Here is a 72,089-nt window from a genome sequence, read left to right on the forward strand (position 1 = left end):
TTCGTTCTTTCAAGAATTTATCTAAAATCATTTACTTATAGTATGTGAGTAATTTTAAATGTTTAAAAACAACGTATTTGTTTACAACTGTATCATATTGTTTGTTTCTTTGTTGTAGCATTCATGGATTTGATAATTTTATCATTTTGATTTGAATATATCCCTTTTTTTTATGTAGTGTTAATTTTGATTAAGCTAATTCATTGTAGGCCGACAAAAATTGAGCTGAAATATTACACGTTAAAAATTTACTAACACTGCATAACCTATTAAGAGTTTGTGATGAATTCACTGCTAAAAGAACAAATATAGGATTAACGGTTGAGTTATACTTATTATATATGAGAATTTATAGAAAATCAACTTGTCTGGTGCAATAAAATATTTATTTCATGACTTAAACAGTGACTTTGAAGGTTTGGCAATACCTTCATCGTTAATCAAGGTTTTTTTCCTAAATAATTTAAATTCAAAGTTTATTTCAAATTTTCTTCGTAAAGTAAATTTGTATTTCAAATTCTTATGCATTTATATTAAACTAATTTTACACATGAACTTGACACCAATTCCTAATTTTGTTATGTGTACAATTAAAAATATCCAGTCTACCTTAAGAATTCATCATTGGTTTAAAATTAAGAGTTCTTTATTTATTAAATGTATATTTTTTAATATATATTTGTGTTTTTTCCCCCTTTTTTGAGCTGAATCAATACTTTTGTTTTAATTAATTTGGACACGTAACCCATACTTTTTCACTTTCCAACATACGGTATCTTTAGGTCACAAAAGTGTAGAATCCAAAGAAAGAGGTAAGGTTTCAATGTGGATTGTCTGGCTGCTCTTGGAAAGTCTCGTAGCATAATTGTATATAGATTTTGCAGAGGAAATATATGGACGGGGATGCCCCTTTGTACTGGAAACCAACACACCCCAATTTAACATGCGTATAAAAAATTGCTCTAAGCAGTAAACAATACTCAAAATCGCTTTCTCATTCATTCAAGCAGCATCTTGTTCCCAAGGCTATTTATCATTTGTTCTTCTGGGGCCACTCAATAAAAATATTATTTTTTAGTCTTTGTCAAACAGTTTATTCAAGAAAGCGATTGGCTTAGTTATTGGTATTCGTCGGGGAGAAAAGTCATTAGAAACAGATGATATTAGGTTAACAAAATATAATACAATCGAAAAATTAAATTTATATTTGCAACCCATAATATGCCGTTTCTCCTATGTAAGTTTGTTAGACCTAATCTCAAACTCCTGATAACACAGACGTTTTGGACAGTTTTGAAATATCATGTTGTATGGTAGTATTGGAAAATGGAAACTATTTTTTGTCAGCACAAAAAAGTGTCGTGATAGGATTGGACTGGTCCTGTGTACACTTAGCAATGATTATTATAATATAAATGAACTATGTTCTTAGATAAAATTTCCCCAAAACATCAGGAATTCTAAATTTATTATCATCGATCATATTAATGAATGTTTACTTTAATTACCACTGTTGACCGGAAGGATTAGTTTTACAATTAAAATTTTGAGAATGTACCTAATGAAAGACCAAAATAAAAGGGAAAAAAAAAAGGAACTAAATTTTTTTTGAAAAATAAAGGCATAGAATATTTTAACATGAACAAAGATACATTATAATGCTTACCTAAACTATAGATATTAGATTGTCATACTATGTACACATCAAAATTATTTAATAAAAAATTTATGGCTGGAATATTGCAAATTATTTGTTAATTGCCCTTAATCAATAAAATGCAATTAAAAAAAATGTTTGCCACCTAAGACGCTTGCCATTGGACCACCAAGCTACTTATTTACATGACTTACTGCAAAATATATATCAATATTGGTTTTTTTTTTTGACACAAGACCGTTATAACATTATTTTAATGAATAAAACTTATGTCATTTGGTGAAGCCTCGTTTTCAATTACAACTTAGACTTGGGAGGTGGACTTTGGATGATAGATACATATAATACAACTTTAGTATAGATAATGTTGTACTCCTACGTAATACCAAGCTCTTAAATATTTGCGAGCTTAATTGAACCTGCTCATTTCTTGAAACCCAATAATATTATATAAGCATATGTGTAATCACAACGTTAAATTCAATTTCACTAGCCCAATAAAAAGTTTATTTTTACTAATCATGTAAGATCAATGCAATTCAGTTAAATGATAACTTCTATATGAAAAACTCTTCATATAACAACGATGAAAGACATTCAATAAATTAAATTGTAGTTGTTAAAAAATATATGGATAAGTAATAAAAATGAAAGAGTAGTTAGCGAATTATAACGTTATTTGCCCGGATAATGTATACAATGACGATTTTTTTTTTAAATCACTCACCCTTGAACTTTTACCAATTGCAATTTGATTGGTTATATGTTTGTCCTCAATTTTTTGGTGCAAAAAATTTTGTGACAAATAACAGATCGCTTGTGATGTAAGTCTTTAAAGCAGACAAATTAAGTTCATTATTTTCCATTCAATATTTAAAAATAAAATAAAATACAGTGTTGCTGTTTATTTTACGTTGGGGGTTTTCAATGAATTTTTCTTGCTGTATATATGCTTGCGTAAGAAAATGTCAAATTTGTGTTGCTTTGTTGCTGGGTAAACTTTGTGTTTATATGATAGTCAAGAATAGATATTCACTTGATTAGTCAGTTTTAACCTAACCCAAGTCAAATAAGAGCAAACCAACATTTTATTTTATTTTAATTCTGTTTAGTTTCGTAGATTAGTTGTCTTACCAACAATTTTAAAGCCGTATTCAGCTTTACATATTGATATGTTTAGATAAATAAATTAACTTTTGCAAATGTTAGCTAAAGATATATTTCAATTTTTGAGTTATTGAGACATATGAACACATTCTTAAATACTAAGTAATAAAAAACTGGATTCACCTGTTTTAACGTTGCTAATTGATTTTCATTCCGACTTCCGAAAACAAAAACTTGCTAATTGATATTGTGGATGATAAATGACAAGTATCCACAAAAGTCCTAATATCACTAAAAATTCACGAGATTAGCCACAACCCCAGTATTTTTGTCGATAAATAAAATTATAAATGAGGGTGGGTCTACGAAATGTAGGATTGTCTATTTTTTCAGAGTCTTTTTATTTTTGTGGCCACGTACTCTCCACAAAAAAAATCAAGCGTAATAAAATCTAGTTTTTTTTTTTAAATATGTGTAAAATTTGAACTATAAAATTTACTTTAAAAAATAAACATATACCACCTGAATGCATTTTCATTACTCTATGATACTCTTACGAAAAGTTAATCTCTAAAGATATTATTGTTCGAAATCAACGGTATAATTCTTTTAACAATTTTTATATACACATTTTGAAATCAAATTCAATGTTCATGAAATTTGAGCTTTTTTATGAATTTTTTATTTTAAAATTACAAAATATGAGTTTTTAATCAAATGATAAGAACAATTTTTTTAAAATTATTAAGGGCGACTTTTAGTATATTTAAAATATTTTATATTATTTTAAAATTATTATTGACAACTTTGATACTTTATAATTTTTTATTTTTTATCTCTGAATTTTTGTATTTACACAAAAAAAATTCTTAATGATAATTTTTTAAATCTCATATTTTTGTAATTCTTTTAAATATCATATTTTTGTATATATTATTTTTAAATACCATATATAAAAAATTAATTCAAAATTTAAACTCCTTATAAATTTTTTTAAACATTTAGGATATCTTTGGATGACTAAATTAAAATTATAGTTTGAAATTTTAATTTTATCAAAATGGAGTTAACTTAATTACAATTATAAATTTTATGTTTAGATTATGTGAAGAATTGAGAAATAGCATTAAAATTTTAAATTGACACCTAATTTTAGTGTTTAAATATAAGATTAAAATTATTTAATCGTCAATTTCACATTAAGAATTTATTTAATATGCAAAAAATTAGATGGTCTACGTTATGTTTGGAAAATGTTGATCCGAACCAACTAAATAGGGTTGGAGTGAGTTGATTTTTCAGAAACTTTTGTGTCTAACTTGAATAAGAAGCAATATAAAATACAATTTGAGTAGAAATTTGTTGCATGTGTTACAAGAGAAAAAAGTACAGAAACAATATATTTACGTCAAGGTCAAACTTTATTTTAATAATAATAAATAAAAACCCACACACTACACAAACATTTCATATTATCCGAGTACAGCTAGTTTTACGTCATTTTGTGCGTGCTCTCGTTTTGATTTAGCTATTTTATGTAAAGATAAGGTGACGTGACTGAAAATGAAATATACTTAGCATCATTGTAGTTTAACCAAAATTCAAAAGTGCATACGGCTCACACACATTAAGAAGTAGCATCCTCTAATGTGTGTAAAACTAGAAAAAAATGTCTTGAATCTACTGGAATGTTAAACTCTGGGTCGTGCTTGACCGTGTGACACCCGTTTAACCTTACAAAAATGGCATGATAGAAGGAGAGTAAAGGGGTGGATTTTGCTACAACACGTTGATGTCATGTCAAGGAGTGGTAACACTAACGCATTTAGAAAGCCGCCAACTCATACGTCTTGGGAGAGAGCTAGGTACCAAATTTGTGAGCTGTATATAGTAGAATGCCAGTGAGTGACGGTGGTCCAAACTCTTCCTAATCACGCTTCTCTCATAATTAATTCCATTTTCCATTTCCTTTTAATTTAAACCCATTCATTATTTATGAAAAGCGAAAGAATAATAAATAATGCCTTTCCCTTCCCATTATCGGATACAGCTCAGCCCCACCATACTCCTCCTTCTCTCCCAAGCATCCACGAGGCTATTTACGTCATTCCGCCAGGTTAAATAAAGACTAATTATTATTTTTGTACGCACATTAAAATGTAACAGCGGAGTATATTGATTATTATTTATTTATTATTTATTGAGTCCGAAGAAAAACACACAGGTGTGAAAAGGTGATGGTTTTTGGAGCTTCTGCAACTTCTTGCTTTTTAAGAGGCACCTAATTCCGAATATCTTAGCCTAACCACCACCACCACCACCACCACCTCCGCCACCCCCACTACCACCTTCACTTTCGTTCTCTCATTCTCCGATAACTGTGAAAATCCTTATCGGAATCCCGCATTCGGTGGTTTCGCCACCAGCTACTCGCATTTTTTCCCGGTAAGTCGATTTTACCCTCCTTGGTTTTTCTTCTTCTCTTCACACTCAATCGGTGAATGCTGTGGCTAGCTTCGTCGTTTTTTATCAATTTATTTTTTCAAAATTTCCCTCCACTGATCATTCCTACTGTCTTCTGTGTGAAGAATACGACTTCTGTTTGCTTAGTTTTGTTTCGATTACTCGTCATTGTGGCACTTTTTTTGGTCGGTGACTCGAGGTTGTGTTCAGAACGCTTCCAATCCAATTGGTGCGACTATGCATCTTCCTAGTTTCTAAACTAGAAAGTGTTCAATCATGTAGCGAAATGTTGATGCAATTTTTTCCCCTCTCAGATTAATTTACAAAAACATTATATATTTTCCATTTTTGAAAATTTTGAAACGTCTTTGATTAATTTGGATCTAATTAATATTCATTATTAAGGCTCTTTTATTTATTTGTTTTAAATTATCCTTGATTTTATTTTATTTTTTTCAAGAGAGATTTATTTTTTCATATTATTTTGTTTGTACGGTTATATGATATGGTGGAATGTGAATAAGGGAAGTGCAATTGTTAGATCTCGGAGATCGTGGTTAGCATCATTGGTTTATATTTGCTACTGTTCCTCACTGTTTGAGTGAATGCATTGACACAAATATAGTAATAGGAGTCAATCAGGGTCCCGAAATAGTTGCCAAATTATGAGCAATCGACAAATTGTCACTGCTCTGTTACACTGTTTGCCTTTGGTGTGAGTCTTGTGTGCTTTTTCTATCACCACCGACAGTTGCCGACGAGTGCATAGAGTAGTGTTGAAAACGGAAACCACTTCTGTGACTGTAACACGATGATGGTCTTTTGTGAAACGGTGGGAGAGTTGAGTATTCACATTGAATTACCAATTTGTTGTGTAATAATAGTATGTATGGGAAATTTAGCAGTGTCAAATGGTGAAAAAAAAATGTAACCTTTTTTTTTATAGTTTTAACTATTTTTTATTATGTTTTTACAGGGTCTTTGTACTGTGCAATGGAACGACGCTGGCCGTGGAAGAAAAAATCATCTGACAAGGCTGTGCTTGAGAAAGCAGCTGCTGAATTGGACTCTGCTAGTGCTTCAGCTCAGGGAAATCAGGTGTGCATTTATTGTCGTTTCACTAAAGCGAATAAAAAGCTTGTTTTTGGTCGGGGAATTTTTCATGTAAATAAAAAATTTTCTCACCTTCTTGACTTCTATTTATTTGGCTTCTAAGTACTGCTGCTTAGTTTTGTTGACAATTAAGTATTAACAAGAGTAGATGTCCAAATGGGTCCCCGAAAGGAAAAAAAAAAGATGTACACTTTGATCTATTTAGTTCTTCAAAATTATTAATGACCCAAATTAGTCTTTGAAAATGTTAATTTAAACTAATGGAAGGGTTAAAGTGTCCCGCGGTTATAATCTTGAGAGACTAAATGATAATTTTAAACTAACAATTATTTGTCTTTAATCTTTTGCATGCTTTACACGAGGGATAAGATCATATATATTTTTTTTTTGTTCACAAGAAGCCGAGCTACGTCCAAATCTCTGTGGAGTCATATTCACATCTGACTGGTCTGGAGGATCAAGTGAAAGCATATGAAGAAAAAGTTCAGACACTGGAGGATGAGATAAAGGAATTAAATGAAAAACTGTCAGCCGCAAATTCCGAGATAAATACCAAGGAAAGCTTGGTAAAACAACATGCTAAAGTAGCTGAAGAGGCTGTCTCAGGTATACTGCTTTAATGGTTCCTATTTCCTTAAAGATGTTCAAAGCTCAAAAGTCTTCCTTATTGTAAAGTGCTTATTGTTCTTGGAATTTAAGTTCTATTGAAACTCTGCAGGCTGGGAAAAGGCGGAAGCAGAAGCTCTGGCGTTGAAGAACCATCTAGAATCTGTCACTCTTTCAAAACTCACTGCTGAGGACCAAGCATCACAGTTAGATGGTGCTCTTAAAGAGTGCATGCGACAGATAAGAAACCTGAAGGAAGAACATGAACAGAAAATACAGGAAGTTGCTCTCACAAAGACCAAGCAATTGGACAAGATTAAGGGTGAGTATGAGGCTAAGATAGTGAACTTTGAACAGGAACTTCTCAGGTCTGCTGCTGAGAATGCAGCTCTGTCAAGGTCTTTGCAAGAGCGCTCTAACATGCTAATCAAATTAAGTGAAGAAAAAGCTCATGCTGAGGCTGAAATTGAGCTTCTTAAGGGCAACATAGAATCATGTGAAAGAGAAATCAATTCACTAAAATATGAGCTTCATGTTATTTCCAAAGAGCTTGAGATTCGTAATGAGGAAAAGAACATGAGTATGAGATCTGCAGAAGCTGCTAACAAGCAGCATATGGAGGGTGTTAAAAAAATTGCTAAATTGGAGGCAGAGTGCCAAAGATTACGTGGCCTAGTACGGAAAAAGCTACCTGGTCCTGCTGCACTTGCACAAATGAAGCTAGAAGTTGAAAATCTTGGCCGAGATTATGGAGAAACTCGATTAAGGAAGTCTCCTGTGAAACCTGCTGGTTCTCATCTGTCTTCATTGCCTGAGTTCACCCTAGAAAATTTGCAGAAATTCCAGAAAGATAATGAATTTCTTACGGAGCGTTTGTTGGCAATGGAAGAAGAAACAAAGATGTTGAAAGAAGCTTTGGCAAAACGTAACAGTGAATTGCAGGCTTCGAGGAGCATGTGTGCTAAAACACTGAGCAAACTTCAAATTTTGGAAGCACAGGTTCAGACAAGTAATCAGCAGAAGGGATCGCCGAAGTCCATCATCAATATAAACCACGAAAGCATTTACAGTCAAAATGCAAGCTATGCACCAAGCTTGATCTCCATGTCTGAAGATGGAAATGATGATGCCAGAAGTTGTGCCGAGTCTTGGTCTACAGCAATAGTTTCTGAGCTATTCCAATACCCTAAAGAAAAGAACGCTGAGGAATTGAGCAAATCTGATGCCACTAAGAAGTTGGAACTAATGGATGACTTTTTGGAGGTGGAGAAGTTGGCTCGATTGTCAAATGATTCCAATGAAGTTTCAGTTACCTCAAACAATACAACAAATGAAATTGTGACCAATGATGTATCAGAACTGAATCCTGGCAAAGATGATCCCTCTAACTCTGAAAAGAATAGTGATACAAATCCATTGCCAAGTCAGGTGTCTTCTGCTGCAGAATTTTCAGCACCTGATTCGCAGTCTGATATTAGTGGCTTATCATTAGCAGAGCTCCGATCAAGGATATTATCAGTTTTTGAGTCCATGGCAAAGGATGCTAATATAGGAAAGATCCTGGAGGATATTAAACATGTTCTGGAGGATGTGTGTGACACTTCCATCCAGGACTCTGCGTCATCCATTCCCCATGATGTCAAGCCTTTGGATACTATAAGTGATAACAAGGGTAATGCTGAAGATGCTGGCTTAAATGCAGAAAAAGAACTTTTTTCATCCCAGCAACCTACAGAATATGTGCAGATGACTTCAGATTTAGAAGCTGCAATTTCTCAGATTCATGACTTTGTATTGTTCCTAGGCAAAGAAGCAATGGCAGCTCATGATATATCTTCTGATGGAGATGGAATAAACCAAAAGATGAAGGAGTTCTCTGTCACCTTTAATAAGGTTATAGGCAATAAAGCAAGTTTGCTACAGTTTGTTCTTGACCTGTCTTATGTTCTTGCTAAAGCAAATGAATTCAGATTTAATATCCTTGGTTATAAGAGTATGGAAGCTGAAACTAACTGTTCTGATTGCATAGATAAGATTGCTTTGCCCGAAAATAAGTTAGTTCAAGACAATTCATCAGGAGTGAGATATCAAAATGGCCATTCCCATATTCTTAATCACTGTTCTGATCCCGAGGTTCCTGATGATGGAACTTTGGCCTCAGACTATGAATCAAATGCCACATCACAAAAGTTCTCAATGGAGGACTTTGAAGAATTGAAATTAGAGAAAGAGAAGGCAGTAGCAGATCTGTCAAAATGTGCTGAAAATCTTGAAATCACAAAGTCTCAGTTACTAGAGATTGAGCAACATCTAGCTGAAGTTAAATCACAATTAGCTTCTGCTGAAAGATCAAACAGCTTGGCTGAGACGCAACTAAAATGTATGGCGGAATCATACAGGTCACTTGAAACACGTGCTAAGGAGTTTGAAACTGAGCTTAATCATCTGCGAATAAAGACAGAAACTCTAGAAAATGAGCTTACAGATGAAAAGAGGGCTCATGAAGCAGCTTTGGCCAAGTACAAGGAGCTAGAAGAACAACTACAAAGGTTAGACACCCATCCAATATCTTGGTTATTTTTAAGTACTGAAGTTAGGCATATTCTGCATAGTGCAGTTTTACTTGCTCGCTATTGATATTTGTATTTATGTGGTCTAAGCAAGAATATATAGGATTAATAATCGCATTGCATGTATTTAATTTTCTTGCCAACATTAACAATTGTTTTTTAAATTTTTTTTTGTGAAACTTGTGCTGGTTCTCTTTCTAACTCCTAATTTCTTTTGTTAAACTGTCTGTTAGGAATGAGAGCTCGGCTGCTAATGACGATAAGACTAAGCAGGTAAAGCTGTAAATTCATTCATTTGTACGTATCTAGTTGGGAAATTTTGCATTGCCAGATACATGAAAAAACTATTAAGCTGGGAAGCTTTAGGATCTAGTTGTAGTTAAAATATCTGTTTGTACGTATCTCAATCTGGGGAGTCTTTGTGAATGGCTTGAAATCTTTGTTTGATTTTTTTTTAACTTTATCACAGGAAAGAGACTTGGCAGCTGCTGCTGAAAAGCTAGCTGAGTGTCAGGAAACCATCTTTCTTCTTGGCAAGCAGTTAAAAGCTCTTCATCCTCAAACAGAGGCAATGGCATCTCCGTATTCAAAGGTTGAAGGCTTCACAGAGCGTGAACCTTCTACCAATAGCCCAACTTTGCAAGATCAGGCAGAGATGGACAGTGCTACTTCTACTTTTATGCAAAGACTGGGTGGAGAATCCCCCTTGCATTTTACTAACAGCTTATACAGTCCATCAGATAATGAGTCAAACTTTCCAGCCATATCTTCTGTACAGCATTCAAACCACAGGCCCACGAAATCAACCTCTTCCTCAGCTTCCTCTACTTCGACCCCAGAGAAACATGCCCGAGGTTTTAGTAGATTCTTTTCAGCAAAAGGAAAAACCGGTCATTGAGCTTGTAGCTTGCAGGACCCATGAGAAATGAGATTTCATGGTTTAGGGGACCACGTGGTAGAGGCATTTGAAAACCATCAAGGTTCAGTCCCCTGCATGATTTAACAGAATTGAGTTTTGGGAACGTTTGTGTAGTTAAAAAGATAGGATGCCATGAATATCGAGTGATTCTTGTATCTAATGGTTGTACATCGTAACCATATGTTTTCTTCTTTTCCTTTTCTTTGTTTTATTCCCTCTGTTCTGTAATTTAATTAGCAAACATTGACATAGCATATGAACTATTACAGGATATGTTGAATATGTTGTATTTCACAAATTTATGCATACCTTGATTCTTTACCAACGACTATGGATAAGAGGTTTTTCAGGTGATAACCAGTGTGAAATGACAATGGTTTTTCAGGTGATAACCAGCGTGATAAATGACCAACAGACTTTTTATATTCATGTCAGCTGCAAGGTGAATTATATTTGGAACAACCCATTACTAGTTAACCTAAATGGATTGATCTGAATTGGGTTTTATTATGTGGCTTTTTTATTTTAATATTACTTTTAATAAATTTTTTATTAATATATAATTTTTTCAAAACAATTTCTCTATCTAAAGTATTTTTGGACACGGTATCACCCGTTTTGTTACTAAAAGTGGCGAAACTTTTTTTAGAGTTTTGCCATTATTATTAACGAAACTCTTCCAGTAACAAGTGTTATGCACAAAATATTTTCTAGTAATAGTGAGAAACTTAATAAAAATAATTTGTTTTGCTAATGTTACTAGCAAAACTAGAGTTTTATTAGAAATAGTGGCGGGACTTCTTAGAAGTGTTGACATGTAGCATTACATAATAGATAAATGCATGTAGATACATTCTTTTATCCTAAAGTTTTTTTTTTTTTATATAAATAACATTGATTGAACGCAATTTATTTTTGGTTGAAGACACATACATATAATATTTTGAAGTTTTTAAGCATTTTGTATTATATTAGGTAGTTGTATTGGTTTAGCTAATTGAAATTGATTAATTTATATTGGTGAGATAAATATAAATCAATTATTAATATTAATTAAAGTAATATTATATTAATAAATTTAATTTAATTACAATTAAATTTTGATATTAAAATTGAGTTAATTTTTTTAATAAAATTGAATTATATTAGTTAGTTAAATTAATTTTAATTAATTTATCTATATATTAAATTTGTATTAGTTTGAGTTAGTTGTTTAAATAAATTGTAAATTAATTTAATATTATTTAATTATGATTTAATGTATTGAATAAATTATAATTATATAATTAAGTTAAATGAATTACAATTAATACTTTATTAATACATTTGTATATAATTAGTTAAATTAATTTCAATTGAGCAATTAATTTAATGAAATTGTATTTAGTGAGTTTGTTGTTTTAGTTAAATTAATTGCAATTAAGTTTTATTGACTAAATACCTTTTATTTGTTTAAACGCAGAATGAGTGAAATTATTATTATTGTTTAATGGTAGAAGTTTTAAATAAAATGTAGGCGTGACTTTAAAAATAAATAAAAATAATAATACTTTAGATAGAATGAAGAATAAGTAACATAAAAAAGAAATATTTATAAAAAATTTAATTTTCAGTATAATTGCATTATTTTTAGATTTAATTTTATGGTTTTTGGTTGATACAAGTGGTAAATAATACCCTATTTTGGATATATGTGATAATAAATGCATTGATTGTATAATAATGTGCATCAACAACAACTTAATAAAACTATTATTAAGTTATATGTCAATATCACCTATAGTAAGAATTATTTAATTTCCTCAATCAAGTTAAAATTAGATTTAATACTGTATCTTATAAATGATGTTGACATAGTCAATTGTACAATTACACCATATAATGTCATGAATTACTAATTTACTTGTATAACAATTTCTGTGATGAAAATATTAATTTACAAAGTTATTTGTGAATATCAAATTTTATCTTACTCTTATTTTATTTCTCATTTTATATTTATTTTTATCTATCTATTTATTTATGTCATAAAATTAAAATTGAAAAAAATTTAATCACCAAAATAAAAATTTTTGAAAAGAAAAATAAATAAAATAAAAAAATCATTAGTAACTTCGCCACAGTTGACTCATTGAGTAGTTTAACACTCCAAATTTTTATCACTTTATAAATAAATACTAGATTACATTAATCTTAATAAATTAGCAATAAGTTGTACATAGAAACTTGATAATTAAAATTTCTTTAGCAAAATTAATCGAAATGGGATCGATTAGTAGAGAATCGGATAATATAAGAAGTAAATAAATATTCAAAAATTTCTATTAATAATTTTGGACTACCTAAAATAGTTTTATAAGAATTACATGAGGTCTAGGAAGAGTTAAATCTAGAAAATAAATATAATTACAAAATTTGACCAAAATACCCCTAGAAGCACTTGAAATGGAAGCCTATTTTGATCAAGTAAATGAATGAGATAATATCTAATATTTTTATGGTAGATAGCTCGTATATAGAGGTGTTGTACGTGTAAAGAGGAAGCTCAAAAAAAGAAGAAGAAATTTTTTCAAAATTCCCCTAATACAGCCTAAAAATCACATGTTAAAGAAAGGCAAATGGGCTCAAAACTATGGCTACAAGCCATGTGACCCATTAGAGCCTATGTGCACCTAATTATACTTAAGAGAGAAGCTTAAATATGACTTTATCTCATCTGGACAAGCATATTCCATGAGAACCAATCAAATCAAGCCAAGTCAATAAGGTAATGATTATGAGATTAGCTAGTGATTAAATTTTTTTGCTAATGATGGAATTAGTTTTCCAATAGCTCGAATGAAACTGTGACTATGGATATTAGATTGAGACTAGATTAGCTTCAAAAAGTAATTGGAATAGTTAAAAAGAAACTAGGAGAGTTATGATTCAGTTGGAAGTACAAAAGTCATGATGGAAGGCATTTTAGACTTTGGCAAAAGTGCAACATGTGTAAACTTGTGAGAGAAGCCTAAAATGGACTAAAATTAAAAGCCAAACACTTGTGTGTGTGTGTGTGAGAGAGAGAGAGGAGCCATTGTCAGACCCATTTCCAGATAGTTCTCTTTCCTCGGTGTTAACGCTTTTAATTCCTTTTAATATGTGTTGTAATTATTTAACCTATATGATTCTATATATTTGAGTATGACTATGTGCATTGAGATGAGTATGAAATTACATGGATTAAAATGTGTGAGCTATGAAATTTTTGGATAAAAAATTATGCGTCTACAGTGTCAAAGGAGAAGTAACCTTCGCAAATCATTCTATAAATTTTTGGTAATAACCTGTCAAGCCCACAAAACTGCAAATTTCTATGACTGTCTTCGACCTTTTTCATTGTAATACCGACTCTACCTTTGAAGGGTCAATTGCAATCCCTTCGGCTAAGATCACATGACCAAGAAACTTCACCTCCTTAAGCCAGAATTCACACTTGGTTAGTTGGTATACAACTATTTTTCTCTTAAAATCCCTAAAACGATCCTCAAATGTTCTACATGATTTTCTGGCATACTAGAATAAATGAGGATGTCGTCAATGAAGACCACCACAAACCGATCTAGAAAAGGCCTAAAGATCTGGTTCATGTAGTTTATGAATATAGCTGGGGCATTGGTAACTCCAAAAGGCATCACTACTGATAACTCCATATTTTATCACATTTTTAGCATAGTTTTTGTTAATAAATAAGTGGTAAAGCACCCAATAAACTTGAAAATACCATAAAAATTGTATTAATATTCTTAATTGTGTAGTTAGTTTAGAATTTTGGATTTTATTTTAATCTTGGAGAAAATTGGCATAAAAATAATTAATTTTTGTGCAGAAGCTAGAGCTGAGACTTTGAAATTGATATTCAAGTAAAGAAAGTTGATGAATTGGGCTTAAAAGATCAAGAATCAAGTGTTATGTATTAGGCTTAACCACTTTGTGTGTATAGAGTTAATACTTTGAAGAAGAAAATTTATAAAGATCAAGTGCGTAGCAACTCTAAGTGCTGAAAGTTAACACTCCAGCAATAGAATTCATGAAGGGCTTGCGCGTTAACACTTTTACTGCTGAGAGTGATAACGCCCAAGGCTAATTTGCCCAGGAACCATGCGTGTTAACACTCGCGCCACTGAGAGTAGCCATGCACAGCTGCACGTTAACACTCTGACCACTAAAAGTGAACACGCGCAAGGCAAAAGTTTTGAAAACACATGTGCGTGGACATTCTGGTTACTGAAAGTGTCCACACAAAATAACAAAATTTTGAAAATCACTTTTAAAGCGTCAACTTTGGACGATTTGAGTTCCCACCTCAGCTATAGAAGCTTCTAGAAGACTTTTCATGTTATAATTCTCAGAGATTAAATTGAAGAAGTGAAAAAGGTGGAAAAAAAAAGGATATATATAGAAGTTAAGAGTTTAGATTAGGGACTTTTGTTCATTTTTTGTTAGTTTTCACTTTGTAACTATTTTAACTTCCAAGGGAAGTCAGAGAGAGAGATTGGGAGCAGCTTTCAAGCTTCATTGCTAGAGGAATCAGGGTGAAGATTGGGTCTTGGAAGATGTTTTTCTCTTACTTCCCCTTCTTTCATTGTAATGTTCTTCTAAACCTTTTTGATTAGGGATCTATGGATGATTTGGATCTTGAGATTTTAATTGAATTGAGTATATGATTCTGTTCTTAATGCAGTTGTGAACTAATCCTTCATTCAATTGAACTTAGAGGAATCTTCATCAATGAAAATTGGGTTTATTTCTCATATCTGAATCATATGCCTAGGTTTTTGAGATCTTAGGAATAAGTATCATGATCTAGTAATCTTATAATTTTCAGAACTTAATGTAATATTTGATTAAATTTCACCTAAGGAATTAGGGAAGTTTAATTAGGTATTAGGATCAGTGAGACAAAGAATTGTGCTTTAGTTAAAGAAGTGAAATTGATTATCAATCAGTTAAAATTCTTAAGAGTCCAGAATGTAACACCTTAATTTTTAATTTCCAAATAATAAATTTTGAAAAAATGGAAATATTAAAATTTTCATTTAAATATAATTTCCCATCACAGAATTTCATCAAACATTTCAAAACAATAAGGGATTACAAGTTTATATCAATGACTGTTACAGAACTAATTCAGTTACATCATGATTTCAAATAAAATCTAAGCACCTGAAAAATAAATGTAAGGGTGAGTACTCTACACTATCCAACACGTATACATAACACAGAGACTCACCTTGCACATCCACATGCATTCTAACATAATCTACTCAAGTGCAGGCAATCACAGACAACACTTTCAAGAATCCCATTTTAATTCATAGCCGATGCACTCATGACACCAAAATATTTTACATACACGTGCGCTCACTGCACGCAGCCACGCTCACTGTGGCACTGTGATCACAGATTCACACCATGGATGGTTGCTAGTTACCCCTGCATTACGGATATCACGTGTGCGGTCACGAGTTGCTTGACAAAAGTGTTGGTCAGAGGTCTAGTCAGGAGGAGAGTGTGTGGCCTGTGGTGCACCCACGCTCACTGTTGGTGTCACCACCACTCTCTCTTTCCCAAGGTATTTCTACCGTCCCCATCTTCCACATCTCCAGTGTATCGCTGAACCCCATAACATATTCACAATCGCATTTACATGCCTCATTCACACATATTTCAATTGCACACAATATTCATGTTTGTACACGGCTCACAGGTCCATATTCATTCACAGCACACGGCACACAGGCGCACTGATAAAAAGAGATTTGTCGCGAATCCTCATTAAAATATAAATAGAAATTAATGCAATACTAGGGTGCTAACCTAGGTCGACTCCAACGACAATGGTTGAGAATATGCATTAAACATGTTAAGAACATTAATTATAAAAGCATTTAAAAAGGGATTTTTGTTTGACTCAAAAATTAATATGAAGAACAAGAAACAAAATTATAATGTGCATTTAATAGAAAGTAGTAATCCATAGTTCATTCATATAGACTTTATCCTCATTCCTTTCAAGATTTTTATCCTCTTCCTCTCCTCCCAGAATTAGGTTAATTTAACAAGCAAAAATCAACCTTATGTTTTCAAATGAATTAAGCAACCCAATGAACTCCAATCTATCATTCCTTGATTACGCAATCTTAGAATTAAACATGAATTAAGCAATTCAAATTTAGAATTTCATTAAAACGAATTAGGGTTTGATGACTCATATTTTGTACTCACATTTATAGCCTTATTGCATTTTTCAAAATATATTTCCTTCTTTATTTATTTCATTTAGCATGTTTTTGCATTTCTTGCATTAAATTGGAGTTTTCATAAATACTTGTTATTTTTACCTTCTATTTTATAGTTTTGCTATTCTGACCTTTGTCTACTATTTCGGCCATAACTTTTTTTGTATATATCCTTTTTGGCTGATTCTTTTTACAATGGATTACTTATTTCCTGGGCTTCAATTTAGGCATATGGATCATGCTGTTCGAAGCTCGGACCTATTTTTCTATTAATTTTTGAAGTTCAGACTTAAAATTTACCTTTTATATTTATGGTTTCTACTTAGGGCTTTATTTTATTTTTCACAGAGGCCTTGGCCCATTTATTTTCGTTTTCATTTAAGACTAGTATATATAGGGGTCAAAAGGTTATTTTGGGACCCTTTTTCTTTTCCTTTTAATAATTTTATTTTTCTGTAAAGACACTTTCCCGTTTTTGAGAGTAAATTTGTTTCATTCTATTTTCTTGCGTCTCTTCGGATCTTACTGTGTTCTTAGTTATTTGGTGTCGCGAATCCCGTTTTTGCATTGCTAGATCGATTGAGCGCTCCAAATTTGTCTTTTCACCTTCTCACAATTCTCTATTAAGATTTGTGCATGTATAATTTGATTGAATTTAGTTTTTGTTGTTGAATGTAATATCGATCGATTGTTTTCTATTGCATTTGAGTTTTGGATAAATTTGGTATAGTAATCCTAGTTTGCGTATGTGGTTCGTGGGTTTAATTCGTATTAGTTTTAATTGTTCTTGTTTCATTTTTCATTTTTAATTTTTGTTTTTAATTTTCTTTTTTAATTTTTGTTTTTCAATTTTTGTTTTCAATTTTCGTTTTTCAATTTTTGATTTCAATTTATTTTTAGACTTGTTTTCAAATTTTAAATTCAAATTCATTTTCAAATTTATTTTTAGATTCGTTTTTCATTGTCTTGATCCGCTTTCATTTGAATTACTTTCGTTTTTAATTCATCGTTAAATCACAAATCCCCAAATTAATCACCGTTGCATGTTTAAAATTGGAAATAGAATGAATTTGTGTCATTGTGAGATAACCTAGGTTTACTCCCTATATTGCATGCTTGTTTGAGGAATCTAGTTTTGTTTGAAACCATTATGACGTGGTTGTCAAAATGGCGCCGTTGCCGGGGATACAAGTCATTTTGTTTTAATTTTATTGCATGCGTTAACAGCTCTATTTAATTTTTGACGTTGTTCGTTTGTGTCTTTGCGTTTGCTTCGTTTTTGTTTGTGTTGCGTTGTTAGTGTAGGTTACTATTCACCCAATTTTAGAAAAATCAAATAAAATAGTTAGAGATTGAATTTTGAGTTGAATTTTTGTGTCCATATTTCTTTTAGTGTCTTTTGGATAGTAGAGTTGTTGGATTTGCAAAAAGAGTAGTAGAAAAAAATATACAAGTGAGTGGCAAAGAAAAAATTGTGAAATCTGAAAACGAGCATAACTTTGGCTAGGAAACTCAGAATTGACATTATTGTATATCCATTTGGGGTAGAAAAAAATTTCTTATTCATTACAACCCGTTGTGCTAGTTGTCGTTGCCCAAATTTTCAAAAATTGCTTGCTTTCTGAAATTTTTTTATTTTCTGCTGTTTATTTATCTATTTTTTCTGCTTTTAGGCATCCAGTTTACATAGTTGTGCATTTCAAAAAATTCTGAAAATTTTTGTGGTCTTTTCTTATACCAAAAAGAGATTTATCAAGGCCTCAATTCATCCATATCTCATATTTTTACAGTACTTGCTTTGTAAACTAACACTGTTCACTTGTAAGTGTTTATTAAGTACAAGATGTTTTTGGTGATTCTAACCGTGCATGACCAGGTACACTGTATCCATTAGATCCTGAGATTAAGACGACACGGTCAAGGCTTCAAAGATTACAACAATCACAAAGAGAGTGCAGTACAAGACTGATGGCTGTAAACAACCACCAAGAGAGAACCTTGAAGGAGCTGGCTGCCCCTGATGTTGGCCACCAGCCACTTTGCATCCAAGTGCCTCAGTTACAAGAAGGCGCACCCACCTATGAATTGAAGTCTAGTTTGATACATTTGCTGGCCAAATTTCACGGACTAGCAGGAGAGGATCCGCACAAACACTTGATGGAGTTCCATGTAGTCTGCTCTACCAAGTGGCCAATAGACGTGCCTGAAGACTATGTGAAGATGAAAGCATTTCCATTCTCACTGTGTAATGTGGCCAAGGACTGGTTTTACTTACAGCCAACACCAATCACTACTTGGAATGACATGAAAAGGAGATTCTCAGAGAAGTTCTTCCCTGCCTCCAGAACTATAGCAATCAGAAAAGAAATAAGTGGGATTAGGCAACTGCAAGGAGAGACTTTGTATGAGTATTGGGAGAGGTTTAAAAGACTTTGTGCAACTTGTCCGAATCACCAAATTAATGAGCAAGTATTGATCCAATATTTTTATAAAGGTTTACTTCCTATGGAGAGGAGCATGATTGATGCGGCTAGTGGAGGAGCTTTGATGGACAAGACCCCTGCAGCTGCAAGGTATTTGATTTCCAATATGGCAGAGAACTCACAACAGTTCAGTTCTAGAAGTGTGACCAAATCTGTGCATGAAACAACAACTACCACTGTGGTTGCGGTCGATAATCAGGGATTGGAAAATAAGCTTACGGAGTTAACTTCATTGGTGAGGCAACTAGCAATGGGGCAGGCAGCGCCACAGACATGTGGTATATATTCAGGTGATCATTACACGAATGCTTGTCCTCACCTGCAAGAGACATCCAGTGCACCATCCCATGTGGTGGTAGGTATACATCCTCCGTACCAGCAGCAGCAGTATAATCCATTTGCACCTACATATAATACAGGGTGGAGGAATCATCCTAACCTGCGATATGGTCTAGGCCCAACACAACATCAACAGAGGTATAATTACCAACAGCCACAGCCTGTGCAGCATCCAGTCCACCAGCCAGTACAGCCACAACTGAAATATACTCCTCCTTCTCCTCTCAGATAGCAAGCTCCACAACAGCCACCTGTGCAGCAACCTAATTCTGGCCCTTCTTTGGAAGAATTGATGAACCAAATGGCTACACAGAGTCTGCAGTTCCAGCAGAATGTTTCAGCCACTATACAGGATATGCAGACCCAGATTGGGCAATTACCTACCTCAATGAACAATCTGTAGTAGCAAGGGTCTGGAGTGTTACCTTCTCAACCTATGGTGAATCCAAAAGGTAATATCAGTGCTATCACTTTGAGAAGTGGCAAAGAGCTGGATAACAGCCCGGTGCAGGCAAAACTAGCTCAATCTAGTGCAGATGTCACAAAGAAGTTTGTGCAGTAGCAGCAGATCCCTCTTCCATTTCCATTTAGAGCTTCTACATCAAAGAGAGTGGAGTCTGATCAAGAGCTGCTGAATACTTTAAAAAAGGTGGAGATAAATATACCAGTGTTGGATGCCATTAAACAGATTCCTAAGTATGCAAAATTTTTCAAGGAGCTATGTACATATAAGAGGAATTTCAAGAAGAGAGCAGTCCAAATAGTCTCAACCCTGTCTTAGTTCAGTCTTCCACAGAAATGTGATGATTGAGGCACATTCTCCGTACCCTGCACTATTGAAGAAGCAATCTTTATTAGTGCCTTGCTAGACTTGGGAGCTTCTATTAATGTCATGCCATCAGCAATGTATAAAATGCTACATTTGGGAGACTTGAAGCCAACCAATGTGATCATTCAATTGGCAAACCGTAGCATAACTTAGCCTTTGGGGAGTGCTTAAAGATGTGTTGGTAAAAGTCAATAAGTTAATTTTTCCAGCTGACTTCTATATTCTTGATATGCAGGATGAGAATTCTACATTGATTCTGGGGAGGTCATTTTTAATGACTGCGAGGACCAAGATTGATGTTCATACAGGCGCATTGTCTATGGAGTTTAAAGATGACACAGTTCACTTCAATATTTTTGATGCCATGAGACATCCAGCTGAGAGCCATTCTATGATTTCTGACCATTCTGTTTTTCTAGTTGATATTGATGTTATAGGTTTTGATGTTGCTGTAGATGTAGATATAGATGTAGATTTGGATTCAGACTTCGATTTTTCTCAGTTTTTAGATTTAGACTTTGATGCTTTATCAGGTTGCACCTGTGATAGTGACATATGTTCCATTTGTGCTGAGATTGATACTACCGTATCTTCTGTAGTTTTACCTTCCATTACAGGTGTAGGTCCAGATTCTGTTATATCCATGGCTACTGCAGCCCTATAGCCTCCATTATCATTTGTTCAACAGCCGCCCTCATTAGAGTTGAGTCCTCTGCCAAATCATCTTAAATATGCCTATCTGGTTGCAGAGCAGAGGTTCTAGTCATTATTTCCAGCAGCCTTCTGGAAGACCAGGAGGAGAAGCTGCTGCATGTCCTAAAGGTGCATAGGAAAGCCATTGGTTGGACCTTGACTTACATTCCTAGAATCAGTCTAGCTATATGTATGCATATGATTCACTTGGAGGATGAGTCTAGACCAGTGAGACAGCCCCAAAGAAGACTCTTGATGTAATAAAGAAGGAGGTGACAAAGCTACTGATGGCTGGGATCATCTACCCAATTTCTGATAGTACATGGGTTTCACTTGTCCAAGTGCTGCCTAAGAAGTCTGAGATTACTGTTGTGCAGAACTAGGAGAATGGGATGGTTCCCACCATAGTTGCCAACAAATGGGGAGTATGTATTGATTATAGGCGACTCAACCAGGCTACTAGAAAGGACCACTTCCCTCTCCCATTCATCAATCAGGTCAAAAAGAGGTTAGCAGGTAAATCCCATTATTGCTTCCTAGATAGTTTTTCTGGTTACATGCAGATCCATATTGCTCCTGAGGACCAACACAAGACCACTTTCACTTGTCTTTTCGACACTTTTGCTTATAAAAGGATGCCATTCGGCCTATGTAATGCACCTGCTACTTTTCAGAGGTATATGTTGAGTGTATTCTTTGATTTAATTGAAAATTGCATGGAGGTGTTTATGGATGATTTTACTGTTACGGTTCCTCATTTGATTCATGTTTGCATAGCTTGTCCAGAGTTTTGGAAAGATGTGTTGAAACTAACCTTGTGCTTAATTATGAGAAATGCCACTTTATGGTAAGAGAAGGTGTAGTTTTATGGCATCTTATTTCTGAGAAGGGAATACAGGTTGATAAAGCAAAAATTGATGTTATTTCCTCTTTGTCTTACGCCGCGTTTGTGCGGGAGGTGCGTTCTTTCATTGGACATGCAGGTTTTTACAGGAGATTTATTAGAGACTTCAGCAATATTGCTCTACCATTGTCCAGTCTTTTGCAGAAAGACATACCGTTTTTACTCACTAATTCATGTAAGGAGACGTTTGAGGAGTTAAGGAGGAGACTCATTACAGGACCTATCATGCAGCCACCAGATTGGAAGTTTCCCTTTGAGTTAATATGTGACGCCTCTGACTTTGCACTTGGAGCTGTATTATCTCAAAGAGTTGATAAATTTCCACATGTTATTGCTTATGCCTCTAGAACTCTTGATGCAGCTTAGATAAATTATACCACCACTGAGAAGGAGCTGTTGGCTATTATATTTGCATTAGATAAATTTTGTTCTTATCTGCTTGGTTTCAAAATAACTATCTTTACAGATCATGCTATACTGAAATTCCTATTGAATAAGCCGAATGCTAAACCTAGATTGATCAGATGAATGCTTCTTCTGCAAGAGTTTGATATTGATATAAAAGACAGGAGTAGTGTGTTGAATCAGGTTGCTGATCACCTGAGTGGTATTGAAGGGGCCATTGATCCTTTACCTATTCGTGATAGTTTTCTTGATGATTATTTATTTGCTCTGTATTCTATAGAATTTGTACCCTGGTTTGTTGATATTGTAAATTATTTGGTTACTTCTGTTGTACCTCCTGATGCATCTAGATCCCAGGTTGATAAGCTTAAGAGTAATGGTACCAGGTTATCCGTCGGTGTATTCCTGACTATGAGTTTCAGGATATTATGTATTTTTGTCATGATACATATGTAGAAGGCCATTTTGGACCGCATAGGACAGCCAAGAGAGTATTAAACAATGGATTTTATTGGCCCACCATATTCAGGGATGCAGCTAGGTTTTCTGAGAGCTGTGAGGTATGTAAGAAGGCAGGAGGGACTATCACTAGGAGGCATGAGATGCCTCAGCAGCCCATTATTTTATGTGAGGTTTTTGATGTTTGGGGAATTGATTTTATGGGTCATTTTCTTACTTTTGCTGGATATTCTTACATCTTACTTGCTGTTGATTATGCATCCAGATGGGTGGAAGCAAAGGCAACCAGAACTAACGATTCTAAAGTTGTTTCAGATTTTCTCCGTACTCATATATTTTGCAGGTTCGGTGTGCCTAAGGCCGTCATCAGTGATCAGGGAAGTCACTTCTGTAACAGGACCATAGCAGCATTGTTCCAGAAGTATGGGGTTACACACAGAGTTGCTACACCATATCATCTCCAAACTAATGGGCAAGCTGAGGTATTCAATAGGAAAGTCAAGCACCTGTTGCAGAAGTTGGTGCACCCTAACAGGAAGGACTAGAGTAAGTTTCTGGATTATGCTCTTTGGGCTCAGATGACAGCTTACCGGAAACCATTAGGCATGTCTCCATTTCGAGTGGTGTTTGGTAAAGCATGTCACCTTCTGGTGGAAATTGAGCATAGATCATATTAGGCTGTAAAGAGTTGTAACTTGACACTTGAGCAAGTTGGAATTGAAAGGAAGCTCCAACTTCAGGAGCTTGATGAGATACGCTTGCAAGCCTATGAGAATTCTAGATTATATAAAGAGAAAGTTAGGAGATTTCACGACACACATATTTTGAGGAGTTTTCATTTAGCATGTTTTTGCATTTCTTGCATTAAATTGGAGTTTTCATAAATACTTGTTATTTTCACCTTATATTTCATAGTTTTGCTATTCTAACCTTTGTTCACTATTTCGGCCATAACTTTTTCTATAAATCTCCTTTTTGGCTGATTTTTTTGCAATGGATTCCTCATTTCTTAGGCTTCAATTTGGACATATGGATCATGCTGTTTGGAGCTCAAACCTATTTTTTTAAATTAATTTTTAAAGTTCAGACTTAAAATTTACCTTTTATATTTAGGGTGTCTACTTAGGGCTTCATTCTATTTTTTGCAGAGGCCTTGGCCCATTTATTTTTGTTTTTATTTAAGACCAGTATATATAGGGGTCAAAAGGTTGTTTTGGGACCCTTTTTCTTTTCCTTTTAATAATTTCATTTTTCTGTAAAGACACTTTCCCGTTTTTGAGAGTAAATTTGTTTCGTTCCATTTGCTTGCGTCTCTTCCGATCCTACTATGTTTTTAATTATTTGGTGTCGCGAATCATCTCGTCTCAAGCGTGGATTGCTAGATTGATTGAGCGCTCCAATTTGTCTTTTTACCTTCTCATAATTCTTGATTAAGATTTGTGCATGCATAATTTGATTGAATTTGATTTTTGTTATTGAATATAATATCGATCGATTGTTTTCTATTGCATTTGAGTTTTGGATAAATTCAGTATAGTAATCCTAGTTTGCATCTGTGGTTCGTGGGTTTAATTCGTATTAGTTTTAATTGTTCTTGTTTCAATTTTCATTTTTAATTTTTGTTTTTAATTTTCTTTTTAATTTTTTGTTTTTCAATTTTTGTTTTCAATTATTTTTTTTAGATTTGTTTTCAAATTTTAAATTCAAATTCGTTTTCATTGTCTTGATCCGCCTTCATTTGAATTACTTTCATTTTTAATTCATCGTTAAATCACAAACCCCCAAATTAATCATCGTTGCATGTTTAGAATTGGAAATACAATGAATTTGTGTCCTTGTGAGATGACCTAGGTTTACTCCCTATATTTCATGCTTGTTTGAGGAATCTGGTTTTATTTGAAACCATTATGATGTGGTTATTACGCAATGCTCCCCTTATTCAACCATTAATTCAATTCAAGAGTTTGGGAAGAAGAAATTCATGGAAGAAAAAGAACAATATTAGCATTCAAAACCTAAGATTTCAAGAGTCTAAATGAACTTTCTAGGGATTACAAAAGAGTTTAGCCCTCCATTAGGATGGGTCTTACAATTATCAAATAAAAATAAAGAGAACGAAAAGACATTAATGCAGAAATTAAAGAAGAATTAACAAGAAAATGGAAATCAAACCCTAGATTCGGTCTTTGGCTATCACCCAAGGATGATCTAGGCTCTCCAAGCGTTCCTAAATTGGTAAGCAATCTTAAAGTGTGTAAAAAGCTCCCTAACCTAATTCCTAAAAATAAAGTCTAATTCCTAATTCCTAAAAATAAAATTTGTAAGCAATCTTAAAGTCTAATGCCACTTCATAGTGATCACTCTTGTAAACAAGAGTGAAACGCGCAACATTCCTCAGGTTTCTCCCTTTCTGTAGTGATCATTCTTGTGTATAATAGTAGTTACTTTGGGTGCGCGTAGTTACTCTCACTTATGAGAGTAAACACGCGCAGAGTGTTCTAGTTTAGTCTTCATTGGAGTGATCACTTTCACTTCTGAAAGTGGTTACGTGCAAGGTCCTTCATCCTAGGGCTTTCTGGAGTGATCACTATCACTGACGAGAGTGATTACGCGCAGGCACTGTGGTTCTTTTTAGCTCTGGAGGGATCACTGCTGCTTCTGAAAGTGATTACTCTGTCTTATCCTTTGGAATCAACTCCTTGGAGTGATCACTATGGTACCTAAGAGTGATTACTCTCAGTTCATATTTTTTCCAAGAGCCAAAAATTCATGAAATTTGTCTAGAATTTCCTGCACAATTATTCAACTGATCAAAATTGCAAAATATATTCACAAAAATTAGTAGAAATAAAAAAAAAAATAAGAAAACTATAATATTTGACCTAAATGAGATTTTTATACTATTTACAATTTCTAAGTCCATTTTTCTATTAAAATTTTATAAAAAGCTAGACAAAATGTCTATAAATTGTGGGTTCATCAGCCACATTCAAATCACATTAATAAATCACTAATCAATGGCATTTCACAATACACAATCACTCACTATGGGTTCAACTATCTCATCACACCACACACTGTATTCAAACACACAATAATTTTGATCAACACACATTTCCTAACCTCTATCTTAGTCACATTGCAATATCTAGCAAAAATAAACGGTAAATCAAACACAATGAGATAGGGTTCCCCTTACCTCAGATTGAAGACCCACACATGAACTCAACTCTAGGAAGTGCTTCCCACACAAATTTCGTCCTAAGTACACAGAAGAATCCCATGAGAATAAAGGGAAACTAAGAGAACAGAGAATGAGGATGAGAAACCGAAATCATAACCATTAAAACTCAACTCCAAGCATTCCCAACATAAATTCAACCTTCAATCTAGCTCACGAACAGCTTTGGAGGTAATTTAATCGATGAAATAGGGCTTTGGGTCAGGAGAATTGAAGAGGTTTTGAAGAGAGGAATGAAAAAAAATGAATTTTCCAAACCTTAACCCTTTCAAATACCCCTCTGGTCGCAACACTATCGCTACAGTGAGAATATCTCGTGCAGCAAGGGGACACCCTCTCTCGCTACAGCGAAAATCTTAGAGAAAACTGTATCCTGGTTTCTGCAGAATCTTGCTACAGCGAGACTGCTCCCAGACTTGCACTCCAAATTGTTGTTCTCTTGCTACAGTGAGAGATCTCTCGCTACAGCGAGAAGGCGACAGTTTCACGCCTTCCTCTCAGGGCCTTCTTACTACAGCGAGAACACCCTGCACTAGACACTTAGCAAAATTTTCAGTCCAATCCCAATCATTTACAACAATTCTAGTTCCACTACAACCAATACACATGTTTATACAAGTCTACGTCATCACATATACATACATACATACATACATACATACATACATACATATATATATATATATATATATGAACATCCACTTACACACTTATATTAATAATCAAATAATATTAAGAAATTTAAGGCATTACACAAAACATGATTATATTGCAATTGAAAATTTGGTAAAGTGATTCCTAACTATTTTCCATATAGCATTTTTAATACAAAATTCGTACTCTATTTTTACAGCAAGTTTGTTACCTTTTATTATTCTTATCTCTTACTTTTACATATTACAAATCTTCTAAATGAATTGTGTGGCTTAACTAATTGTTAAATTGTGAAGTGGTAATTGAAAACAAAATCCTTGTGGACGATACTTAGGACTCATATTGATTTTCAAATTTTATTACTTCCTACAACTACCTAGTACCCTTGCTAGTTAGTATTCCTCTAAATTTTTGTAACAAGTTTTTTGCACCGTTGCCGAGGATCTTTATTTTTCAATATCATTAGTAGCAAAGAGACAACTAGATTGAGCTGTTTGTTTTCTATTTTCTTTTTAAATTCTGATTTATCAATTGAATTTCGTATTACATTTTCTGCTAGTTTTTCTATATACCTTTTGTTGTCCAGTTCTGTATAAAGTTTGTACTATTGTAGTTTTTGTAGTTACATGTTTAGATATTAGTTTTTGTTCTTAATTTCTGTAGGATATCCTGCTAGTAATTTTTTTGCCCTATACTGTTCTGTATTCTGATAAATTTTCAAGTGTTTTTGCTGTGTTTAGTTTTTCTTATGTTTTATGCATGGAAAAAATAAAAACAAGATTGCTCTAGAGTTTGATCCGGACATAAACAAAACATTAAGAAGGCTGAGAAACAATTTAAGAGCATGAAATTCAGCAAGCAAAGAGCAAAAATTGGAATCTGCACCTTCTACTCCTAAATCAGAAGAACTTCAACACCTTAAGAGAAGATAATGGCTGAACAAAACATGATGAGAACTTTAGGGGATTATGTAGTACCTAACATGCATGGATATAACTCATCTATAGTAAAACCAGCTTTACTACATTTAGTTCAGGAAGATCAATTTTCTTGTTCAATTTCGGATGACCCTAACTTACATATCTCTAACTTTTTGCAGCTTTGTGACACAATAAGGATGAATGGAGTCAGCGATGATGCAATTAGATTGAGATTATTTCCATTTTCCTTAAGAGATAAAGCAAAGTGTTGGCTGTAATCTCAACCACAAGGAAGCATCACAACTTGGGCAGACCTTGTCAATAAATTCCTTACCAAGTATTTTCCACCATCTAAAGCTGCCAAACTAAGAGGAGAGATTACATCATTTGTGCAGCAAGAAGGGGAATCTTTATATGAAGCTTCAGAAAGATATAAAGAGCTATTGAGGAAGTGTCCACACCATTGCGTACTGGAATGGATGCAGTTGGAAACTTTCTATAATGGAATGAATCCAGCCACCAGAACTATGATTGATGCAGCTGCAGGAGGATCATTGAATACAAAATCATTGGAGGAAGCTCAACGGATTATAGAGATGATGGCTTCATCTATGTACCAAAATTTTAATTCTAGGCACTCTACAAGGAGTGGAGGATATGAAGCTAAAATTCTTGAGACTTTTCTTGTATAAAACCAACTGCAAAACCAAGTGTTCTTGGAGCAAATTGCTGCAGTAACTCAACAAATAAGCAATTTACAGGCTGCTCCAATTTAGAACACACAAGTTAGTTATGATTTTTGAGGAGGAAATCATGCTAATGGTGCATGTGATGCACCTATAAATGAACATCAAGGGAAAATTAATTATATGAAAATTTTTTAGAGACAACAACCTTCATTACCACCTGGTTTTCAGTATCCTAATAGCAAAAATCAACAGTACTCTAATTAGAATACTCAATATTCTATTGCCAAGAATTCTAATTCTGCTTTACTTTTTTCTGCTGCAGGTCCAGCAACACAACAATCCTATTTTCAAGGGAATCCAGTCACTCAACCTCAAAGAAATAAAAAAAAAATTCTCCAAGCCTATGACTGAAAGGTTTAATGAAATAGAGGAAACCATGCTACAATTTATGAAAGTAACCCAAACAAGCTTTAAGAATTAAGAATCTTCCATGAAAAAGGTTGAAACTCAAATTGGATAGGTGGCTGAACAATTGTCTAGCAGAGAAGAGGGGAGATTTCCTAGCAATACAATTGTTAATCCAAAAAAACAATGTCAAGCAGTAATGACTAGGAATGAAGTTGTTGTGGGGAGTCCCAAATCTACCGAAAAGAGAGGAAATAATTCTGCTGCAGAGAAGTTAAAATTCAACTTGGATGAAGGAAAATTTACCTTGCTGAAAAGAGAAAATTCAGAAAAAGAAAGTTCTCCAAGGGCTGTGAGAAAGACAAAGAGGCAAATACTTGAGGAAGCAAATTAGCTTATTGATGAGGAGAAATACAAGAGACTTCCTTATCCTCAAAGAATGCCTAATCCAAAACAAGAAAAATAATTTGAGAGGTTTCTATATCTCTTCAAAAAACTTCAAATAAATATTCCTTTTAATGAAGCACTTGAGCAAATGCCTTCCTATGCTAAATTCATGAAGGAGTTGTTATCTAAGAAGAGAAAGCTTGAGAATGATAAAACAGTCCCTTTGACTGAAGAATGCAGTGCTATTTTGCAAAGGAAGCTCCCTAAAAAGTTAAAGGATCCAGGTTCTTTTAGCATTCCATGTTCTATTAGAAATTGTACTGTGGGGAAAGCTTTATGTGATCTTGGGGCCAACATTAATCTTATGCCTCTTGCTATCATGAAAAGACTTAGAATAGAGGAAGTCAACCCTACTAGCATAACTTTATAACTTGCAGACAGATCTTACACATATCCTTATGGTATTGTAGAGGATTTGCTAGTTAAGGTTGACAAATTTATTTTTTCCTGTAGATTTTGTAATTTTGGACATGGAAGTGGATGCTGATATTCCTTTAATTTTGGGCAGATCATTCTTAGCCACAGAGAGAGCTTTAATTGATGTTCAAAAGGGAGAGCTTATGTTGAGAGTGCAGGATGAGAAAGTTATTTTCAATGTATTTGAGGCACTCAAACATCCTAATGATGATGTTACTTGTATGAGGGTTGATATTCTAAACTCTATTACTTTCCCTCATTTTATTGATAATGCTGATGAGATTTCATTGTTAAGGGAAACAATAGTTCCAAGGAATCATTTTGCTGCTGTTAAAAAAGAAGAACACTTGAAAGAATATGTGCAGCAGTTGGACACCTTGCCAATTGTTCCTTTTTCGGAAAATCCAGCAAAGGAAGAACTGAAAAATGAAATAAAGGAAAAGAGGACTGAGAAACTGGAGCTAAAACAGTTGCCTTCTCACTTGAGAAACTCTTTCTTGGACTAAGAACATAAAAATCCAGTGATTATTAGAAATGATCTCAAGGGAGAAGAAGAAGAACAATTACTGAGAATTCTAAGAGCCTATAAGTCAGCTGTTGGTTGGCATATTTTAGATTTAAAGGGGATCAATCCATCTTTTTCCAAGCATAGAATTTTGTTTGAGAAGTATTTTAAACTTGATCTTCATGGATTTTCTTCTTCAAAGTGTTAACTCTATACACCCAAAGTTGCTATGCCCAACACATATCACTTTATTCTTGATCTTTTAAACTCAAATCTTTCACTTTCTTCAATCCTTCTTCTCAAGACTCTTAGCTTAGAATTTCATGCAAAACTAACAAAATTACATCAGAATTCTATTAAATTTACACAATTATAATTATTAAAGACAAATATTAATATTTATATATTTTTGTGCAATTTTCACCTTCCAAATTACATTTTCTATCAAAAATAACCTAGAAAACTACTTAAAAACCTAGTAAAATCTGCATTCATCAGAGCGCATGGGTTTGAGAGGTATTTAAAGAATCCTAGCCCTAAAAACATTCATTTTCTCACCAAACAACCTTTTCTCCTTATTCTCTTTGTTCTCTCGCATTCTTTTCCAAGAGAAAACTCTTCTGAACTCTGAATCTCTTCTAGATCCGAGCTCAAACGTCTATTCCATCTAGATCCATGTAAGTTTCTTGGAGCTTGGTCACGGTTATCCCGAACTGCGTTCCGGAAAAAGTGGCCTACTTGAAATGAAAGAAAGGGCGAGCACTCTTGTGTTTCAACCCCACTATCACTATACTATTCATAGTTGTGGGGCACTGTGTACTTACAGCCTCTACGATAAGCAAGTGAATGGGGCCGGTGCGTGGCGAACGGAACGGTTCATCAAGCCATTTCTCGCCTCAACCCCCTAAATAGGAAGAGGGGTACTTTACAAATAGGGGGTAATTGCTTCGCACCTGACTGTGATAGCCCTCTCGATACCTTTTTGGATCTTTGTAACTAGTGGCCGCCGTCGCTAGAGCGTTTTGTTTTCTCTTATTTGAACTTTTATGCTTTGTGATACTCAAGGAAATCTTAACCCGTAAGATGATATCTTCCCTTGGGACGTTGTACCTCTCCCTTGGATCTTTAAGAAAACCCGACCTGAGAGACTCATTTCCAAGTAAGAGGAGTTGATCCTAAACTCTAACTCATCTTTAGTATTTTGGTTTAAAAATAATAAGTTATTCTATTAGAACAATATTACTAATGTTTTTCTTAAAGTCTCAAGCATAAGAAATAGCAATTTTTGACATGAAAAACTCATGATTATTTTCAAAACTAGTTAAATGTAATTTGTAGCAAAATCTCTAAAAGGAATCATTTTTGAGAAATATTACAATTTTACAAGCAAATAGTGTCTAGAGATAGTTAAGTTTGCTCTTTGATATTTTTGGAATGATAGACATACAGTGAATATTGAATGATGCCAAACTCTAGGATAGACAGCTTTATTGATACTGAGAACTGTGTATTTTGAATTGTACGACTGATCTGTGAGTTCAAAGGTATCCGACCTTCAGCACATTGTATTGATTTATGTGGTGTCAAATTGTGTGATGATCTTTGTACTAGATGATATCGCAAATATATAGATGTGGCATGATAGTTAAAGTATGTTGAAATTGGTAGAGTTATATTATTGATGAGAAATGTTTGAACGTTCTTGGATAAAAAGAGAGGATTTTGTACGGGAGTGAATCATGTGCCATGATCAGAAAATTATGAGATACGTGATTATAATACGTGAGTCAAAATTGATTAAGTTGTATGATTATAATACAAGTAATTGTTCGTAGGCAAGTGTACCCATCAAAAAGTAATAAAGGTTTCAAAAAGAGTTCCCAAGTTATTGTCCCACAGAGATTATTTTCAAGTACCAAGAATAACTTGATTCAATTGTTTAAACGTAACGGGATTGTAACTGACCAAAAACAGAGCTTAATATTAACAATAATTTAAAAGAATTGTAATACAATGTATAAGAGAGATCAGATGACATGAGCCTAAGACTTATGGGTTCACCTACTACATTTCTTTATGTTCTACTTAATTTAATCTTGATATTAGTATCCAAATATTTGCCAACCACTCATAATTAGTTCTATTAACACTCAATGATTATGCAATGTCAATATTCTTTTCCTTGAGCAAACCACCCCAATGATTATGCAAGATAATTGGTCGAGAAAGTATAAAGATCCTATGAGTTTATTAATTTTATAACGGCTAAAATAAAGGAATTAAGTGTGATTAACCTAGCGCCTTGTCTTGTTTTATCCTATAGTTTCGTTAATTACATGTGGTACGATCGCCTACAATGCAACTAACTATGGAATGCTAAGGGTGATCAAATTTTAATATACACAATATAATCCAATAGATTGAAAACCAAACATTAAATGAAAACCAATACTAACATTAAAAGTAAAAATCACACAAAGTTTGCAATAGGATCCCCCATAACCCTAGCTATGAGTTTAATTACTTATAAGAAAATAAACTATGAAGAATGTGATAAATAAACCCATAACCACAAAGGAAAATCAAACAAAAGAAACCCATAAAGTTAAAAGATGAAGAGAGTTCTCGTTCTCTGAAGGACGCTCAATCACTTGTTTGGACTCCAAGGGAAAGCTCGTTGTCCTTGTCAATGGTCTCCAATGACTCTCAAAGATGAGTTTGATTAGAACTTAGAAGGGGAAGAAGGTGTGTAAAGAAATGGAAGTATCTCAAGTGTGGAGCATAAGGCCTCTTTATAGAGGCTGTGCCCTGAGTTTCTAGTCGGTTGAGCTCTATCTTTTCAAATTAATTTTATCTATAATTAGAATCACTCCAAATCTTCATATCTAAGTTTAAATTTTAAATTCAAAATTCAAACTCAACTACACATAGAGTACCAAGGACTAAAAATATCTAATTTTTATCCAAAATATCTCCATAATGCACTAATAACAACTTCCAGCTAAACTGCAACAATTAATAACATAACTAGTGTAAATATATATAAAATAGAGTTTAAGTGTATAAATATAAGTCATAAAATATATCAAAATATGAACTTATCAATATCCCCTCATACTTGAGATTTGCTTGCCCTCAAGCAAAAGTCCTGGCTAAAGAATAAAGAAACAATTTGAAACATATCATCAAAACAAGAAACCCTAAATCATAGAGATACAAAGAACACAACAGTAATATCACTGAGTTCAAGTAATCAAAAGACATTTAAAATTTTATATTTTTTGTCTTCTTGCTTGATCATCAAAATGTGATACTCTACTCTTCTCTCTCTCTTTTAGTGTATAAGGACAAAAATAAAGAACATTCAATCCCTCTAAGAAGAAATATACTACTATAGCCTTGACGATAAACCAACTCTTCACTAAGTCAATTGAATGTAATTAAAAATTATTAGGTCTTTTACTGGTTATAATATGGCTAAAATGTTATAATAATTAAAGTGAGATAAAATGAAGGAAAATGATACAAGGGGTTAAGTTAATTAAAACAATCACAAATATCCCCTAAGTTTATAAATAAAGCTGTTGGAGTAATGATTTTTATATTTTCATTTTCTTTACTCCTCTTTTCTTTCATTCAAATGTAACCTTTTCTTTTTCTTTTTCTTTTGCAACTTACACACACTTTTTTTTTTCACATAAGAGATATAGAGAAGAATTTTTCTAATAATTCAACAACTTAATTGCTCCATTTACAAACCCAAGGTCAACAAAATATTTCATAATTTTAATATAAGAGACCAAGAAAAATCAATAAAGCTCAAAGTGGGCAACTAGTTGTATATCTTTCTCAAACATGCTGATGGCCAAGAAAAATAATCCTAATATGCCTCAATCAAATTTAAAACATGCAATTAAAAGGAGTAGCCTCAAATCGGTTACAAGTCAACTTCTAAAGCATAAATCTCAAGGGGACAATCATACAACAATGAAGAAATGGGGTATCATCAATTAATTTAGGAAATATAAATCCCTATGAAGGCTTAAAACTCACATATGTAGGTTAAAGTTTAATGTAGAGCAAAAAGATAGAGATCTCAATTAATTATATTTTTTTATATTTTCTAATGACTCCAAAACTCAATGAAAATTACTCAATAATGTTCTTATTATTTTCAAAAAATTAGGTTTCTTGGGACAAAATTTTCAAAATTTACTCAGAATAAGGGTATAGGAAATTACTTGGGAGCAAGTAATGAGACAAGTATGAATGGAACCTCCCTCATACTTAAAGCAAAACATTGTCGTTAATGTTTAGAGAAAAAAATAGAGATGAATAGGACAAGAGAAATAAAGAGAAAAAGACTCCTTAAATGTGAGACAAATTGAGCAAAAAAGTCAACTCGTTCTGAAAAATAAGAACACAAAATATATTTAAGTAAAAAATAAAAACGTAAATTGCCTTCTATAAGCACTTGTTTTACGTCATGAGCCTGACGTCCTGTTAAATCATGGTGGGAAAAAGACATGAGTCTCAAAGGTGACTCCCATGATATGTAGTTGTTTTCCCAACAATTTCTCCTCTACAACTTCTGTCACACCAAAAAGATTAATCATAGGAGGAGAATCAAAATAAAGAGAAGAAAGTTTAAGTTCTAAGTCAAGAGGCTTATTAGTAGTGAGTCTCTCGCTTGAGGGAGATAATCTCGCTCAAGCAAGCTTAGGCGGCAACAAACTCCTTCTTCTAGTTGAGTCTCTTGCTCAAGCGAGAGATGTTAGCTCAAGCGAGAAACTGTAATCACCTAACAGCTATCAGCATTCTGCCCTTTTGTTCTTATCATTTTACCTACTAAACTAGATTTTTAAGATCAAATATCATCAAACTCAAGTTCAACTCTTAAAACATATATATTGCTTGTAATTAGTTACAATTAAGAAGATTGGGGCTGAATTACAGACAATTAAGTGCAAAAAATGCCTATATTTAAGACAATTCTTACTTAATTACAGCACCTATCACTCGTGGTTGCGGTAGATGGCAACTCCACTTGGGACATTTTTAGAGAGTCAATCTTTTGATAATTAATTATGCATGTTTTTGTAGTTTTGTTTCTATTTACTTAACCTCTCTTTTTTTTCTTAAATATTTGAATTAATTGAATTATGTTTCTTTTATTTGTGTATGAATTTTGTAAATTCAATTATGTTTCTTTTATTTTGTATATGAATTTTATAACCTTGTTGTATATACTTTTCTTAATATTGTTGTTAACCCTAAGATAAATGTGATATCTTAGCATTTCATCAAACACATGCATAATATAACTATGTAAAATATAAAGTTCAAGTCTTTGAAGAAAGAGTTAACATGAATAACTTAAGTTATTAATATTTTTTTCTTAATGATTATTACATTAGTAATATAAAGGAGATTTATGTGCAACATCACCTAAAATAAATATATCTAAGACATCATCATCATATACTATCCATGGAATGTCAAGAAAATATAAGTGTTAGTACTACATGTCACTACATACTGGGGAGTACAATATCATACAATACAAAAAGGGTGCCTACTCCCAGGTTTAGCATGTTCATTAGGCGTAAGGGGTCTAAATCTTAATATGTTCTAAGTTTTAATTATATGCAGTTCTCTTTTTATTAGTTTGGTTGGATCATGTATTAAAAGAGAAAATAGCCCAATATCTAAGAGTAGTTACTGGATGTTATTGTCTCAATAATGATTCCTCTGAATAGTTTTTAAATCTACTCAATTTTTATACTTGTACCTGTAACAGCCTGGCAACTTATTCAAGATTGATGTCTATCACCACAAACCAACACAAGACTTTTCAGTGTGCTTTGTCCTTACTCACACACTTCTCGGAAACTTCCCAAAAGGTCACCCATCCCATAATTTTCCTAAGTTTTAAGCACGCTTAACTTTGGAATTCTTAAGTGATAGGCCACCGAAACGTAAATGCATTTTGTTAGTATAGGTAGTCCTAATCAATTCCTTTAAGCTATCCTCAACTATATACACAATCTTTGGATTCCTTTCATTCTGGTGTAAGTTTGATTCATTCATGTGTCCCTTACCGCCGAAACCCTACCAGGAGCCACTCCTTGTCTGTGCCACATTGCACCGGCAATCACTCCCTACCCTTGCCTAGCACTTGGATGTCACATGCTCACCAACTTCTGCGTGGTTCATCCTTGAACCACACCGTACTGGGAGAGAGGCCTTCTCTGATACCAACATTGTAACACCTTAATTTTATTTTCAGATAAATGAATTTCACAAAATTGGGAATAATAAAATTTTTTATTTAAACGGTTCCCAATACATAGTTCAATAAAGTGTTTCAAAATAAGGATGGATTATAAGTTATATCAAATCATTGCTACATGACTAGTTCAAATACATCAGAGTTTTCAAAATAATTTCTAAGTCATATAGCAGTTTCATCCATCCCTTTACTGAGCCCAGTGCTGATCGTCTTGGTCATCTAAAAAATAAATGTAAAGGTAAGTACTCTGCGCTATCACACACAAGCATAAAGACTCACTGATAAGTCTATAATTAGGCCCTCTTCTACAGCCCATATATTCATATTTGACCTTTATTTTATTTGAGTTTTACACTAATTTATATACTAATTGTGTAGTTTGGTATAAAGAGGCCGCAAGTGAATTTTGGGTGCATTCTGGTTCCAAATTGATGGAAGACTAGAGCATCGCAGCAGTCAGCATGCCCAGACCCATTCAATAAGCACGAGGGGTGCTTCGAGTCCATGCATGGCCGTGCTTAAGGCCTTGCACGGCCGTGCTCATCTACGGGAAGCCCAATTATAAAGATTTTTAGGGTTTTCAAATCCTATAAAAGGGAAGATCTCAGGCATCGTAAAGAGACCATTTTTACATCTTTGCTTTGGCTCTAGAATACCTCTAATCTCGTTTTTCTTGCACGGGATCCTTGACATATGTTTGGCGAGACTTAGAGCTTCAAGTGATCGTACTTGAAGACTGGGAATATACAAGGAGTGTTTTAGTTCTTTTCTTTAGCATGAGTAACTAAGTCCATAGCTAGGGCTATGGGAACTATTGTTCATGAATTATGAAATTTTGCTGTTTGAATCTAAATTTGATTTCTGTTTTGTGATTAGATTTTATCCTATTGCGCTTCTCTTTTAATTTTAATTAATTATATCGTCAGGCGCCCGTACCTCGGTTAATTAATAGATCTATAGGGTAAAACGAGACAAAGGATTAGGTAGACCAAACTAATCTCTCTCTTCTAATTGTTATTAAATTAACAAGTTCGTAGGCTCCTAAAGCTTTCTTAAATTAATGTCTTGCATGACCATTGGGGATGTTGATTTAGAGAAAAGAATATTAATATTGCATGACCATTGGGTATTAATAGTATTCGTATGAATGATTGGCAATCACAAGGAAATCGAATTTAGAGTTAAATAGAAGAATAACATAAAGGATTGAATGAGAAAACTCATATGCCCTAGGTTCCTCTCCGATAAGTTTAACCAAGACGTGCATTGTATTCATTGCTCGTAGTTTTATAATTGATTTTATAAATTCTTGTTTTTTAATTAATCTCGTATCTTTGAAGCTTAAACAATTGAATTAGGAAATTCTTAGTAATTGGAAATCAATCCTTGTGGGACGATATTCGAAAACTTAATTTAAGAACCCTTTATTACTTCTCAATGGGTACACTTGCCCTCCGAACAAGTTTTTGGCGCCGTTGCCAAGGATTGCTTTTTCAATATTAAGAAAATCTCAAATTTAATTGATTTGAGCAATTTGTGTTTCTCTTTATTTTAATTTTGTTTTGTTTATTGTTAATTTTTTTATTTTATAATTGTTGTATTTATTTTATTTTAATTTTGTTTATTTCATAATTTCTTTTAATGTATGTTCCCTCGTTCTAAGTGTTCTACAGCTTATTTATTTGATCCGGAGATTGAGAGAACAACGCGTAGACAAAGAAAAGAAGTGAGAGAGCAAATAATGGCAGAGGGAAGAAGATCAATTTAAGATTACATGACACCTACTGCTAGAGGCACTCCTAGAAGCATTGCAGCACTTATTGTGGAGGCCAACAATTTTGAACTGAAACCAGCACTCATAACCATGGTCCAGAACTCGATACAGTTTAGAGGCATGCCTAACGAAGACCCCAATCTTCATCTGACAAAGTTCCTCTGATTGACGGATACCATCAAGTATAATGGAGTCTCCAACGATGCTATTTGACTCTGCCTTTTCCCCTTCTCAGTATCTGAAAGGGTGAATGCATGGTTTTCCTCACTCCTAGCCAACTCCATCAGAACTTGGGAGGATCTCACTCAACAATTCTTGGGAAAGTACTTTCCCCCATCAAGGTCCTCTAAGCTTATGACGGAGATATGTTGCTTCCAACAATATGAAGCAGAATCCTTATTCGAGGCATAGGAGCAATTTGCAGAGCTTTTGAGGAGATGTCATCATCATGATTTTTCAACGTGGAGACAGGTACAAATTTTTTACAGTGGCCTATCAATCACTACCAGGGCTACAATTGATGCTACAGTAGAAGGGTCCCTCATAAGAAAAGATCCAGATGATGCATACAAGCTGATAGATGAGATGACATCTTCTAGCTTTCAATGGCACACTGCTGACTCTTATGACATTAAGAGGAAAGAGACCGCCCCAGTCCAGGAAGTAGAGAGCAGCAGTCCACTAATGAATCAATGGCAGCCCTTGCAAAATAACTAGAATCTTTAATGAAGACTCAAGACCAACCTGTAAGAGCTCCTGCAAGTCCAGAATCTAAGCATGAGGAGGCAAATTTCATGGGTAATCACAGTTTGGGGCGGAGAAGTAATCCTCCTAACTCTTGGGAGAATGGCTTTGGAAGTCAAAATTCAAGTGTTTATCGCCCTCCTCATATGCAAAGTCAGGGAGCAAGACCAAAAGGAAAAGAAGCTCCTAGATCTCAGTCTAACTTTTAAGAACAGATGATACAATATGTGCATTACTCTGATAAGAGGATGACAGAGCTTGAATCCAAGTTGGACCAACATATTGAGAGAACTGATAAGAGGTTCGCAGAGGTCAAATTCGAAATACAAGCCAACTTTTCTAAGATGAGTGCACAATTAGATCAAATTACAAACCTTTTGAGTCAAAGAGTGATGGGAACTGTAACGCCCCAATTTTTGAAATTAGCTAATAGCTCTTGAATTAAAATTATTTGTTGATTCTGACTTGCTAGTATCGGAATAATTAGATAGATGCTGATTTTATTTTTGTAGAATATTGATTTATTTCTGAGTTCGGCATTTTAGGGTAATTGCATGCAATATATTTGGTTTCAATATCGTCCAAAAATTTCTCTGATTATGTTCAGTTGTACTGTCTAAAATACTCCTGAGAGTTTTATCTGAAAAGTCAATTTTTGTCTTATTTAAATAATTGTCAAATCATAATTATCCGCCTCAGAAAATATGAGATTTAGTAATCATTGCATTAGATTTTCTAATCATTCCTTAGCCGTCAAAATTTTTGCACGGAATCTCACGAAATCTAGTAATCATTACTTCTAAAGATTTCCAAACCTAGCATCGACCACTAGATTTTCATGCAACAAAACCTTGTCTCCCAATTTACAAACACCGTGATTACCCGAATCTTCCGAAATCTAGTATCGGCCACTAGAATTTCATGCAAGAGATTTTGTCTCCCGATTTGCAGACATAATCATTTGGAACATTGTTTTCTTGTCTTCCAAAATGCCGACACCATGATTACTTTAATCAATTGCCTTTTCTTGAATTTAGCACCACATCAAATGTCTCGTCCACATGTCAACCTAGTCATGTCGTATTTTTTCGGCCAATCAAATTGCATGCATTGCTGCCCAAAATCTTAACCTTGGAATTTTGTGCCGATTTTAGGAAATTCTCCCACCAAAACCGTGTGCATGCAGCCCTAAATTATTCCATGCATTTTGCTTGCCAAAATATACAAACCTTACTTGCAAGTTTCCCTAAAATTCACTATTCCTACACTAAAAGCCATGACACCCTCCTTATCCAATTTTTTTCACCAATTTCACTCAAAATTTACCCAAATTGGACCATGTACAGTTTTTAGACTTGGAAGCCTTGCCAAGTAAGCCAGCCGTGAGATGCATGATGACAATTGGCCACTCAAAGCTTAGAACCTCCATATAAATTGAACAATTTAATCATTTTGCTCATTTTGCTACCCAAAAACCGAAAACTCTCTCTTTTTCTCCACTTGTTTTCTCATTTTTCATTCTCTATTCTCAAAGTCTCAAACTCTCTCAAGTTCTCTCAAGAAAAATCGAGAGGCTCTAGCCCCTCAAACCTCACAAATTCTTCATCCAAATCACCCAAATACTTCTTTCCATCACCAACTTCTTCCACCATCATCCCTCCAATTTTTGTGTTGAAAGAACTCACCTAGGAGGAAGAACTTGAAAGTCTTGGTTGCTGTTTTCCATCACCAACTTCTTCAATTTCTCGCCCAAAAAAACTCAAAGGCAATGGGGAGTTCTCACTTTTCACTTTTATTTTGCTTTCTCTTGGTTAAATTGTGAAGATTCCTAAGAAAGTTTTCATTTTTATCTTCCATGGTCTCGGATAAATTGATTAAACTCCTTGCATGTTATGTTTGCATCTTGCTCTTCACTTTTATCACTTCTATATTCTCGGTTTTGTTCTTGGATGTGTTGATTTCTCTCAAAACTTGAAAGTTTACCACGTGCATGTTAATTTCTCCTTTGTACATGTCTCGGTTTTGCTTTGCGTGAAGAAATCTTTTAGAAAGTTTGAGTTTTTGACACTTGCATGTGGAATTCTTCCTTTGTATGAAATTTTGAGCTTGAAATATGTTGGAAATCCCTTGTAGATGTCTTGGTTTTGCCTTTGCATGATTGGAATTCTTAATTTTATGATGATCCACCCTTGAGGCCATAATTCGTGATCTTACATGTTGCCTTTTTCCACTTGCATGTTGAATTTTAACTTTGTAACTTACTTTCTTCACTTCTAAAATCTTGGTTTTGCCTTGCATGAAGGAATCCTTGGAAAACGTTTAGATTTTGACACTTGAATGTTGATTCCCTACCCTTGCATGTGTCGGATTCATTGTTCTAAAAGCTTGGCTATTTTGAAACAAGTTATTTTCAAGGTCTTTGGAAAAATCAAATGGTTGAGTGTTAGAAACCACCTTGTCTTGCCTTGGTTTGACCTTTTTGAACATAATCTATTGCTGAAAATTAAAGTCCTGCACTTGGATGATGAAGCCTTATGTTTGCATGTTGATTTTTTCCTATTTTGCTTATTATTGACTTGACAAAAAAATGAGATTTTGAAGGCTGGACAGTTTTGAGTATTATGGGGAAAAAGGTTGAAATTATGTGTTTTGAAACCTTGGAATATTTGGAAAAGATTGGTACGAGTAATGAGAGAAAATTTTATAAAGGAAAAGGTGTAAATTAGCTTGGATGGTCTCGGTTTTGGCATTTAAAGTGTTGCAAAAACTTAGAAAATATTTTGTATGCTTTGTCTAGTGTAAGGAAGCAAAAAATGAAATTGAAAGTATCTTGCCATGATTTGATTTGATTGAACCATGCTGAAATTACTTATTTGAAAGGTTGATGATTGCTTGTAAATTTTGTATGATTGACCTTGGATGAAAATTAGTACAAGACTTGAATTTACTTGATTTTGGATGTGGAAATTCATGAAATTTACTTAAGTGAATTGCTGGAAAAATGAGAATGATGTGAGATATGTACTATTCATCCTTGATATTTGTGTTTGGAAAACCTTGAGGTATGTTTGAAGTGATGCTTGGCTGAAAATTTAGATTGCTTACTATTCATTGTGAATAATGCTATGGAATTACTATTTGAGAGCATCACATGCATCATTTGCATACCTTATGAAAGAATTGATGAATTATAACAATGTGTAGCGAAAATAATTATATAATATTGCAATGTTTATAATCTAGAGCCTTTGATGGAAATGGACCATGAATATGATTGGGATTATTAGAAGTGCTATGATCTAATTGTTTTGTGAGTGGTTGAGCATTGAGAACAAAAAATTAGCAAGTGATAATGCAAGAAAAATGTGAAAAACTGAGAGGATAGAACTTTGAATATTTGTGAATTAAGTTGGTGGTATAGAAAGAACCTAAGTTTGATTTAGCTTCCCTAATAAAGAGTGAAAAAAATCGAGAGGTAATAATACCCTTGGATTATTGTGAATTAACTTGTTTAATTGATGGTTTAGAGAGGAATTAAGTTTGATGATTTGTTCTTTCATGGAGAGAAAAACTGAGAGGAAGAAATCAAGAGACCAAGAGTTTGAGTGGAATGATTTATGGTTTATGAGGTGTTAGAGATTGATGGAAATAAACGTAAAGGTTAGGATGAACTTCAAAGGAGAGTTTACAAGGATTGAGGAATGGGATTGTGCTAAATTGAAAGAGAGATTGGACTTGAAATGTAAAAGAAAAAGTGAATTGAGAAAGAGGAAATGAATTATGAAGGCTTGAATGAATTGCCTAAGCTATGGTCCAATATATTATATGTTGCACTAAAATTATCCATGAGTGTGAAATTATAAAACCATGAGACTATGAAATTACACTGAGAAATCTATATTATTCTCTGAGTTGCTGAAATATATTATCTTGAAATTATTATGAACTCATTGAGAATTATTGTGAAACTCATGGTAACTATCTATCCATGCTAAGGCATGTGACTTATGGAGATTATCTATCCATGTTGCTAAGTCTATGATGACTTCTAGCTGATGCTATATGCTATGATTCTAAGTCCATGGTGACTTCCATTATTACTATGCAATAGCCCCAAGTGGCTAAATGAAATGAGTTGAGAAAACTTTCACAAGAAAACTGAAAATGCAACGTCATGCATCATATATTATCTTGTGAAACGACTTGATGGCATAACAGAGGCACAGCTATGGGTATTGGAAGTTCGGTCCAAAGTAGACCTTCTGGGGGTAGCGAAAGGGGGAACATCCGACCTAAGTGGCACATGGCAACTGAGCTCCCTGTAGCCGGGTCGTGACCCGCTTGTAAGACCTTAGCCAAACCTGATGTGAACTCCATAACACTCGGGTCGTCGAGGTCCATTCTTGAACGTGTCGGATGGCACTACACATCAATGATGTGTTATTATTCTATTTCTATCTATGATTATCACTATGTAGAGTAGGGAATGGAGTCCTTTGATCGCCATACGACTTGAATCTATCTATCTATCTCTATGCTAAAAGCTGGGCAAGTCGCCAGTCATAGAGGAATGAGATCCTCATGCATCATTTACATGCTATTAACACATGAGTGAACATATGGGTGAGATTGAAACCTGCATTCATGCATCATAAGCATTACTATTAGGGATGATTGAATACTTGTGAGATTGGCTATGGTTATGATTATATTTCTCACCTTCTTATTTGATTTGACATTTAATGATGTTGAATGTTGATAGTTGGATTGAATTATGACTGTGATGCCGCCTTCCTTGGGGTATGGCTTATGATTGATGTTTGTGTTTGGAGAACTTACCCCTCTATTCATGTTGTCTTGTATTGTTCTTCTTTTATTTATATAGATGGACACGAGCAAGGTGAAGGTTTGGATCCTTCCTTCTGAGGAGGATATGTGGGTGTTTGACTCCGCAGCTCAGCAAAGTATCTTCTGCGGATTCGCACGAGTGATTCATGGATTGGAAATTGGAGGTTCGTGGATCACCTAGTATACTGTCGACACACCTATTGAGATTGTCTTTTCTATCCCTCCTCGTGACACTAAGTTACCTTACCCTGCTTTGTTCGCTTCCCCGACGCCTATGTCGATTGATCCCCGTACTCCTACTGCTAGACCAACTCCTGCACCTGTGCCTTTTCCCTTTATGACTCCTACTTCTTCACCCGTGCCAATGGGGAGAGATGTCCATGATGAATCCACATTTTACTAAATTTTTATACATCATTTATTACTTTTTATAGAAAAGAATAGACTTAGATAGTGTAAATAAGATGAATATTTCAATTAGGCTAAATAATATAGGTTTCTTAGTTTTTGGTTAATTTACATTGATTTAGATAGTTTATTTTACATGTTTTGATCATTTGAATATTGTGGCAGGAATTCCCAAGCTTATTTTGAAGAATTATTGGATTTTGAGAAATTTGAGGTGAAAGTAACTACTTTTAAGATTGCTAGTGACAACTACAGCAAGCCACTTCCAGCAAAAGGACCAAAGTGATCACTTTCAAAGCTTAAAGTGACAACTACAGCAGCCTAGAATCCACTAAACTTGCGTGTGGTTACTATGAAAGTTCATAGTAATCACTCCAGACCATGTAGAATTGAAGGTACTGCGCGTAGTTACTATCAAAGTTCATAGTGATCACTCCAGAGAGTCCAAAATGTCCTAGTGTTGCGCATGGTTACTATGAAAGTTCATAGTAATCACTCCAGAGAGGCAAAATCCAACTGATGCTGCGCGTGTTTACTATGAAAGAATGAAAGTAACTACTTTGGAGGGCGTCAGCTTTAGTATAAATAGATTTTTGCCAAATTAGGGTAGAGAGTTCTTACACTTTTTGAACCTTTTCTGTTCTTTACTAAATTTAGGACGTTTTCTAGAGCTTAGGGCAACCTTGGGTGATAGCCAAGGGTCCAACCTAGGGTTTGGTTTCTCATTTCTCTTGCTTTTACATTAATGTTAATGAATTTTCTGCATTTCCCAATTGCATTTTTGACCCCCATTTCCATGGAGGGCTAAATTTTGTGTAATCCTTAGTAAGTTCACACGGATTCTTGAGTTCCTTGATTTTAATGATAATATAATTTCTTTCTTCTCATGAATTACTTCTTCCTTGTCTCTTGAATTGAATTAATGGTGAATGAGGGGGATATTGCTTAATTAACCCTAATTCATTTTAAGGAGATTCTAAACTAGGGATTGCCTAATCTTAGGTTTAATTCTAAAGTTGCGTAACTTTGGGATGAGAGATTAGAGCCTAGCAAATTGCATAATTTTGTTAGGACAATATGGTTGATTTTCGCTTGTTAAATTAACCTAATTCATGGGAGAGAGGATGAATGTTAAATCTTGAGTGGAATGAGGATAGAATCTTTGTGGATGAACTAAGGATTGTTGTTTTCTATTGTTTGAATTAATTAAACTTATTTGCTCGTTGCTCTTTATTTTGATTTGAAACCACAAAATGCCCCATTTTAATTGTTTGTTCAATTAATGCCTTCAACATGTTTGATGAAGATTAATAGTCAATGTTCACGGGAGACAATCTAGGGTAACCCTAGTACTACATTAATTTGTTTAAATTTTGATGAGGATTTGCGACAAATCTTTTAAACACCTTAAGGAAAAACCCATCATCAGTCCACATGGTGGAATCCTCCATTAGGTACACTACTATGCCTTCCTACATGCATCCTGCACACCCATCTACTTTAGTCCCACCTACTGTTACCCGTTCACCTCCTCGCACTGCGGGATGGATAGAGGAGAATGGTGGAGATTCTGTTACTGCTACTTCCTCTAGCTCTGATTCCCCGACATCATCTGATGAGTCTGATCCCATTGAGGATTACACGCCACTCGATTAATGTTGCTTATTTATTTATGCATTAGGGGAACTGCTCTTAGGAAGTTGGTCTATTTATGTTATATTATGTTTTGTTGTATTTGAACTATGCTAACCATACTATTTAATTAAGTACTTGACTATTCCGCTGAATTAAAGTTTAATATATTTGAGGTATTTTTAGATGTTAACATATGTTGATCTATGATAAATCCATATTTTACTAGTATTTTACAATAGTTTTTAGTGCAATTAATAAAGAAAACATGCTAGAAATAGTAGAAAACCCTTAAAAAAATAATAAAATGTTGCATGTCACTTTTAAATATAGTTATTTTAAAATTCATTGATTTTTTAAGTAAAAAGTGACAATTCAAGTATGTTTTTGTAGCGAATTCTGAGCTAAGTTCATGAGGATTGGATGATCAAAGGACAGATAAAAGAAAAGTAGCAAAAATTGGAGGAAAGAAGTTGATAATTGAAGAACAGCCTCTGAGTGATCACTTTCGCTGGTGAAAGCGATCACTCCAGAACCATAAAATGAAGAAGAGTTTCTGCGTAATCACTTTTGCTGGCAAAAGTGATCGTTCCAGAGAGGTTACATTGAGAAGAGCTTCTGCATAATCACTTTTTCTGGAAAAAGTGAGCGTTCCAAAGAGTCCTCCAAGAAGAGTTGCTGCGCGTGTTCACTATTATCCACAAAAGTGAGCACGCGCAAGAAGGTAGTCTCTGTGTGTTCATTATTTCCAGCAGAAGTGAACACATGCATGACATTAGTAAGGGAAGCTTCTGCGTGGCTACTATTTTCAACAAAAGTGAACACGCGCAAGAAGGTAGTCTCTGCGTGTTCATTAATTCTAGTAGAAGTGAACACGCGCATAACATTAGTAAGGGAAACTTCTACGTGGCTACTATTTTCAACAAAAGTGAACACTTTGAAGTACGCATGGCTACTATCACCAGCAAAAGTGATCACGCCAGCAGAGCGGGAATTCTATAGAAGACAGTTAGCTCAGGAAGGGAGAAAAAGAAATTTTCATTTTTTCATTTTCTGTTTTGTTTTTGTTGTTGAGAGAGTCAGAGAGGGAGATTGAGGACAAACACCAAGCTTCATTTATTGAGGGATCAGATTGGAGATTGGCTTGAAGATGTTTCTTCTTTGTTCATTCTCTTCTTCTCTTCTCTTCTCTTCTTGTAATGTTTGCTTAAACTCTTTGTGGTTAGGAACTGTGAATCTGAAATAGAAATGTTGAATTGATTTTGGATCTGAACTTTGAGTTTTGGATTGGATTGAGTGATTGATTCTACTGTTAAAGTAGTGATTGAATGGAAATTTAATCAACTAATCATAGAGGAACTCTTATCAATGGGAATTGAATTGGTTTCATAGATCTGAATTAATTGCCAAGGTTATTGGTTTCTTAGGGATAAGATATCTTAATCTTGCAATCTTTTGGTTTCTTAAACTTAATGCAGCATTTGATTGGATTAGATCTAAGGGATTAGAGTGATTTGATTAGATGCTAGATTCATTGAGGCAAGGGATTGTCCTTTGATTAATATAACGTGAAACTGATTGTCATTCCATCTAAATGCTTGAAAGTTCAAAACTTTATTGATTCAATGTTGAAATTTTGGTGAAACAATTTCCTAGCTACTCTTTCTACATCTGTTTACTATATACTTTTATGCTAACTGTTCTGTTTTACTTTCTAATTTCGTTTTTGATACATTCATACCAAATTCATTTGAAATTTGTAAAGCTCAACTAATTGTGATCTTGTGAAGTGGTAATTGAGAACTTTATTCCCTGAGGACGATACTTGGAACTCAATTTGATTCTAAGATTTTTTATAACTTGCTACAACAACACTAGTACACTTGCTAGTCAGTTTACTTACAGTGCAACAGCAGTTGTAAAAGTAACAAGTTTTTGGCGCCGTTACCGGGGAATAATTTGTTTCAATATCATTAGTAACAGGAAAATAACTAGATTGAGCATTTGTTTCTTTAAATTTTCTGCAAATATTACATTACATGTGCAGTTTTCTATTTTCATTATACTATATCTGTGTTTAGTTGTATATGCGTGGCAAAAACAAAAATAAATCTACTCTTATCTTTGATCCTGACATTGATAGAACTCTTAGAAGATTAAGAAAAGAGACTAGAGCAGGGATATCTTTAGGAAGTGACAGTGATCTAGAGGTTATACATTCTCCAGAATTTCAAGTCACTCCTTTTGCAAATAGGAAACATTCACCTTTTAGACAACCAACTCCAAAAGTTGAAATGGCATAACAACATAGAATGAGAACACTAGGAGATTATGCAATTCCAGATATGCAAGGCTATAATTCTTCAATTGTTAGACCAACCATTCAAGCCAATCATTTTGATATAAAACCAGCCTTACTTCACCTAGTGCAGCAGGATCAATTTTCTGGTGGAATTTCTGATGATCCTAATCTGCATATTTCTAATTTTCTATAGTTGTGTGATACTATAAGGATGAATGGAGTAAGTGAAGATGCTATAAGACTGAGGCTATTTCCATTTTCTTTAAGAGACAAAGCCAAATGTTGGTTATAAGCACAGCCTCAGGGAAGTATCACCACATGGACTGAACTTGTGAATAAATTTCTAACAAAATATTTTCCTCCCTCAAAAGCTGCTAAGCTGAGAGGAGAAATAACATCTTTTGTGCAGCAGGAAGGAGAATCACTTTATGAAGCATGGGAAAGATATAAAGAGTTGCTGAGAAGATGTCCACATTATTGTATTCCAGAATGGATGCAGCTGGAAACTTTTTATAATGGAATGAATGTAGTAACTAGAACTATGATTGATGCAGCTGTAGGAGGATCTTTGAGCATGAAATCCTTGGAAGAAGCCCAAAGAATCATTGAGATGATGGCTTCATCCATGTATCAGAATTCCAACTTGAGGAATACAAGAAGAGGCAATGAATATGAAGCAAAAATGATGGAAACTTTTCTTGCACAGAATCAGCTGCATAACCAATTATTTTGTGATCAAATAGCAGCTTTGACTCAGCAGATTAATAATTTGCAGACTGGAAATGTGGTAACAAGTCAGTTGACATGCGATTTTTGGGGAGGGAATCATGCTAATGGTGCATGTGATGTACCTACACCGGAACCACAAGAGCAAGTCAATTATATAGGGAATTATCAAAGATAGCAACAATCTTATCCTCAACAATCATTTCCTCCTGGATTTCAGTATTCTAATAATAGGAATCAACAATTTTACAAATGGAATCCTCAGAATTCTGCAATGAAAAGCACTAATACATCTCTTCCATTTTCAAATGCAGGAAATCACTAATAACAGCAGTATTTTCAAGGAAATTCTTCTACTCAACCTCAAAGGAGTCAACATTCAGCTAGACCAATGAGTGAAAAAATGAACGAGATTGAGGAAACAATGTTACAATTCATGAAAGTCACTCAATCCAGCATCAAGAATCAAGAAGCTTCTATGAAGAAGTTAGAAACTCAAATTAGACAGCTGGCTGAACAATTAACAAACAGAGATGAAGGAAGATTTCCAAGCAACACAGTGGTGAATCCAAAGGAACAATGTCAAGCTATAGTTACAAGAAGTGGAGCTGTTGTAGCCAGTCCAAAACTAGCTGAAAAGAAATTGAATAATGTTGCAGCAGAAAAGCAAGTAGAAAATGCAGCAGAGGAAAGAGATTTAAAAGAAGAATTGCAGCAAGAGAACTTCAAGCTACTAAAGAGAGAACATTCAGAAAAGAATGAAGAAGTTCATAAAAGTTCTGAAAGAAAGACAAAGAAGCAATTATTTGAGGACACTTACAAGCCAATTGATCCAGAAAAATATAAGAGACTACCTTATCCTCAAAGAGTGTAAAATCCTAAGCAAGAGGAGCAGTTTGAGAGGTTTCTAAACGTGTTCAAAAAGCTACAAATTAACATCCCATTTGCTGAAGCTTTGGAGCAAATGCCATCTTATGCCAAATTCATAAAGGAACTACTCTCCAAGAAAAGGAAGTTAGAACATGATAAGACTGTACCCTTGACAGAGGAGTGCAGTGCTATTCTTAGAAGAAAACTTCCTCAAAAATTACAAGACCCAAGATCCTTTAGCATACCTTGTGAAATAGGAAATTGTACTGTGGGAAAAGCATTGTGTGACTTGGGGGCAAGAATTAATTTGATGCCATTAGCCATTGTGAAGAAATTAGGGATAAAAGAAGTGAAACCAACCAACATTACATTGCAATTAGCTGATAGATCATATACTTATCCATATGGAGTAGTAGAGGATTTGTTGGTTAAGGTTGACAAATTTATTTTTCCTGCAGATTTTGTCATATTGGACATGGTGGTAGATGCAAACATACCATTAATCTTGGGCAGACCTTTCCTTGCAACTGGAAGAGCTCTTATTGATGTGCAAAAAGGAGAGTTAATACTTAGAGTTCAAGAGGAAAAGGTAATATTTAATGTATTTGAAGCTTTGAAATATCCAATTGATGATAACATATGTATGAGAATAGATACATTGGATTCTATGATCACTCCTTATTCTTTAAATGGATTTGATGAAATTTCTGTGTTGAGAGAAACCATAGCTGCAAGAAATACTAAACATCTACATTTTGAAGATGAAAACGTATTTGAAATGGAGCAGCAATTGGAAACTCTACCTATTTTAATACCTGCAGAAAAATTGATCAAAGAGGAGTTGAAAAATGAAGGAGAAGAAGAGAAAAGTCAGAAGCTGGAATTAAAGCAACTTCCATCTCACTTGAGATATGCATTCTTGGATCATAAACATGAAAATCCAGTTATCATAAGCAATAAACTCAAGGAAGAAGAGGAGGAGAAGTTGCTGAGAATTTTGAGAACCCATAAATCAGCAATAGGGTGGAACATCTCAGATTTAAAAGGTATAAATCCAGCCTTTTGTAAGCACAAAATTTTATTTGAAGAAAATTTTAAACCAGTTGTGCAGCCTCAAAGAAGATTAAACACTGCCATGAAGGAAGTGGTAAGGAAGGAAGTCATTAAACTATTAGATGCAGGGATTATATATCCTATTTCAGACAGCAATTGGGTAAGTCTTGTGCAAGTGGTACCTAAAAAGGGTGGAATGACTGTAGTACCAAATGAAAAGAATGAGTTGATACCCACAAGGACTGTCACAGGATGGAGGATGTGTATAGATTATAGAAAGCTGAATGATGAAACCAGAAAAGATCATTTTCCTCTACCTTTTGCAGACCAAATGCTAGAAAGGTTAGTTGGACATGCATTTTACTGCTTTTTAGATGGATATTCTGGCTATAACCAAATTGCTGTAGATCCAATTGATCAAGAAAAAACTGCTTTTACTTGTCCCTTTGGAATATTTGCATATAGAAGAATGCCTTTTGGGCTGTGTAATGCTCCAGCTACATTTCAAAGGTGCATGTTAGCTATTTTTTCTGACTTGGTTGAGAAAATAATTGAGGTATTCATGGACGATTTTTCTATTTTTGGGAATTTATTTGATGATTGTTTATCTAATTTGTCCATTGTTTTGCAGAGATGTCAAGACACCAACTTGGTGTTAAATTGGGAGAAATGTCACTTTATGGTGCAAGAAGGAATAGTGCTTGGCTATAAGATTTCAATTAGAGGGATGAAGGTTGATCAAGCTAAAATAGAAGTGATTAGTAAATTACCTCCACCTATGAATGTGAAAGGAATTAGAAGTTTCTTAGGCCATGCTGGGTTTTATAGGAGGTTCATTAAAGATTTTTCTAAAATTGCCAAACCTCTTAGTGACTTGCTTATAAAGGATGCAACATTTGTATTTGATGAATCTTGTATGCATGCTTTTACTGTTTTAAAAGAAAAACTGATTTCTACTCCAATTCTTGTTAAACCAGACTGGACTGTACCATTTGAGCTAATGTGTGATGCAAGTGACAATGCAGTGGGTGCTGTATTAGGTCAAAGAAAAGATAAAAGACTACATGTGATTTACTATGCTAGTAGAGTCCTAAACTCTACACAGATTAATTACACAACCACTGAAAAAGAGTTACTTGCTATAGTATTTGCTTTTGATAAGTTCAGGTCTTATTTAGTAGAGTCCAAGGTTGTGGTATATACTGACCATGTTGCTCTGAAATATTTGCTTTCTAAGCAGGATGCTAAACCAAGACTGCTGAGATGGATTCTACTACTTCAAAAATTTGAGTTAGAAATTCGAGATAAGAAAGGAAAAGAGAATGGTGTTGCAGACCATCTATCCAGAATTCCGTTGGACATATTACCATCAAATTACTTGGATATTAATGAAGAATTTCTTGATGAAAAGCTGCTAAATGTGGATGAATTACCTTGGTTTACTGATATAGCGAATTTTAAGGCGACTCAGCACATTCCAAAGAGAATGAATTGGCAGCAAAGAAAGAAATCCCTTCATGACAACAAGTTCTATATTTGGGAAGATCCTCATCTATTCAAAATTGGAGTAGATGGCATTTTGAGAAGATGTATTCCACAGAAAGAACAAACTGATATCCTATGGCATTGCCACAATTCAGATTATGGAGGCCATCATGGTGGATCAAGAACAATTGCCAAAGTATTACAAGCTGGATTTTTCTGGCCTACATTGTCCAGAGATGCAAAAATTTATGTAGAAAACTGTGATAAATGCCAAAGAGTTGGTAACATTTCCAGAAGATATGAGATGCCTTTGAACAATATCTTGGAGGTGGAACTGTTTGATGTATGGGGAATAGACTTTGTGGGACCCTTTCCAACTTCTTTTTCTCATGAATACATACTTGTGGCAGTGGATTATGTGTCTAAATGGGTGGAAGCTATACCAACCAGAACAAATGAAGCCAAAGTGGTGATTTCCTTCATAAAGAAAAACATTTTTTCAAGATTTGGAGTGCCAAGAATTCTGATTAGTGATGGAGGATCACACTTCTGCAATAAATACATTGATAATGTTCTGATAAGTATAGAGTAAAACACAGAGTAGCAACTCCTTATCATCCTCAAACAAGTGGACAAGTGGAAATTTCAAACAGAGAAATCAAGAAGATCTTAGAGAAAGTAGTCAGTAACTCAAGAAAAGATCGGTCAAGGAAGCTTGATGATACATTATAGGCATACAGAACTGCATTCAAAACACCAATTGGTATGTCACCATATCAATTAGTGTTTGGAAAATCATGTCATCTTCCTGTGGAACTTGAACATAGAGCATATTGAGCTACTAAATGGCTGAATTTTGATTCAACCAAGGCTGGAGAAAAGAGAGTGCTACAACTACATGAACTGGAGGAATTCAGACAATTTGCATATGAAAATGCAAAACTGTATAAAGAAAGAACTAAAAGAATACATGACAGATTCATCCTGCAGAGAGAATTCAAACCAGGGCAACTAGTTCTACTATTCAACTCTAGATTGAAGTTGTTCCCTGGAAAACTCAAGTCTAGATGGTCAGGACCTTTTATGATAAAGGAAGTATCTCCCTTTGGTGCTGTGTTACTTGAAGATCAGAGAGAAGGGAGAAAGTTTAAAGTCAATGGCCAAAGACTGAAGATTTACAATGGAGGAGAATTCAATAGGAACACCTTTTCATTAACTTGGTTTCTCAGTAGTGAGGAACATTTAACGTCAAGCTAGTGACGTTAAAAGAGCGCTTTATGAGAGGCAACTCACATTTTTGAACCATTTTTACTCTATTTGCATTTTACTTAAACTTTTGTTAATTCTTTATTTCAATTTCTACAATTTTCTGATTTTAGATTATGTTTTATATGTGTTTTAGGAATAATGTGTTAATTCAATGAAGGTTCATGTTGTGGATGCATAAATGAGATGATTGAAATTGAATGCATGAGGCAATTAAGTTTTAAGGAGCTTTGAATAACAAAAGGAGTTACTATTTTGCAGAAAAGTGATCACGCAGAGCTTCAATTACAGGGTTCTATTCTGAACAATCACTTTTGCTGATGAAAGTGATCACGCAGAGCAGCAAGGAATGACACCCTTATCTGGAACAATCACTTTTCCTAGTGAAAGTAACCACGCCCAGGTTTAAATAGAGGTAATGTGATGTGCATAGTTACTTTTTCCAATAATAGTGATCACGCACATGAGTTATGTGTAGTTACAAGTTAAGGTTGATGCACGTTACCACTTTTTCTAGGAATAGTAATCACGAAGAAGGATACCACCTGCGCGTGATCACTTTTTCCAGAAAAAGTGAACACGCGCAGCTCATTTCAAATTACTCAATGCAAAGCCCTCTAGAACGTTCACTATTTCTAGCAATAGTGAACACGCACATGCTATTTACCCTCAAAGCGTTCACTATTTCTAGCAATAGTGAACATGCACACAGCATCACCTCTACAACTTCCATTTTTTCTGAAAAAAGTGACCACGTGCAGTAAGCGTGTCCATTAAAATGCATAAAAGGAACCACGCAGAGCCATTTTCAGAATCTCAAATCTTCATTTCTTCATCTCATTTCTCAAATTCTTGGTTTTTCTGACCCTTTGCTGAACGAAATTTGTTTCTAAGAAATCAATTGAAGTTCATTCTGCACATTTCTCCAAATCCAGGTCAGTATTCTACTTCTCTGATTTAGAAATTAGGGTTCTTCATTTTGCAGAATTGTGGAAAACACTGAGTAATGGAAAAATAGAAATTTTCTTGTTAATAACTAATGTGAACATGCAATTACAAGGCAATGTAGAGTAATTCTCACTCCAATTGATAGATTTATTAGATGAAAAAGACCTACATTGACAGATTGCATGAGTTAACCTTAGGACTTAAAGTGAAAAATAGTTAGAAAGAAAATTCTGCATAAATGTAACTCTTGAGATCTAGCATTTTGCATTCAAAATCATGAATATCTGAGTTTAAATGTTTCAAGGAACCATATTCTGCACTGTTATAATATTCTTATGTTCTGCATTGTTCATATTTTTATTGCATTCCATTCATGTCTTTCAGTGTATTGAAATATTCTTTTTATGTAGGAAATTTTAAAAAATGGTAAGGACATCAGACAACACTCCAGTTGGCTCTTCTAGAGGTACTCCTAGAACAAAGAGAGGAATATTAGCAGGAGCCTCTTCATCAAGGCCAAACCCTCAACATGATCCAAGGTTCAGGAGCATAGCTCATGAGAATTATTTCAGAGCTAATATCTTGAGAAGAAAGATTGTCCAAGATAGAGCAATTGAGATAGCTGAAGACCATTATCCAGAATACAAGGAGAAAATTCAGAAAAGAGAATGGGAATCCTTTTGCATGATGGATGGCATTGGCTGGAGAGACATTACACAAGAATTTTATGCCAATGCCATGAGATTCAAGGGAGATCAGCTGCCTAAATACCATTCAATGGTCAAGGGGATGACAGTTGATTTTTCTGCTGCTAACATCAATAGAGTCCTCAACATTAAGACTCAAAAACAACCTGAGCAGCAAGACTTTAAAGCGTTCAGGGATGCTGAAGACAAGGACTATGTTCAAGTCCTTGAGAGGATTGGGAAACCAGGGACTACTTAGGAACTGAATCTATTAGAAAAGCCCAAATGCATCCCAACCAAGAACCTTTTGCCCTTTGCAAAAGTGTGAAGCACCTTTATTTTGAGTTCATGCATGCCTGTTAGGCATAGCTCCACTCTAGCAGTGAAGAGAGCTGAACTCCTATATGCTATAGTCAATGATTTTTATATAGATGTAGGAGAAGTAATTAGTGGATGCATTCTGGACATCCTTAAGAGAAAAAGAGATTCTCCAGCTTTCCCTTCGTTAATAACTATTCTTTGTGAGGATGCAGGTATTGAAATTGGAGATTATCAAATCAAAATTAGAGCTGCACCTCCAATTACAGTAGCTATGGTGAAGGAGATTTATGCTACTGTCTCTTGCACATCAGCAGCCCCAATTCCCTCCTAGTTCAAAAGAGAGAATCCAACCACAATGAAGGAGAAGATAGCCTTCATGGCTGAAAGACAAACCTCCTTAGCTGAGAGGCAGAATAAGTTGCACAGCAGTATGAAGGCTGGCATCATGCTCCTGGAAGGTGTTCTCATGAACATTGGTCAAAAGATGGGCATGACCAAAGAAGACTTGTACCACACTCCAAATCAAGCAGAGAATGCCCAATGCCGGAGGTCAGTTGTCTTCAAAGACCTCCCTATCTACAGAACTCATTTTCCTCCACCAGCAGCTGCTGCAGAAGAGGAAGAAGATGATGAAGAAGATGATGATTTGGAAGATGAGGATGAGGATGAAGATGAAGAGTAGATTAGGAATTTAAATTTCTGTCATTAGTTTAATTTTTGTAAAAAGATTATAATTAGAATTTCAGACTTTTGAGTGTTGTAATTACATTTTAGTTTTATTTTGGTTATGAACAATTCTGTTTTAAATATCTACTAGCTTTGAATTTTATTGAATTTTTATCTGATAATAGATGACCAACTTGTGATGTTTTTGTGCAAACCATGCTCTCAAACTCTGAACAAGGAGTGCATGGAATGATTGAAATATGCACAGCTACCATGAAAGGGGGTTTAATTCTGTACCTCTATTTTCATGTGTACAGCTTACTTTTTGCATAAAATATTCACAAGTTAGAAAAATATTAAACTGCATTTGATTTTGTTTTCTTGATAAATAAACCTGATTTTCACCTGATTGAAATTCTGATTGTTGAATTACATAAGTTGTTTTTCCTATTCTTAACATGATTGTCATACTTGTATTTTAAAAAAATAAAGCAGTCTTGCCATTTTATTCATGCAAATTTTTGAAGTAAATAGTGAACTGAATTGATGAATATTATCCATTTACTTCCTTGGTGAGACTTGAACCTTTTCATTCATTGATGTGTGACTGATCTCAAATTTTGATTCACTCTCTAGAACTTGCTTTGTTTCTTAACTGAATATGCTGTTTTGCACTAATCACATAAAGGATGGAGGCCATTATTCAGATTTACCTAGTGAGCCAAATAGACTGCCTTTCATTCTTGAATGTCCTAGTTAGCCCCTTTCAGCTGATAGCCTTTCTTTGATCAACCTCAATACAAGCTTTTCTAGAAAAACCATTTTACCTATTCAAATAGAAAAGAGGCAAATTGAGTTGAATCAAAGATAAGTTTTAAAACTAAGTTTGGGGTAACATCATGTTTCTAGTGCATTACTTGAGGACAAGCAATGTTCTAAGTTTGGGGTAGAAAAGGATTGAGAAAAGGATTGAAATGAAATAAGAAAGTAAGAAAAAGTCGTGCAGAGAAAATATGAAAAAGAAGTAAAAAGCTACAAGTAAAAATAGAAAAATGAAAAAGAAGTAAAAAGAAATCAGCAAATCAAAAAGGAAAAGAAAATTAGTAGATAATTCTGCAAAAATTTAAACTATGATTGAAAGTTGATTAAGAATAGAAACAGTTGATGCAGCCCTTACTAAGTTTAAAAGCTTATCTACTCAATTTGCATCTTTTTCTATTTGAAATTAGCCGCATTGATATCCTGAATTCATTGAAATCATACCTGTCCCTGAGCCTTAATATTACCTAAAAAGTCCTCTTGATATGCGATTAATTGTAAATTTGCAAAGGAGGTAAAGAATATAGGCAAGCTTATGGCAGAGTTTGATGAATTAGGTGATGCTGAGAGCAAACACAAGCTTAAACACTGATTAAGTTAGAGAAACACTTTCTGAGAGCTGTGATAATATTTCTCAACTCTATTTGCATGTAGCTTTAATGATTTGCTTGATTGAAATGAATGAGATTGTGCAACAAACAGATAATTCAAGTGTGACTATCATGATGAAGAATTGGTGAATGACTTAGTGAGAAAATAATTAGAATGCATTGAAGTAAAATGGATTTTTAATCTGAATTTTTCTGAAAAATGTAAAAAGTTTTTGGATTTCAATTGATAAGAATTTACACCCTTGATATGTTCTAATTTTCTTGAGGACAACCAAAAATTCAAGTTTGTGGTAGTAATGAATCCATATTTTACTAGTATTTTACAATAGTTTTTAGTGTAATTAATAAAGAAAACATACTAGAAATAGTAGAAAACCCTTAAAAATAATAAAATGTTTCATGTCACTTTTAAACATAGTTATTTTAAAATTCATTGATTTTCTATGTAAAAAGTGACAATTCAAGTATGCTTTTGTAGCGAATTCTGAGCTAAGTTCATGAGGATTGGATGATCAAAGGAAAAATAGAAGAAAAGTAGCAACAATTAGAGGAAAGAAGTTGATAATTGAAGAACAGCCTCTGAGTGATCACTTTCGCTGGTGAAAGTGATCACTCCAGAACCATAAAATGAAGAAGAGTTTATGCGTAATCACTTTTGCTGGCAAAAGTGATCGTTCCAGAGAGGTTGCATTGAGAAGAGCTTCTGCGTAATCACTTTTTCTGGAAAAAGTGAGTGTTCCAAAGAGTCCTCCAAGAAGAGTTGTTGTGCGTATTCACTATTATCCACAAAAGGGAACACGCGCAAGAAGGTAGTCTCTGCGTGTTCATTATTTCTAGCAAAAGTGAACACGCGCATGACATTAGTAAAGGAAGCTTCTGCGTGGCTACTATTTTCAACAAAAGTGAACACGCGCAAGAAGGTAGTCTCTGCGTGTTCATTAATTCTAGCAGAAGTTAACACGCGCATGACATTAGTAAAGGAAGCTTCTGCGTGGCTACTGATACACATTTTCTTATCTTAGTACTTAAATGATGTAATTCACTACTAGCAAGTGTACTAGGTAATTGTAGCAAGTTATAAAATGTGGAAATCAGATTGAGTCCCAAGTATTGTCCTCTAGGATCTTATTTTCAATCACCAATTCATAAGATAATAACCATTTGCACCAAACATTTCATTGAACAGATTTTAATATGCAAGAAAGTAAATTTTAGAATTAAAGAAATGAGAAATTGTTAGAAATAGAATGTTAATTTGTACTATTCGAATGAATTATGAATGGAAGAAAAGTTAGGAATTTATTTCACTAAAATATCAATATCAATTCAGTTCTGCCTCTGAACATTCAAGCAATTGATTGATTGTCAATCGGTTTCTCTTTACAATAACCAAAGATTGATTCCTCAATTCATTGGTCCTAATATTCAACCAAATCTCCCTAATTCCTTAGGCCAAATTTAGTTCAATATTGCATTACGAATTAGAACCAAAAGATTGCAAAACTAAGACCACTTATCCCTAAGAAAATCAATAGTTTTGGAAATTAATTCAGATCCAAGCAACAAACCCAATTTCCATTAGTGAAGGTTACTTTTTGATTAATCAATTGAACTTCCATTCAAAAATCAAGTAAACACAGAATTAATCCCTTAATCAAATCAAACACTCAAAGTTCAGAGTCAAAACGAAATCAATATATCAATTCTAGATCCATAAATCCTTAACAAAAAGAGTTAGAAACACATTACAATGAAATGGAGAGAAGAAAGAAGAAAAGAAGATAAAAAGCAGAGAGCCATCTCCATCACTTTGTCTTCTCCTAGATTCCTCTAGCAAAGAAGAACAAAAGTCGCTCCTATCTTCTCCCTCTGACTTCCCTTGGAAGTTAAAACGGTTACAACTGAATACCAAAACTAAAAATTGACAAAAAGCTCTCTTTTCTAAGTTTCTAAATCCTCTTTATAGAGTTCCTCTAATTCTTCGACTTAACCCTTGAAATTCTGAAAGTTAGTAATCCCCAGGTGTTCTGGAATCTTCTAAAAGTGATACAAAAGCTCCAAACGTCCAGGTTGGCAGGAAAAAGAAGTTATAAAAATTTGCAGAGTTTTGCGCCAAAACGCAAAATGGCTGGAGTGAAGGCGCGTACTGCAAGTGATCTGTGTTGCTACGCCATCTGTTATGAGTTGCCACTCTCTGTTGCGCGCCAAAGCTCCAGGTAATGTGCGTTTCAATGCAATGACAGTTATTCAGTTACAGTTGCTGGAGTGTTAACGCGTATCACTCAAAGTAGCCACACAGATCCAATGCTGTATTTTCTTCTTTCCACGTTCAAACGCCAATCACTTGGAGTTTTAACGCCCAGCTCTTAGGATTTCTTCCAGCTTGATTCTTTGACTTTTCTTCTTTAATTTCAGCTTTTAATCCTTCCTTTAAGCACTTTCAACAACTTTCTATCTTTTGCATGAACTCCTACAAAAAATCTAAACAATTTTCAATATTTCAACAAAACAACAATTTATACTAATTATTTAAATTTTGTGATCTTTTTAACTTTATTTTAGAACTATTTTCCTAATTATTAACCAAAAACTATGCTAAAAACATGGTAAAATATGAATTTATCACCACCCCAAACTTAGAATTTTGCTTGTCCTCAAGCAAATCAAATCAAACAAAAGGGAAAGAGAATAATCCAATTGACAAGAATTCAATCATCAAACTGATTTTTCAACACTTCTAATTCCCAATTCTGTATCTTTCTGATTTCTCATCCAAATCAAGTTATTCATCCATTGATCAACATGATCATTACACTGTTTTAACCACTTAATCAACAAAAATATTCCATCTAAATTCATGCAATTCAGCAAAGTTTCATATGAGCAAAATTGAAAAATATGTTCACAGCTCACAAGTAGTGTTTCCCTCATCACTTAATTAGTGTTTAAGCTCAATATTTGCTCTCAAAATCATCATTTTTACTACACTCTACCATAGGCTTGCATAAATTCTCAATTTCCTTTAAAAAAATGTAACAAATCACATATCAAGAGGACTTTTCAGGTAAAATTGAGGTTAAAGGATAGGTAGGTGTTCAAAGAATTTGGAAACAATGCAGGTTATGCCAAACAGAAAAGATGAAATTCAAGTAGATGATATTTAGAATTTTAGCATGAGATTGCATTCTCTTTTTATCCATTCAATTTCTGCACAGCATTTTCTGAATTTTTGAAATATTTCAAGTGCTTTTTGTTTTCTGAATTTTCTGTACGAATTTCTTTTCTGTTTTTCCTTTTCCTATTTCTTCTTTTCAATACTTTGCTTTTTCATTCAATCATTCTTTTTAAATGACTCATACTTTGCTGTTACCCACCCCAAACTTAAAACTTTGCTTGTCCTCAAGCAATGTCACATAATTTCACAACATGCCACCCCAAACTTAATTCTGAAAATCATCTTTGGTTAAACTTAAATTGCCTCTTTCTTATTTGGAAAGGGGTCATGGTTTTTCAGTAGGGCTTGAATTGAAGTTTACCAAAAGACAGGTTAAAGGCTCAAAAGGGTGAACTAGGAATTTTAGCATAAGGGAGGTTTATTTAGGCTCTAAGCATACACAAGGAAGGCCTCCATCATACATGTGACTGTAACATATTATAAATTCAATCAAGAACAATGCAAGTTATAAAGGTGCAGCAAAATATGAGATTCATTTCACACATCAAGAAGCATGAGGCTTAAGTCTCACCAAGGAATTAAAGTGAAAATATTAACAATCAAGCTCACAATCTACTTTTTTTTTTTTTAGAATTGAATACACAGAATGGCAAGACCACCTCATTTTAAAAATGATAAGTGTGACAATCATGTGAGAATGGGAAAAACAACTTAAAAGAATTTGAAATTCAGAATTCACAGAATCTCACTATATTCTATTATTTAAAAAGGTGCAGTTCAATGATTCATTTTCAATTATTTTTCTATTTTTCAGGAAGTGTTTTCAGCTTAAAATCATGAAGTAGAGGTATAGAATTTCACCCCTCTTCTGTGAAACTTGTGCAAGTGTGCAGTCCAAGTGTGAGTGCTGTGTGCAAATGTGAAGTGTTCTGCATAAACGAAATTCAAATCATCAGCAGTTTAAAGGAATTGCAAGAAATGAATACAGCAGGAATTTTAAAGTAATTAACAACAAAATGCATTACAACTGAAAAGGATTTAAAATGTTCTCAGCATTCAAAAGTGCTCACTGAATTATACAAAATATAAATTGTTCTGAGCACTAAAACTTCTACAGTTGTAAAATAAAGCAAAATAACTCCTAATATATGCTTCTTCATCCTCTTCTTCTTCTGAACTGATTTCATTTTCTTCCTCTTCTTCTTCATCATTTTCTTCATTTTCTCTTAGAGGAGTGTGCATACCAGGAGTGAATAATGGCAGATTGTTGAATGTAGTGGCCTTTAGATATGGCACATTTTGAACTTCAGACTCGTACAGCTATTCCTTTGTCATTCCTAGCTTCTTTCCTATGTTCATCATCATAGTGTCCATCAAGAGAAGTCCAGATTTATGACTTTCAAGGAGAGCATCCTGTCTTGCAGCCAAAGATTCTTGCCTGTCCAGAATTCTCTGCAGTTAAGATTTCATTTTCAGAGGAGATTCCTTTTTGAATTTAGTTGGAAGAGGTGAGGCAGCAGTGACAGGAGTGTTGGTGTATATTTCTTTAATCATAGCAGCTGTTATAGGAGGAGTGGCCTTAAGTTGTTCTCTGAAATCTGCAAAATCCACTCTAGCATCCTTGCACAGCAAAGCCAACAGTCCTGGAAAGGCTAAAGAATCAGCCTTTGATTTTAAAAATGTCTTAATGCTGCTGTTAATCACCTTCCCAACATCCATAAAGAAATCCTCCACCATTGCAAAGATTAGTTCTGCTCTCTTGATGGCAATAATGGAGCTGTGAATTACAGGCATAAAATAACTCAAAAGAAAAATACTCCACACTTTTGTGAAGGGCAGCAGATTTCTAGTTGGAATATCTTGGGTGTGGAGATTTTTTGGCCTCATCTCTTGCTTTCATTTCCCAAGTTGTCCCTGGTCTGCCTATTTTGTGCAGAATTTCTGTGTAATCCTTGTCCTGCTTATTCAGAAATTCATGAAAATCTTGTTGTTCTTCTTCTCTTTCAGCTGTGATCTGCAGTACTTTATTAATGTTCTCAGCTAAGAAATTGATCACCTTGCCTCTAACAAAAGTGTGATTGGGAGGTAAATGTTCTCCCTTAGTCCTCAAAGCATTTGCATAGAATTCTTGTGTCAGCTCTTTGAATCCCTTACCAGCAACTGAGACAAATAATTCCCATCCTATCTTCTTAATTTGATCAGAAAATTCTAGGTGTTCATCTTCCTTTAGTTCAAAATTTCTGTCATGAACTATTTTCCTTTTCAGAATATTAGCCTTGAAGTAGTTTACCTGTGGAATGCCTCTGAATCTCGGATCATGTTCAGGGATTGATCTTGAAGAAGGACCTTCTGAAAATCTGCCTCGTTTTGTCCTTGGAGTTCCCCTTGGTGTGCTTGCCATTTTTCAGTATCTATCACAATTTTACACTAAGAAAGAATGAGTTTAGAATTGAACCAAGTATGCAAAAATTAACCAAGTGTGCAGAATTTAATTCAACATGTATAGCACTTTTCCTTTTTCCAAATACAGAGAATATGCCATCTTAAAGTTTATGTGAACCATCACCAAATTATAAGTCCAGTATCTAGCTATGTCCAAAGTTTTTAGGTTCAGCTCAACTCTTAATTTCCATGTTCAATGTGCTAAATGGAAAGTAGTATGACAACAACTGCAGGATCAAAGTTCCATGATAAAAGAAATATAAAATGCAAAACAAATTACTACAATTCATTAAAATAATAATCCATAGTGTCTTGATTAACAATTTACAGTACTAAAAAGCACACTAATACTTATAAAATTCAATTGAATTCTTTTTTCTGGATATTAGACTGATGAAAATTCATTCAGCATTTCACAGAACATATTTTGCATCATTCTCAGTGCTACATTGCACGAATTTGTCAACAAAATTCCCTAATTATTTATGACAATATTTCTGCACATACTCAGCACAAGAACAAAACGAAAATTCATAATGCAGATTCAAATTCTCATTAAAAATTACAAGTCTGCCATGTATTCAATTCAATCACACCTTAATTGCATGTTCCAATCATCAATTAAACATAATTCACTCTCAAATCACAATCCCCAAATTATCCCCAAATCAGATTCAGAAGAACCCTAAAATTTAAATTCGTAAATTGAGGAAAATTACCTGGAATTAGAGTGCAGAACTGATACAGACTTACTCGACAATGATAATGTGGTGGAATGAAGTCTCAGATTCAGTTCAAAACAAGCAAAAATTTCTGATTTTTTTTATGAAGGTTGCTGGGTAGCTAGGGTTTTTCACAGTGCGTGTTGGCTCTAGGGGTTTTAAGTGAGAACTCTGAACGCGTGAAGGCTTTAAATAGGGCAAGTAACCACGCAGAAAATTCTATTCAAAAAAATACCTCAGCCGTGGCTACTTCACTTGTTTTGCGTTTCAACTTAAAACCCTCATGCAGCTCATGTGCTTACCTTGAAATAAAAGAAGTTAAGGTTTAAAGATCTGACCTTTGCGCGTGTTGGCTTCAAACAAATAGGGTGAAAGCGCGCAATTGCGCGTGGCAACTTCATTTAGTTGGCGTTAAGGCGCGCAGCTGCTCTGTATAAGGCGCTCAGAACGCGTCTTGGCTTTATTCACTTAGAGTGAAGGCGCGGTTTTGCGCACAAAGGCGGCATGTAAGTAAAGTGAAGACGCGCAGCTGCTCTCCTCAGCTCTTTTCTCAAGGCTTCTGCGTTTTGGCTCTATCCATTTAGCGTGTCAACGCACAACTTTGCGTTGAAACTTCAGCTGTTCAGAGTGGAAACGCACAACTCTTCGCTTTAGATTCTTCTTTATTAGTTTGAAGTTTCAACTCCCATGATTGTTCCCTTCATATCAGCTTAAAAACTGAAATTTTTCTGCAATTTAAATTCACCATCTAATTTTTCCTGAATCACAGCAAACAACCAATAAATTTTCACTACACTTCCTTATCAAAATACAAAAAATCAAATTTCAAAATTTTAATTTCTACCTAATTCAACAAAATATACTACTATGACTCAAGATTAACTAGAAATTCAACATCTAAACTTCAATTAATAAGAATTCAAGTTTTAGAAACATGAGTTGCCTCTCACAAGTGCTCTTTTAACGTCACAAGCTTGACGTTTGATGTTTCTCATTCAAGAGAACCCACTTTAATGCATGAAATTTCCTTTGAGAATGCTTCTCCATGATAAATTTTCAACCTTTGACCATTAACTTTGAACTCTCTTCCTGTATTAGGATCTGCCACCAAGACTGCACTATGAGGTGATACTTCTTTAATGAGGAAGGGTCCAGACCACCTTGATCTGAGTTTTCTTGGAAATAATTTCAGTCTTGAATTGAACAGCAACACTTGTTGTCCAGATTTGAGTTCCCTTTTTAAGATGAATTTATCATGAATCCTTTTGGTTTTCTCCTTGTATATCTTGGCATTTTCATAGGTTTGCTATCTGAATTCTTCCAATTCATGTAACTGTAGAATCCTCTTTTCTCCAGCCTTTGCCAAATCAAAGTTCAGCCACTTTGTAGCCCAATAAGCCTTATGTTCCAATGCAACAGGTAAGTGACATGCCTTTCCATAAACTAATTGATAAGGTGACATACCAATTGGAGTCTTAAAGGCCATTCTATATGCCCATAGACAGTCATCTAGCTTTTTAGACTAGTCCTTTCTTGATTGATTCACCACCTTCTCTAAGATTTATTTAATTTCTCGATTTGAAATTTCCACTTGTCCACTTGTTTGTGGATGATAAGGTGTAGCAATCTTGTGTCTCACTCCATATTTTGCTAAGACTGAATCAAGATATTTGTTACAAAAATGAGTACCTCCATCACTTAGCAAGAATCTAAGTACTCCAAACCTAGTGAATATGTTTCTTTTGATGAAAGATATCACCACTTTAGCATCATTGAACCTTGTTGGGATGGCTTCCACCAATTTAGACACATAGTCTACTGCCACAAGTATATATTCATGAGAAAAGGACGTGGGAAATGGTCCCATGAAATCAATTTCCCAAACATCAAACATCTCTACTTCTAAAATATTGTTCAAGGACAGTTCATGCTTCCTAGAGATATTGCCTGTCCTTTGACACTTGTCACAGTTTTCAACATAATTCTTGGCATCTTTAAACAATGTTGGCCAAAAAAATCCTGCTTACAAGACTTTTGCAGCAGTCCTTGAGCTACCATGGTGACCTCCATATTCTGAGTTATGACAATGCCAAAGAATTTCAGCTTGTTCTCCTTGTGGTATACACCTTCTCAGCAGACCATCTACCCCTATTTTGAACAAATAAGGTTCTTCCCATACATAAAATTTGCTGTCATGCAGAAATTTCTTTCTTTGTTGCCAATTAAACTTTGCTGGAATCAGCTGAGTGGCCTTAAAATTTGCTAAATCAGCAAACCAAGGTGATTCTTCCACCACAAATAATTTCTTATCTGGAAATTCTTCATTGATGTCCAAAGAATTAGAGTTCAAACTGTCCAATGGTAATCTAGACCGATGATCAGCTACTCCATTTTCTTTGCCTTTTTTATCTCTAATTTCCAGCTTAAACTCTTGTAGCAGTAGGATCCATCTCAGCAATCTTGGCTTGGCATCTTATTTTGACAACAAATATTTAAGTGCAGAATGGTCAGTATATACTATTACTTTTGATCCTATCAAGTATGATCTGAATTTATCAAAAGCAAACACAATGGCAAGGAGTTCCTTTTCAGTAGTTGTATAATTCACTTCTGCAGAATTTAAGACTTTACTGGAATAATAGATCACATGCAATTTCTTGTCTTTTCTCTGCCCTAGAACAGCTCCTACTGCACTATCACTAGCATCACACATTAATTCAAATGGTAAATTCCAATCAGGTTTGGCTAGAATAGGTGCAGAAATGAGTTTCTCTTTTAAAACAGAAAATGCATGCAGACATGATTCATCAAACACAAATTCAGTTTCCTTGACAAGTAAATCACTAAGAGGTTTTGCTATTTTTGAAAAGTCTTTTATAAACATCCTATAAAAACCTGCATGGCCTAAGAAACTCCTAATTCCTTTAACATTAATTGGTGGAGGTAGTTTACTAATGACTTTAATTTTGGCTTGGTCCACCTCAATTCCCTTTTCAGAAATTCTATGGCCAAGGACTATTCCCTCTTGGACCATAAAATGACATTTTTCCCAATTCAGCACAACGTTTGTATCTTGACATCTCTGCAAAACAATGGACAAATTAGATAGACAATCATCAAAAGAATTGCCAAATGCAGAAAAATCATCCATGAAGACCTCAATGATCTTTTCTACTAAATCTAAAAAAAAGGATAGCATGCACCTTTGGAATGTGGCTGGAGCATTGCATAGTCCAAATGACATCCTTCTATATGCAAATACTCCAAATGGACATGTGAAGGCAGTCTTCTCTTGATCTATTGGATCCACCGCTATTTGATTATAGCCTAAATATCCATCAAGAAAGCAATAAAATGCATGTCCAGCCAATCTTTCTAACATTTGATCAGCAAATGGTAATGGAAAATGATCCTTCCTTGTTGCATCATTAAGTTTTCTATAATCAATGCACATGCGCCAGCCCGTTACAGTTCTAGTGGGTATTAATTCATTCTTTTCATTTGCCACTACAGTTATTCCTCCTTTCTTAAGAACAACTTGAACTGGGCTGACCCATTGACTATCTGAAATTGGGTAGATTATTCCTGCATCCAATAGCTTCATTACCTCTTTTCTAACCACTTCCTTCATAGCTGGATTCAACCTTCTTTGTGGCTATATTACTGGCTTGTAGTTGTCCTCAAACAGAATTCTATGTCTACAAAAGGATGGGTTAATACCTTTTAAATCTGAGATGTGCCATCCAATTGCAGATTTGTGATTCCTTAAAATTCTCAGCAGCTTTTCTTCTTCATCTCCCTTGAGATTATTGCTTATAATCACTGGATATTGATGTCTTTGATCTAGAAAAGAGTACCTCAAGTGAGACAGTAATTACTTCAGCTCAAGTTTTTCCACTTTCTCTTCTTCCTCTTCTTTTTTAAGCTCCTCTCTTGCTGAATTTTCGGATAAAGGAATAATAGGCAGTGTTTCAAGTTGCTGTACATATTCCATGAATTTTTCTTCTCTTTTTACAGCAGCTTGTGAATTCCCTGCAACTATAATTTCCCTTAACATAGAAAATTCGTCAACATTATCAATTAATTGAGGAAATGACATAGATTCTAAAATATCAACTCTCATACAAGTGCTATCATCACTAGGATGTTTAAGTGCTTCAAAAACATTAAATGTAACCTTTTCATCCTGCACTCTAAGCATTAATTCCCCTTTTTGCACATCAATCAAAGCTCTCCCTATAGCTAAGAAAGGTCTACCCAATATTAAAGGAATATCGGCATCCACCTCCATATCTAAAATGACAAAATCTGCAGGGAAAATAAACTTGTCAATTTTTGCCAATAAATCATCTACAATACCATATGGATAAGTAAACGATCTGTCCGCAAGTTGTAGAGTAATGCTTGTTGGCTTGACTTCCTCTATTCCAAGTCTTTTCATTATGGCAAGAGGCATAAGGTTGATGCTTGCCCCAAGATCACACAAAACTTTTCCTATTGTACAACTTCCAATAGAGCATGGAATGCTGAATGAGCCTGGATCTTTTAATTTTTGAGGCATCTTTCTCTGCAAAATAGCACTACATTCTTCAGTCAAAGGGACTGTCTTGTCATTTTCTAACTTTCTCTTCTTGGAAAGCAACTCCTTCATGAATTTTGCATATGAAGGCATTTGTTCTAATGCTTCAGCAAATGGTATATTAATTTGGAGCTTCTTGAAGACGTCTAGAAATTTCTCATACTGCCTTTCTTGCTTAAGATTAGTGACTCTTTGTGGATAAGGCAGTTGCTTGTATTATTCTTCATCTAGAGGCTTGTTTGAGTTTTCTAAAATTTGCCTCTTTGTTCTTCTCACAGTTTTAGGGAAGGTATCCATTTCTGAATTTTCTCTTTTTAATAGGGTGAAGTTCCCTTCCTCTAGTTCAGATTTAATCTTCTCCTCTTCCTTGGTTTTCTCTCTCTTCTCAGCTGGTTTTGGACTACCCACAACAGCTTCACTTCTAGTCATCACAGCTTGGCATTGTTCTTTTGGATTTATAACTGTGTTGCTAGGAAATCTCCCATCTTCTCTGCTGGACAGTTGCTCAGCTAACTGTCCAATCTGAGTTTCCAATTTCTTCATGGAAGATTCCTTATTCTTGAAGCTTGTTTGTGTTACTTTCATGAATTGTAGCATGGTTTCTTCCATTTCGTTCAGGCTTTCATTCAGTGGTTTAGAAAACCTCTGATTTTCTTGAAGTTGGTTGGTTGGATTCCCTTGGAAATAAGGTTGTTGAGCTGCTGGTCCTGCATTTGAAAATGGAATAGCATAGTTAGAATTTTTCCAATTAGAATTTTGGGTATTCCAGCTATGTTGCTGCTAGTTTCTATTATTAGAGAATTGAAAACTAGGAGGAAATGAAGATTGTTGTCTCTGAAAATACCCCATATAATTGAATTGTTCTTGAGATTCAGAATTATTTCCATCACAAGCTCCGTTTACATGATTCCCTCCACAAAAATCACACACAAGTGGATTATTCTGGGTTGGTGCAGCTTGTAAGTTGCTGATTTGTTGGGTGAGTGCAGCTATTTGCTCAGAAAACAGTTGATTTTGCAGTTGATTTTGAATCAAAAAAGTTTCAAGAAGTTTTGCCTCATAGCCATTACTCCTTGTTGATTGTCTCAAACTACAGCTTTGATGCATGGAGGAGGCCATCATATCTATAATTCCTTGAGCTTCTTCTAGTGATTTGGTGTTCAAAGAACCTCCTGCAGCTGCATCTATCATGGTTCTAGTTGCTGGATTCATCCCATTATAAAAGGTTTCAAGTTGCATCCATTCTAGTTGCATCCATTCTGGTATGCAATGATGTGGAAATCTTCTCAAGAGTTCCTTGTATCGCTCCCATGCCTCATATAAGGTTTCTCCCTCTTGCTGCATGAAGGATGTGATCTCTCCTCTTAGCTTTGCAGCCTTAGAAGGTGGGAAATATTTAGAGAAAAATTTATTGACTAGATCTGTCTAAGTAGTTATGCTCCTTTGTGGTTGGGCTTGGAGCCAACATTTTGCCTTGTCCCTCAAGGAAAATGGAAACAATCTTAATCTGATTGCATCTTCGCTAACTCCATTAATCCTTATAGTATCACATAACTGCAGAAAATTAGAAATATGTAAGTTAGGATCATCTGAAATTAAACCATAAAATTGATCTTGTTGAACTAAATGAAGTAAGGCAGGTTTAATCTCAAAATGGTTGACTTGAATGGTTGGTCTGACAATAGAAGAGTTGTATCCGTGCATATTAGGTACTCCATAGTCTCCTAAAGTCCTTTGTCTATGTGGTTCAGCCATCTTTGCTTCTGAATTTACAGATGAAGTTGGAGAATTGACTTGTTTTTCTGCTGAGTTTGGTGAAGAAGGTGTAAACTGCGAATTCTGGTTCTTTTTAGCTGAGTTCTTCGCTCTCAAGTCATTCCTTATCCTTCTCAAAGTTCTGTCTATGTCTGGATCAAATACAAGAACAGATTTGTCTTTATTCTTCCCATGCATATAACACAAGGAAAACTAAACACAAACACTAATACTTGAACTTTGATTAGAACAAAGAGCAATGAAGGGTAGAGAATCTATAATCAAAATATTCTTCAAGAACTAAAAGAGATAACCTCTGTTTATTTAAAAACAGAACAGCAATGGAATATTCAAAAATTAAAATTACAACAACTAATATATGTAAAATCACTACCAAAATTTAATACGAAATTGAACTATCACACAGAACTGAATTAAAAATAGAAAATAAATGGTACAATCTAGTTATCCTCTAGTTACTAATGATGTTAAAAACTAAGATCCCCGGCAACGGCGCCAAAAACTTGATACACATTTTCTTATCATAGTACTTAAATGATGTAATTCACTACTAGCAAGTGTACTAGGTAATTGTAGCAAGTTATAAAATGTGGAAATCAGATTGAGTCCCAAGTATCGTCCTCTAGGATCTTATTTTCAATCACCAATTCACAAGATAATAACCATTTGCACCAAACAATTCATTGAACAGATTTCATTATGCAAGAAAGTAAATTTTAGAATTAAAGAAATGAGAAATTGTTAGAAACAGAATGTTAATTTGTACTATTCGAATGAATTACGAATGGAAGAAAAGTTAGGAATTTATTTCACTAAAATATCAATATCAATTCAGTTCTACCTCTGAACATTCAAGCAATTGATTGATTGTTAATCGGTTTCTCTTTACAATAACCAAAGATTGATTCCTCAATTCATTGGTCCTAATATTCAACCAAAGCTCCCTAATTCCTTAGGCCAAATTTAGTTCAATATTGCATTACGAATTAGAACCAAAAAATTGCAAAACTAAGACCACTTATCCCTAAGAAAATCAATAGTTTTGAAAATCAATATTTTAGAACTATTTTCCTAATTATTAACCAAAAACTATGCTAAAAACATGGTAAAATATGGATTTATCAGCTACTATTTTCAACAAAAGTGAACACTTTGAAGTGCGCGTGGCTACTATCACCAGCAAAAGTGATCACGCTAGCAGAGCGGGAATTCTATAAAAGACAGTTAGCTCAGGAAGGGAGAAAAAGAAATTTTCATTTTTTCATTTTCCGTTTTGTTTTTGTTGTTGAGAGAGTCAGAGAGGGAGATTGAGGACGAACACCAAGCTTCATTTCTTGAGGGATTAGATTGGAGATTGGCTTGAAGATGTTTCTTCTTTGTTTATTCTCTTCTTCTTTTCTCTTTTCTTCTCCTCTCTTTTTGTAATGTTTGCTTAAACTCTTTGTGGTTAGGAACTGTGAATCTGAAATAAAAATGTTGAATTGATTTTGGATCTGAACTTTGAGTTTTGGATTGGATTGAGTGATTGATTCTGCTTTTAAATTAGTGATTGAATGGAAATTTGATCAACTAATCATAGAGGAACTCTTATCAATGGGAATTGAATTTGTTTCTCATCTCTGAATTAATTGCCAAGGTTATTGGTTTCCCACAGCGGCTGCAAGGTCACCCTCCTTATGATGAAGAGTTCCACAATTTCTTAGACTTATTGGGCAAAGTGCACATCAATATGCCTTTCATTGATGCTATCTCCAAAATTCCCAAATATGCTAAATTTTTAAAGGAGATTTTGACTAATAAAAGAAAGTTGAGAGCACATGAAACTGTGAAGCTCACCC

At 34.3% G+C, this 72,089-nt stretch overlaps 3 protein-coding genes and 4 non-coding genes across 11 annotated transcripts; 2 read left to right on the plus strand and 5 right to left on the minus strand.

Annotated features, from left to right (window-relative positions):
• The first annotated feature begins 4,816 nt into the window (after positions 1-4,816).
• On the plus strand, positions 4,817-10,797 carry LOC113846560 (filament-like plant protein 4). 5 transcript variants are annotated; one of them, XM_027474981.1, is made up of 7 exons: positions 6,221-6,304; positions 6,739-6,946; positions 7,059-8,248; positions 8,375-8,536; positions 8,591-9,519; positions 9,759-9,789; positions 9,986-10,753. In XM_027474981.1, the coding sequence occupies exons 1-7, from the start codon at positions 6,221-6,223 to the stop codon at positions 10,412-10,414; spliced, it is 3,033 nt and encodes a 1,010-aa protein (XP_027330782.1). In that variant the 3' UTR covers positions 10,415-10,753. The 5 variants fall into 5 exon arrangements, with proteins under 5 accessions (XP_027330781.1, XP_027330778.1, XP_027330783.1 ...); XM_027474980.1 differs by adding an exon at positions 4,817-4,880 and having other exon boundaries at positions 6,204-6,325; positions 6,742-6,946; positions 7,059-9,495; positions 9,750-9,789; XM_027474977.1 differs by adding an exon at positions 4,924-5,209 and having other exon boundaries at positions 6,204-6,325; positions 7,059-9,495; positions 9,750-9,789; positions 9,986-10,739.
• Positions 10,798-28,005: 17,208 nt separating this feature from the next.
• Positions 28,006-28,112, minus strand: LOC113848584. The gene has a single exon (XR_003501849.1). It is a non-coding gene; the product is annotated as a small nucleolar RNA R71 (small nucleolar RNA).
• A 10,408-nt stretch (positions 28,113-38,520) lies between these two features.
• Positions 38,521-38,627, minus strand: LOC113848619. The gene has a single exon (XR_003501883.1). It is a non-coding gene; the product is annotated as a small nucleolar RNA R71 (small nucleolar RNA).
• A 9,855-nt stretch (positions 38,628-48,482) lies between these two features.
• LOC113848600 lies at positions 48,483-48,589 on the minus strand. Its single transcript, XR_003501864.1, has one exon. It is a non-coding gene; the product is annotated as a small nucleolar RNA R71 (small nucleolar RNA).
• Positions 48,590-67,770: 19,181 nt separating this feature from the next.
• Positions 67,771-68,547, minus strand: LOC113874170. The gene has a single exon (XM_027512392.1). The coding sequence runs from the start codon at positions 68,545-68,547 to the stop codon at positions 67,771-67,773; it is 777 nt and encodes a 258-aa protein (XP_027368193.1).
• Positions 68,548-68,691: 144 nt separating this feature from the next.
• LOC113874171 lies at positions 68,692-70,428 on the minus strand. The gene is made up of 3 exons (XM_027512393.1): positions 69,949-70,428; positions 69,285-69,852; positions 68,692-69,182 (listed from the first exon to the last, which is right to left on the minus strand). The coding sequence occupies exons 1-3, from the start codon at positions 70,426-70,428 to the stop codon at positions 68,692-68,694; spliced, it is 1,539 nt and encodes a 512-aa protein (XP_027368194.1).
• LOC113848647 lies at positions 69,740-69,846 on the plus strand. Its single transcript, XR_003501911.1, has one exon. It is a non-coding gene; the product is annotated as a small nucleolar RNA R71 (small nucleolar RNA).
• Positions 70,429-72,089: the final 1,661 nt, after the last annotated feature.

The sequence above is a fragment of the Abrus precatorius genome, unplaced genomic scaffold (assembly GCF_003935025.1).
Source record: "Abrus precatorius isolate BTA unplaced genomic scaffold, Abrus_2018 Scaffold8, whole genome shotgun sequence".
Classification (NCBI taxonomy): domain Eukaryota; kingdom Viridiplantae; phylum Streptophyta; class Magnoliopsida; order Fabales; family Fabaceae; genus Abrus; species Abrus precatorius.

What these genes read in the sequence shown, in the direction of transcription:
- LOC113846560 (XM_027474977.1), top strand. Translation starts at nt 6,221, where the DNA reads ATGGAACGACGCTGGCCGTGGAAGAAAAAATCATCTGACAAGGCTGTG. An exon ending in CTTCAGCTCAGGGAAATCAG is followed by an intron (nt 6,326 to 6,738) that starts GTGTGCATTTAT and finishes TTTGTTCACAAG; the next exon opens with AAGCCGAGCTACGTCCAAAT. An exon ending in AGCTGAAGAGGCTGTCTCAG is followed by an intron (nt 6,947 to 7,058) that starts GTATACTGCTTT and finishes GAAACTCTGCAG; the next exon opens with GCTGGGAAAAGGCGGAAGCA.
- LOC113874170 (XM_027512392.1), bottom strand. Translation starts at nt 68,547, where the DNA reads ATGAAGGAGTTGCTTTCCAAGAAGAGAAAGTTAGAAAATGACAAGACA.
- LOC113874171 (XM_027512393.1), bottom strand. Translation starts at nt 70,428, where the DNA reads ATGCATGGGAAGAATAAAGACAAATCTGTTCTTGTATTTGATCCAGAC. An exon ending in CATTTTCCTTGAGGGACAAG is followed by an intron (nt 69,853 to 69,948) that starts GCAAAATGTTGG and finishes CCACCTTCTAAG; the next exon opens with GCTGCAAAGCTAAGAGGAGA. An exon ending in ACAATCTTCATTTCCTCCTA is followed by an intron (nt 69,183 to 69,284) that starts GTTTTCAATTCT and finishes TTTCAAATGCAG; the next exon opens with GACCAGCAGCTCAACAACCT.